Source organism: Ursus americanus, chromosome 3, assembly GCF_024610735.1.
Source record: "Ursus americanus isolate L20-20 chromosome 3, mUrsAme1.1.p, whole genome shotgun sequence".
In the NCBI taxonomy this organism is placed as follows: domain Eukaryota; kingdom Metazoa; phylum Chordata; class Mammalia; order Carnivora; family Ursidae; genus Ursus; species Ursus americanus.
This window is the reverse complement of record NC_142129.1, coordinates 99,948,094-100,020,182: the sequence shown is the minus strand read 5'-3', so window position 1 is coordinate 100,020,182 and position 72,089 is coordinate 99,948,094. Positions and strand designations below refer to the sequence as shown.

The 72,089-nt window shown below is 36.6% G+C and overlaps 1 pseudogene; it reads right to left on the bottom strand.

Annotated features, from left to right (window-relative positions):
• Positions 1-22,193: 22,193 nt before the first annotated feature.
• Positions 22,194-65,837, bottom strand: LOC123786282 (casein kinase I pseudogene; annotated as a pseudogene).
• Between the last annotated feature and the right edge of the window lie 6,252 nt (positions 65,838-72,089).

Genomic DNA, 72,089 nt, shown 5'->3' with positions numbered 1-72,089 from the left:
AAGAAGGTAAATCCTTACGCTGTTATTGTTAATTTCAGTCAGATTTCTCCAAAGCCAATAATCTTTGAATTCTATTTGCTTTTCAAAGAATAAATTACATCTGAGTATAAGTGAATGTGTGCTTTGTATTTGCATTGTTATGTTGTGAATTTGCTATACTCTTCCATACACACACAACTAGAGACATATCCATACTCACAATTTCAAATATCCAACCAAGGAGACAAAAGGGTTGAAGTTGTAGGACCAGTGGTAAACTATAGTCCCGCCTCTTGAGATAATATTAGTGTATTAGCTTCCTGCTGTAACAAATTAACACCAATTTAGTGAATTAAAGCAAAGAAATGTTATTATCTTCAGACCAAAGTCTGAAAGATCACTCAAAGGCAGAAAATCAAGGTTACGGGCAGGGCTGCTTTCCTGCTGGCTTTATGGGAAAATCTGTTCCTTCAATTTTTCCACCGTGAGGGGGTTGCCTGCATTCCTTGGCTCATGGCCTTGTTCTTCTATCTGAAAGTCATCAATGCTGAGCCAAATATTTCTCATGTTGTTATTGTTTCCAGTTCTCTCTCCCCCGTCTCCCTCCATTTGCAGGGAAACTTGTGATCACATTGGATCGGCGCCTCCAGGACAGCCTCCCAGCTCAGTCAGTTGATCATCAACCTTAACTCCATTTACAATCGAACTGCCCACTGCCTTGTAAGCTAACATAGCTCCAGGTTCTGAACATCAGGCCTGGGCATTTTAAAGGTTCCATTATTTTATCGTCCATAGTTAGACATAAGTCTATTTACCTATAGATTAAAATGATCTCCATTCTTCTATATTCTTCACCATTTCCCAAAAGATCTTCCAACATAACGTAGTGGTAAAAAGGAGAAGGAGGAGGAGAAGAAGAGACAAACCAATGATATTTGTCTGTGAACAGTCAGTTTGTCATTCCTTTTCAATCTGTAAGATTTTATGTATGTACATACATATATATGTATGTATTCATGTATGCATGTTTAATGTACTTCCTAGTGCTTATTTAAATTTAGTTTATTTTTATTTTTCTGTTTTCTTCAGGGAGATGTTTGAGGTATTGATTTGAGAACTTTCTCTCTAATATAGCATTTAATGGTTTAAATTTTCCTCAAAACATTGCTTGAACTGCATCCTAAATTTGGATATACTTTGTTTTGTTTCATCCAGTTCAAAATATATATTTTAAAATTTTTTTCATAAGGCTGTATTTTTAACTCATGTGTTAGTAGTGTTTTATAAAATTTCCACATTATGTACAGATGTTTAAGATACCCTTTGTTGATGATCTTTTATTCTATTGGGGTTCGAGAGCATACATTGTAGGATTATTATTTTAAATTTGTTGAGATGTGTTTATGGCCCAGAATATGATCTTTGTGAATGTTCTGTTTGCAATGGAAAAGATATTATATTTGCTATTCATGATTGAATGTCATGATGTTCAATATTGTTGCTCATGTCTTCTATATCCTGACTGAGTTTGTGTCTATGTCAATTATTGGGAGAAAAACGTTGAAGTCTCCAAATATAATTATAAAATTTTCTATTTTACTTTTTATTTCTGTCGTGTTTTACCTCAAGCATTTTGAAGTTCTGTTGTTAGCTGAATACATAATTAGGATTTTGATATGCTCTTGAAAATCAATCCTTTTATCATTTGTAATATATCTCCTTATCCCTGATAATATTCCTCACTCCAAACTCTACTATATAAAATATTAGTAAAACCCTTCCATATAGTTCTTTTTGTTAGTGTTTGCATAATATATATTTCATCATTTCTTGCTTTCAATCTACAACTGGCATGAAGATATGTTTATGAGTATAAAATACTGAGTGGATATATTAAAATTCAGAAAAGCATTTTAAAGAAGAAATTGTTCTGCATATGTGTCCTATTTGATATTCCTTGAGTTTCTTGTATCTTGGATCTGATGTCTGTAATAATTTTTAGGAAATTATTGGCTCCTTTAAAAAATATATCCAATTCTCTTCTTTTTCTCTTCTTTTTCTCGAATTCCGATTATGTCAGTCCATTTGATATTGTCACACAGCTTTTGAATATTCAGTTTTGATAATAATGATGTTAATGGAGATGGTGATGATTGATGTAGGTAAGATATCAGGGTTCAAAGCCCATGGCCAAGAAAGAGTTCTTGAGATGTCTTTGGTTCAAAAAGATGGTTTATTAAAGCATGAGGACTGGACCGTGGGTAGAAAGAGCTGTGCTGGGGTCATGAGGAATGACCCATCATATACTTTCAAGTTGGGAGGGGGTTAGGGATAGTATAAGCCTCCCAGGTATTTTGGAAACAAGGTTTCCAGTATCCTGAGGGGACTAGCTATTGTTGGGAAAGGTTATTTATTATAATGTTTGGTAAACCCTCAGTCATGAGACCCTTCAGATGTATATTGGTGGGTCATATGCTTGGAGGATGATTGCTAACATGTATTTTGGGGGGTAGAGATAAAGGAAGTTTCCAAAGGAATTTTTATGTGTTAAAGTAGACTTACAGGGTCCTAGAGGTTGGGCTAAGATTGCCTTTTGCCCTTAGCAAGGTATCAACATCCAGGCGCTGTGTCCGTAGAGGAATAGCACTCTGCCTGTTTCAAGGACTTGTCAATGGGCTGTAGATAGTAAGGAAATTTAATAATTTCTCTCCTCCCTTTGTTTCCCATATCAATGATTATGTCTTCTTATCTTTCATTTTTGGAAAATTCTCTTGATCTAAATTCAAATTGCTAGATCTTTATGTGTTTTGTCTATTAGTGACAAAATATCAAAAGCATCAAAAACATTGCTTTTTTTTTTATAACTGTGATGTTATTTATCAGCATTTTGTTGTATGCCTTCTTATAGTTTCCATTTATTTGCAGAAGTTAATCACTGATCTTGTATATTGTTCACTTTCCCTTTCTGGTTGTTAACGTATTGATCATAGTTATGATAAATTCCTTCGCAGGTAGTTCCAACATCTGCATCATATCTGAGTCTAGATCTGATTTTTTCTTTATTTAATGAGTATATTAGAATTCTTCAGGGAAATAGAACCAATAAGATGGGTATATATAGAGAGGTTTATTTTAAGGAATTGGCTGAGACATTTATAGAGGCTGGCAGGTCCCAAATCTGTAGGTTGGAGGCAGTCACACCAGAAACGGAGGGAAGAGCCAGTTCGTGTCTGAGGGCTTGTGCTAGCCTGATGTCCTTTTGTTCATACAAAGTCAGTCTTTTTGCTCTATTCAGCCCTACAACTTACTCAATGAAGCCCACCACTTTATGGGCTATCTGCTTTACTCACATTCCATCGATGTCCTTTTTTTTTTTTTTTTTTAGATTTTATTTATTTATTTGACAGAGACAGCCAGAGAGAGAGGGAACACAGCAGGGGGAGTGTGAGAGGAAGAAGCAGGCTCCTAGCAGAGGAGCCTGATGTGGGGCTCGATCCCAGAATGCCGGGATCACTCCCTGAGCTGAAGGCAGACGCTTAACGACTGTGCCACCCAGGCGCCCCCATCAATTTCACTGTTAATCTCATCAAAAACACCCCCATAGAAATGGCTGGAAACATGTTTGACATGTATCAGGGCATAATGACTCAGCTTAGTTGACATATAAATTAGCCATCACAATGGGTTTGTATTTTTTCTTGCCTCCCTAGATGCCTCATTTTTTGTTGTTGACATTTGGGCATCTTGTGTAGGACAATATAGACTGAAGTAAATAATTTTTATGCTTTTAAATAAACATATATTCACTTCTGCTAAGTTTTCATTGTGAGAGTTTCAGTTATGCTAGGATTTGGGCTGGCTTTGAGGCTTGTTCCTATGTTTACGCTGTATATCAAAATTCTCAAATTTCTGCAAAAATACCCTATGAAAGATGAAGGGTGGTTTACCAGAGTGTTACTTTAATTCTGACATTTAGGTCTTTCTTTTGCCCTGTGCCTAAGGACAATCTATTTTCATACTGTTGTTCCTCTTACTGTCTTTCTCCCAAATGTAATTTCTTTTTTTAATTTTTATTTTATTTTATTTCTCCCAAATGTATTCTTTTTTATTTTATTTTATTTTATGCCAATATAGTTAACATACACTGTAATATTAGTTTTACGTGTACAATATAGTGATTCAAGAAGTTCCATACATCATCTGGTGCTCATAATGACAAGTGTGCTCCTTAATCCCCATCACCTATTTCACCCATCCCCCACCCACCTCTCTGGTAACCATCACTGTGTTTTCTGTGTTTCTTGATTTGTCTCCCTCTCTCTTTCTCTTTTTATTTTCCTTTTTTCATTTGTTTGGCTTTTTAAATTCCACATATGAGTTTATAGCAGCATTATGTACATTAGCCACATTGTGGAAGTGCCCAACTGTCTACCGATAGATGAATGGAAAAAGAAGATGTATATATGAATATTATTCAGCCATAAAAAAGAATGGAGTCTTGCCATTTGCAACAACATGGTTGGAGCTAGAGAATATTATGCTAAGTGAAATATGTCAGTCAGAGAAAGACAAATACCATTTGGTGTTACTTCTTATTCAGATTTTGTTTGCTTGGTGGTGCGACATGCACTGGGAGTGGGCATTTTAATTGTTCTTATTTTACTTCATTTTTATGCAGCCCCCCTTGCTCTTAGGCATGTGAACATCAGTACTGGTAGGCTCAGTCCTAGTTCTCCTTCACCTTCTTGAGTAGTTCCTTTCCCTGTTTCCATACCTCCTGGCTTCAGAATTCTTCAGGACTTTCCTAAAGGCAGCAAACATTGCTACCTCCCTCACAAATTAAGTTTTCACTCCATGGTGGAGGTTGCCAGAATGGTCATAGGAGAGATTTTTATATCTCTCACACAGTTTCTGCCCCACTTTTCATATCAAAATCCACACTGTTTTAGGATTACTGCCAATCATTTGAAAGCTACTGGTGCAGTTTGTGGGGGGAGGGGGATTTGAGATCTTGCATCTTTCTCAATTTCTGTAATGTCAAGTTCTGGACACACGTTGGTTCTTTCTCAATTTCTGTCAGTGGTTTCACACTGACCAGTCCACACTCAGACTTGGGGAACTTATCAGTTATTCTGTCTGAACTCTTCATACAAATGCCTATTTGCATTTTTCCCATGTAAACACAGCCTTCTATTTTCTTGCTTCCAGCATGTACTTGACTATCCTTATATTTTGGCCCAGTTCTAACCTTCCTGGTAGATATGAAAATAAAATTTGGGGGGCACCTGGGTGACTCAGTTGTTAAGCATCTGCCTTCGGCTCAGGGCGTGATCCCAGTGTCCTGGATTGAGCCCCACGCCAGGCTCCCTGAGGAGTCTGCTTCTCCCTCTGCCCCTCCCCCTGTTTGTGTTCCCTCTCTCGCTGGCTGTCTCTCTCTCTCTCTCAAATGAATAAATAAAATCTTTACGAAAAAAACCCTAAAATTTTGAATATAAAATTAGTCTGGGCTTTTTATTTGTTCAGATTAGAAGTAATACTCATTTGGGCTCTTTAAAACTCAGAAAATAATGCCAAGCTTTTTTTTTTTTTAATTTAGGATTTATGTGTGAAGTCTGTAGTCTGTTATTCCAGTTACGATTTGTACTTACGTAATTGCTAATAATATTGAACCTTTTTCCTGTTTTAATTGGACATTTCAATTACTTCTTTATGAAGTTCCTGTTCACGTTTTATTTTCTTTTAGGCCTTATGAATTATATTTTATATATTATGGCTTGTTTTTCCACTTACTTAATGTCGTACTTAATGGAGAGGGGGAAAAAACTAAATTTACTTATTTTTTATTTATTTATTTTATTTTTATTTTCTTATTTATATTTTTATTTTTATTATCTTTTTTTTTCCTTGTGTAAGAAATATATCATCGTCCCAAAAATCTTGATGATATTCTTCTTGGCTATTCTTTAGATATTTTATTAATTTGTTTTTCACATACACATCTGCAACACATTTTGAATTTACCGTTTACAGAGTGAATTAGGGATCATGTATTTTTCCTCCCCCCCCTCTTTTTTAAGTTAAAATTCACATAACATAAAAATCATGATTTTAACCATTTTAAAGTGCACTATTCATTTGTTTTTAGTATATTCACAATATTTGAGAACCATAACCACTATCTAATTCTAGATCAATTTCATCACTTCTAATAGAAACTCCAATCCATTAAGCAGTTCCCCCATTCCTTCTTCCCTGAGATCTTAGTAACCTCAAATCTTCTTTCAGTCTCTATCAATTTGTCTATTCTTGATCCTGCATATAAATAAAATCAATCAATAGGTGTCTTTTTATGCCTGACTTCTTTCACTTAGCATAATGTTTTTAAGGTTCAAACATATTATGCCATCTATGAGTACTTCATTTCTTCTTATGGATCAGCAATGCTGTAGGTCATTATTGAAAACAAGAGCAGTCATCTGGTAATTAGAGTTTAACAGATGGGTATAATCAAGGAAATAGAAGAGAGACCTACAAAACTCTATCATCCCAGACTGACCATGGGCAAGCCCAACAACAGCTACATGTTTGTGAGGAACATTGAGCATTGTCGGGTGGGAATAGGAGGGATAAACGTAACTAAAATGATCCAATTAGTCACTAAAAATAAATACAAAAGAACAATTATCAACAGCAAACCCTAGAGATGGGTCATGGAAGGACCAGTACACAGAGTTTCTAAAATGTCCAGTTTCCATCAAAAAAACAAACAAAAAAATACAAAGCATGCACAGAAATATTAGGATATAGCCCATACACTGGGAAAAAGTAAGGAACAACATCTGATTATGAGAGACACTAGACCTTGGATTTCTTAGAAAAAAAATGTTAAAATAACTATTATAAACATAGAGAACTACCTCCCCCTGCTCATGCTCTCTCTCTCACTCTCTCTCAAATAAATAAATTAATAAGTACTCTTTTAAAAGGGGGGGGGTCACCTGGGTGGCTCAATCACTTAAACATCCACCTTTGGCTCAGGTCATGATCCCAGGGTCCTGGGATTGAGCCCCATGTCAGCCTCTGTGCTCAGTGGGGAGTCTGATGGAGGATTCTCTCCCTCTGCCTCTGGTACTTCCCCCTGTGCATGTTCTCTCCCTCTCTCTCTCTGTCTCTCTCTAAAATAATAAATAAATCTTAAAAAGAAAAACTGCCTGGGGGCTACCTGGAGACTGATACAAGGCATTCATCTCTGTGTTGCCAGAATTCAGGCCAGAAAAGGGTAGGCATTGTTCAAAAACCCTTCCAGGAGACTTACCCAATACCTGGGGCAGAAGTTTGAAGCTGAGAGTCAACAGACCACTGGAGAAAAAGCACAGCAGAAGATATTTATTGACAAATGAGCACACTTAAAAGCACCCAAAAGTATGGGGGATTTACAAAGTCACATGCATGCGTAATTCAAGGCACATGCTCCCAAGTGACTCATAATGACTCTATGCTTTCAGCCTTGGGCTGGTCACCAGGCTCAATGCAAGCAAAACATAGCATTGAAAGACTACTGCAGTACAGACTCAATCTATAGAGACTGGAGGATGTGTTTGGTTTTGTTATTTTTGCTTGTTTTATTTTTGCTTTTGTGTGTGTATATTTGTTTGTTAGCTCTTAGCCTACAAGGAAATCTCTGTCAAAACATTTGCTGAACATGAGTTAAAAGAACAAAAAAATTCAGTGATCACACTCTAAGAAATGCAATTTTATAAAAGTTGTCTGGAAAATTCCACTAAACAAATAGGCTGCTATAGCTCTTACCAATGAAACAAAACAAAAATATACCCACACAAACAAAACAAACCAAGACAAAACAAAAACTTAACAAATCCTAGGGAAGGGGGGAGAATCTGGTTTTTAGAATAGCCACACTATCATAATATTCAAATGTCCAGTTTTTTACAAAAATCATGAGGTATGCAAAGAAAAGAAAAAATATAGCTATTCATATGAAAAAAATTAAATTGACACAAAGTACCCCTGAAGAAGCTATTACATCAAACTTACTAGACCAAGACTTTAAAACCACTGGCTTAAATATGCCCAAAGGTCTAATAGAAAATATGAGAAAAGAAATGAGGGAATCGGAAGACAACATATAAAAAATGGGAATATCAGCAAAGAGAGAGGAATTATAAAAAGGAACAAATAGAAATCATGGAGTTGAAATCTAGAATAGTGGAAAATAAAAACAATTCATCAAGATGCCACCCCCACTTATTCCTTCTTTCTTTCTTTTTGATTATCTTAATTACTAAGAGATGTGCTAAATACCCTCACTATATTAGTGGATATGACTATTTCTCTCTTCAGCTTTCTTCGGGAATTGATGACGATTCTTTTTTTTTTTTTTTTAAGATTTTATTTATTTATTTGACAGAGAGAGAGACAGCCAGCGAGAGAGGGAACACAAGCAGGGGGAATGGGAGAGGAAAAAGCAGGCTCCCAGCAGAGAAGCCCGATGCAGGGCTCAATCCCAAGACTCTAGGATCACACCCTAAGCCGAAAGCAGACGCTTAATGACTGAGCCACCCAGGCGCCCCGGGAACTGATAACAATTCTAAGGAAAGAAAAAACCCAAATGTATGGTGCAATGGACCGAATATTTGTGCTCCCCTAAAATTCACATGTTGAAATCTTATTACATGTGTGACACTAACAGGAGGTGGGCCTTTGAGAGGTGATTAGGTCATGAGAATGAGATCCTCTTGAATGAGATCAGTGCCTTTATAAAAGAGACTCCACAGAGCTTTCTTGCCCTCTTTCTGCTGTGGGAGTATATAAGCAGAAGTCAGTTATCTGAAAACTGGAGAAAGTTTCTTATTGAAACCTGTCCATGAGGGCACTTGATCTTAAAATTCCAACTTTCAGAACTGTAAAATAAATTTCTGTTGTCTATAAGCCACCCACTCTGTTGGTGCTCTGTTGTAGCCCAAGCTGACTGAGACACCAGACAGGCTTCATACGCTCCCTAATCTTGGTCCTATAGTTCTTCAGGGCTTTATTGCTTACTGGTGCTTTCATAAATATGTTTCAAAAAATTGTTCAGTTTTCTTTAGTGAAATGCTTATTTTCAATGATCCAGTCCACACTGCAAGTATGGGAAGTTTTGATATAAAAATTATTACACTGGGGCCAGCTGGGTAGCTCAGTGGGTTAAGCGTCTGCTTTCAGCTCAGGTCATGATCCCAGGGTCCTGAGATCAATTCCCACATTGGGCTCCTTGCTCAGCAGGGAGTCTGCTTCTCCTCTGTCTTTTGCTCTTTCTCTCTCTCTGACAAATAAAGTCTTTTAAAAAATAAAAAATACAAATAAAAGTTATTACACTGATACTTATGAAATAATTTATTCACCCACTTAACAACTGCATTAACTGCCTAGCTGTGACTAGGGACCTGCACATACAACAATAAAAATGACTTATTGTCTAACGTCATAGAGTTTATGTAACAAAATACATAAACAAATGAGTAATTAATTAACTAATAAATTAATATTACAAAGAATGGAAGTCATATACACAATAGAGCATAGTAAAAGGGTAATGGATGATTAAAGCTATTATATTTACATGAAAAATAAAGCCTTTGAGAGTAGACTTAAAAGGAGCAAAGACTGTCCCATGTGAGGAAAGAGAGCTTCTGTGGATAAAGTAACAATAGAAAAATTTATGAGTCAAGAGTTTTTGAGGAAAGGCAAAGATGTGAGGATCCCTTATGATACAGCACAGTAAAAGACAAATCAGAGGGACATCCTAGAAACAGACCATGACTGAAAAGAGCATGTAGGGTGTTATCCAATGTGGTATTATTTTGAATTAATTTTAAAAGTGATAAGAACACATTAGACAAGTCTACCGGAGAATAGCATGATCTTGTTTATATTTTGAAAGGATCTGTCTGATGCAATTTGGAAAACAGAGTAAATTGGTACAGAAAAGAATCAGAGAAACAAGTCTGGGGGCTCTAGTAGTCCAGAGAAAAAGGGCAGTGACTTGGATTGGAAAGGTGATAGTGTGGGTGGTGGGAAGTGGTCAGTACATGGATACATTTTGAAGGAAGTGCAAAGAGGTGCTATGGATAAGTTGTATGAGGGGAGGGAGAGAAATGGAGGATTCAAAGATGACTTCAAGGTCTGGAAGACGAGTCCCATCAGTGGAAGAAGGACGACTTTTATTATGAGATACTTGGAGAGTGGCAGGTTCAAAAGAAAAATCTTTTTAAAATCCTGGTTTGGAGATTTATGGCAAGTCCCCAGAACCAATGATTTAGTGGTCAGAAAGCTCACAACCCATTGTAGCCCATGACTACACAGGCTCAGATATAATCCATGAGAGCAAACTAAATTACCACAAAGGTAATTCTGGAGACAGAAATTAGTGCAACAGCATTCCTGTTTGGACAGAGGTGGGCGGCTTCCTTTTTAGCCTGAGATTCATTTTTAAAGCTCAGCCAAGATTCCACCATCTTTTCCAACAATTGTGTACACGTCTAATTACTCTTATTCAATTCCTCTATGCTTAGACTTGTCAAAACAGTTTCTCTTTCTACAACTGTGTCTTTGAGTTGCAATAATTATTCCAAAAATGACTGCAACTAACAAACCCTAAAGGATGGGACTCTGGATTAGGTGACCTGATGTAGTCAGTTTTGAAGACAGAAAGGATCTGCATATGATTTAATAAGGAACAGGACACCTGGAATGAAATGCTTCTTGAAAGCACACTGCCTCTATATTTTCTGCTGAAGCCATAGTCAGAACCTGAATTTTTTCTTCGTTTTTAACAACACACCCAACCATCTCAATAGTCAGGCAAATTTAACTAAAAATCAGAGAGAAAACCTGATCTTGAAGAATGCTAAATTACAACAGTAATTCCGAAACTAGCTGTGTTTTTGAGCCCATAAAATTAGGTCTTTATTTAAGAATGAATGATATTTTGAAATTTTGAAACAGAAAGATTTGAGAAAACTCAAATAACTCCAAATACCTTACTCCTTAAATACCATTGAGTTTCTTGTGTTCAAAAGTAAACATTTTGGATACAGCAAATCTTTCCTGATTGAGGACCATATGTTGCCTTGCAAAGATACATATATTATCCTCATGCGCCAGTCTCTCCTAACCTTAAGTAGCTTTCAGATTTCTAAGGAATGCCAGTAATACCATGTGCAACTGTATATTCATTCAAAAAAGGCCAATTACAAAATCAGCCTGGAATAAGAAATATTAGAAATACAGACATTTTTCCAAGTTATATCCACAAAAACCTCTGGATATGTCAGAGAGTGGATTCTGGGCTGCTCAATGCCGCAGAGAAACATAATTTTAAATCAAGGAGTGGAGTGCTTGCTTCATAACAAAATAGGAAAGATAATGTAATATCACATCACAAAAGGAATTTTATAAATTAGTGTCAACATCAAAACCTTAAAATATGAAGGATAATGATTCCCAGCAGATTCACAATTAACTCCTGTGTTAATTTTGCAAAGAGAAGACATGGTTCTGTGAGAAAGAGAGTGAATTAACATAAGTTGGTTTAGTTGGTGCCTCCAATTACTACTCCCGATGTACTCTTTTTGCTGAACAAATTAACAAGGTTCTTGGCCTGTGGTATGTGGTTATTGATAAAGTTATTGATTTTTTTCTCTAAACTTACATTATTCAATATGGTAGATGCTAGACAAATATGGCCCTTTAAATTTAATTACAATTAAATAAAGTTAAATGTTTATGTTCTCAGTCACTGATTGGCTCATTAAACAGTATCTTCAACCATAGCTTGCATAACCACAGACCCCCTCTTCTGAAGATCACTGGAGGTCCCTCAGTTAACAGGCTCTCTCACAAATATTGACGTTTTTAACTCCTGACATGTTTTCTGCTAAGAGAATACTTATGAGCCTCTTCCTAAAATCAACACCTAAGGAAATATTTCATAACTTGGTTCATGTTGAAAATCTATACTTTTTAACTTTTAAAATATTAGTTTCCCAGAAGTGAAAATCAAATTTATAAGATATCTTAGGACAATTCAAGACTTTCAAAACTGAAATGATGTGTTTTATAACATGTGGTAAAACACCCTCTAAGTGAATACAAGAATTGATCTTAAAGTTCTGCCTTCCCTCATCCCTTCAACTAATCAATTTTCAAATCTTTTTATTTTACTTCCAAATAGGTATTTTTCTGCCAGCTGGTCTCTTGTTTCTATATTTTCCAAATATCCAAGATATTACCTCTTCCTCCTGATCTTTCTCTCTTCAAACATATTATCCACACATCCGCCAAGTGTAAGTGTACAAAACAACTATGAATATGGTGTTCCCCTGATATAAACTCATAGTCAACAGCTTCAAGATAAAACCCAGGCTCTTAGTTGCCATATACTTCAAGCTTGCCCGCATCTTTTTCACATTCTGCCAGACTCTTCTTTTCACATCGTACTCTAGGAATGCTAAAGTCTGTGGGGCTTCTATTTTGTTTTCAGTGTATTTGTTCAGTACTCAACTTGAAATATCCCACATATTTATTCCACTGACTGGCTCTTTTTTTTTTTTTAAGATTTTATTTATTTGAGAGAGAGAGAGGGAACACAAGTAGGGGGGAGAGGAAGAGGGACAAGCAGACATCCCACTGAGCATGGAGCCCCATGCAGGGCTCGATCCCAGGACCCCAAGATCACGACCTGAGCCACCCAGGCACCCCTCCACTGGTTGGCTCTCAATCATCTTTAGGAATTCAGTTGTAGAAACTAAGTAAGATGTGCTCCCTTTTGGCCAGCCCTATCCTTAACATTTCCAAGTGTCCAAGGCAAGGTTACACACAGAGTCCTACATATCATATAATTAAAATCAAGCTAATATAGTGTTAACTAAAAAGTATCCCCATTACTAGAATGACACAACTATCTACATAATAACAGATTTAAGAATATATGCAGGATCTGTGCCTGTGTCACCAAAAATTGCCAAAATATCAAGGGCCATTGTATTGATCGATTGATTGGTGATTGATTACACAGGTCTGGGTATTCTGTTTACGGACAGGAAATGTTTAAGTGAATAAAATAAATACACACATAATTTAAATATTTGTGTTCATTTCACGTAATTTATTTCTCCTATCTCCACAGTAGCAAAATTACGAATTATGTTGTCTTTATCAACATGTTTACATAATGTGTGTACTATTGAAAGCAATGGTCAAAATATACAAGATGTAAAAATTTGAATATATTTTCAAAAATAGATTAATTAAAAAGTTAAGACATTTTAGAATGAAATCTTGCCATTTGCAATGACATGAATGGAGCTAGAGTGTATTATGCTAAGCAAAATAAGTCAGTCAAAGAAAGACAAATACCATATGATTTCGCTTATATGTGAAATTTAAGAAATGAAACAGGTAAACATGGGGGGAAAAGGAGACAGGAAAACCATAAAATAGACTTTTAACTGTAGAGACCAAACTGAGAGTTGCTGGAGGGGAGGTGGGCAGGGGAATAGATTAAATGGGTGATGGGTTAAATGGGAGGGCACTTGTGATGAGCACTGGGTTTTCAATGTAAATGATGAACCACAAAATTCTACTACTGAAACTAATATTACACTATACATTAACTAATTGGAATTTAAATAAAAACTTGAAAAAATAGTTAAGACATTTTGTATAGGTTTTCAAAGTTATTTTTCTTCTAATATCCAAAATTGCTTATTATAATAGGAAGGCAAGTACAAATTACAATTAACATATATTTAAAAATTAAATCCAAAATAAATAGAATTAATATGTTTATTTTTATGATTAATTAGATCTCATGAAAGGTTATATAAGAATAAAAATATAAACAAAATCGACGTGAAGACTTATGTAAATAATCAGTATGACACTTCAAGCATGCTGCACATACAATGGTATTTAAGCAAATTTAATAGTATATAAATTGTTTAATATAGTACCCCCCCTTGTCTGCAGGAGATATGGTTAAAGACCCCCAGTGGATGCCTGAAACCATGGATAGTACCCAACCTTACATATATATATTTTTTCCCCTATACATACTTACTTACCTATGATAAAGTTTAATGTATAAATTAGGCATGGTGAGAAATTAACAACAGTAACTAATAATAGAATATTTATAACAATACAATGTAATAAAAGTTATGTGAACGTGTTCTCTCTCAAAATATCTTATTGTACTGTACTTATCCTTCTTCTTGTGATGATATAAGATGATAAAATGCCTATGGGATGAGATGAAGTGAGGAGAATGATGTAGGCATTGGGATGTAGCACTTGGTGGATCACCTCCTTCTGGACCGCAGTTGATATAGGTAACTGAAACCATGGAAGTCAAAACCACATACAAGGGGGTTCTACTTTCTGTATTTCACAATACTCCTCAGGATTATTTTCCATAAATAGCATAAGTGGAATAGATTCGTACATGATGGATTATCAGTTTTGAGTAATGTACAACATCCATTTTCATGCTTCTCTACATTTCCAAATTTGTGGGTTCTAAGGTTCCCACAATTATTGTGGTCATCACAACAGTCTTGATTTATGAAAAATAATTTAACGAGTTAAACAAATTTTTCTTTTCATTAAACACATCTGTCATTCAAACTTTCCCAAACCTTTCACACTTCCCACTCCACAAGCCTGACATACATAGGATTTACTCAAATTAATTGTTGGTTGATCGGAGGCTCTTGTCATCATCCATCTATGTTGGTACAGGCACAGTGCACACACTCTCAGGATACTTTTTTTCTTTTGGGGACATAAGGCAAGGGATATGAAGAAGCAAGTCCTTGAGGACTGGATGGTGCTACTTACAAGAGTGAGTGTTCATGATATGGGCCAGGCTAAGCTAGCTGTGAGCATGGAACCCTGAGTAATGGAGCTGCTTGCACACTCCGTGCTATTTTATTATTGATTTATTCATCCACCCATCCACTAATTTTTTCATGTACTTGTTTATTTGGATGGAGAGCAGTATCTGGTGAGGCCATTTCAAGCACAGAGACCAGAACAGGGACCTTTCTTGTCTGTGTGTAGGAATTGTGCTGTCAATTGAAAACTGGTCACACGTTTTTTAAAGAATGTATTTCACACTGGGAACATCATTAAACACATCACCATGGCATCTCTTTTGTATGATTGTAAGAACAACTCTGTAACAGAGGCAGTCTGAAAATCACTCACTCCCTACTGAATTAATATATTTGAGGGTTGTGCTAAGGAACCTGTATTTTTAACTGGCTCCTTACTGCAGAATATGGTTTGGGAAACTTGTTGACACGCCATCAGCAACTTTAAGTCCCATGACATGTTTTACTCCCTTTGCTTGGTGGGAGCCTGGCTCATAGCAGGTGCTGAATAACAGAAGTGTAGGTCAGCAAAAGCTGTTTGACTCTCAGCAAACAGGTGCTAATACTTTTCAGATAAACAGTAGCAATATATCCTTCCATTACATATAGGAAGAAGTTATTTCTGGCCAAACAAAAGCAGAGCATCTTGAGACAAAAGAGAATGGTGGCAACTGAGTTCTAGGACTAAAGAAAGACTCTATAGAGTAATGATGTTCGCCCAAATTTTACTGTAGTAAAAAGAAAAATCACAGAAATGGTACATAAAAGAAATTTCCATTTTGTTTTGTGATATTTGAATTAAATTCAAGTTAAAGAATTTTAAAAATTTACATGAACATTCAACAATAATATTTTAACTAAGCTAGTATGTATTTTGTTTTAAAAATCCTATAGTTTTATTTTAATAACTAAATATGTTGATTATAAGAATAAAATACAAAAAAATGAGAAAAAGTGAATGTATGTCTATACATGTATGCATACACGATTATCTATTTACTTCTTTATCAATTCTATATGAATTCTTATAAAAATATTTTAATGCATTTTGCAGTACTTAGCAAGAATTGGTATAAATATATATATCCTCATGAATTATTTGTACATTTCAACATCAATTTTAGTTTTAAAACTGAGTTTAATTTCAGTATTTTACTACTGTATGTCTTATAACTAATTTTTTAAAAAATGAACTTAATTATGCTGTTGAGAAAGATTCTTAGAAGTAAGATGCTATGTCAAAGGGCATGTATTTTTTCCTTACATTTTTCCAAATTGCCATCACAAAAGATAATACTATTTCTAATCCCAACACCAGTGTCTGAGAATATCCGGGGCTCTCATTCTTGATTTATCCATCTTCAATGTAAGCCTTAAAATTTTTTTGGCACAGCCTGGAGCAGGAGGTGATATGCAGGGAAGAAATATCACAATAGAAGCCTTTTGATTGCTTGAGGAATTGTAGCTGCAAGCTCTGCTCTTGGACCACATGACATAGAAATAAAATTCTCTAATATTCTGTAAGAACTGCTGACCTCATTTTGTCTGGATTTTGGGCCAGGATCAGGACTGAATTAGTCAGGAGTACATGCAGAGCACACATATATACTGTCAATGCTGCTTGGGGATAAATAAAACAGGTATTGTGACAAGGCAGTCATAGTTTTGGGATGTGCTATTACAGCTTACTACCTAAGCACCTTGGAGAAATTCCTCTATATGCACAGAGACGTTGGACACCTCTCTGCTGAAACACAGCAGAGTCCTGCTGCTGGGCCTTTGCACCTGCTCTTTCCTGTGCCTGAGGTTCTCTACCTCCAGATGTTTCTTTACTTACTTTATCGTTTCAGTCTATTCTCATCAGCCATTTTTCTAAAGAGATTTTTCTTACCACCTGATTTAAAGGAATAAAGTTGGGATATTAAGTTTGGTTCTTCTTCACTCAGACATAATTGGAAACCACAGCCAAGATATAGATTGTGACTTCTGCTGATGTTCAGATTCTGTCTAATCTGATTTTTCACCATATTCTCTGAGTCTAGGCTGGTTTGTTGTTTTTTTATATTGTAGCTCTTACAGTTATTATTTTTTTAAATTAGGCAGTTTTAAAAAATTCCTTTGAATTTAATGTTACTGAAGGGGATATATTCTCTTTTAAGGTTATTTCTACCTTTGGAATCAATCCAGAATCACATTAGCTGTCCTATCTCCGTTATTACCACACTACGCTAAGTCACCACCATCTCCTGCAAAGACCATTGTGATACGCACCTCCTGTTCTCCGGTATTACTTCCCTACTCAAATCCTTCTGGTGTCTTCCCTTCTCGTACAGGAAAAAAAGCCAAAGATCCTACATAGACTTGAAGACTTTCTATCCGGGTCCCCGTGGCCTCCTTGACTTTAGCCCCTTATCCACACTCACTTCGTTTGCTTCAGCTTCGTTAGCCTCCTGAGTGTTCCAAAATAGCCCCCCCAAATTAAAATTAAAAAATTAATTTTTAAATTAATTTTAAATTAATTAATATTGATTTATTATTTATATATTATATATTAACATAATTAATGTTATATAAAAATTAATAAAATTAAATTAATTTTAAATTAATTACAGGTAAATACAGGTATATAATCACAGCTGCCTCAGGACTTTTGCACTTGTTTTTCTTTCTGTCATATTATTCCTTTCAGAAATTCAGGTTTTACTCCTTCACTTTCTGCAGGTCCCTCCTCCATTGTTACCTAATGAGAGAGGCATTTCCCTAAACATGCACACATGTGCACACACGTGCACACACATATACACACATACACACACTACCATTTTCTAATCTCCTACCCACTTTTTCTTGGAACATACAATTTGTGGACAAGATATTTGCTTGTTTATTGTCCCCCTCCCACCTTTGAATACAGTTTCTTGAGAATAGGACTGTCTGTTATGTTTCCTGCAGTACCTTTCAGCCAATGATTGATGTTCAATAAATATTTGTTGAATAAGTGAATTAATAAATTCTAATGGGCTCTAAAACATTTTGACATGAATTAAGTCAGAAATACATTATTTTCTCGCATTTGTGGAGTCCTGAGGGTCTCTAGACATGGTCTAATTAAAGAGCTCCATTTAATGCCTCCATCATTCTGCAAGATTAACGTAGTCACAAAGCAGATGACAGAAATAAGTTTTTAAATTCTTGCATTATAACTTCAAGATTGAGAACCAAGCTTAAAGAATAATTTATTTACTGTCAGAAATATAGCTGTCATTACACTTTTATAATATAATTAATTCCTCTTTCCTTGCTTTATATATCTAGTTGTTTCTTTTACTCATTTAAGTCTAAATCTCTATACCTATTTAAGTAAATGATTATAGAATCAGTAAAATGATTTTCTTGAATTATTTCGAGATGGACACCAACACTGATTACTACCTCATTTTAATGTGCTTTAGTAAAATTATCCCATTTCGTTGTCATAACAGTCCTATGGAGTAGGCCCCATGTATAGTTAAAGCTGGTATGATATCATAGAAATTAAATGTGATTTCATTGTGATTGAAATCATTATTTTTCTCTTTTAATTTTACATCTTTGTCCTACTGTTATATCATAATTTTATAGGAATAAGATTTTCTTTTTTCTAGCTCATAGCCCCCTGGTAAATTAAGAGCATTACCGCAGTCTAAAATAAAAACAACAACAACAAAAAAAAGTAAAAAAAAAATAAATAAACTTGTGTCCTGCTGCTGTTGGATAAAATCTGGAAAATATTATAACACTAGGAAAACTCATTTACATACATACAACATACTGCTTTCATCTCACTGTTTTCAAGAAGCTCTCAGCCTTTCAAGGAATACATGTAATTTAGGTTTTTGTTTCTTGGTTTGACAAACAATGTCAAGCATGAAATTTAAATTTCAATCAGTCAATCTTCTAGTTGTTTCCTGAGCACAATATATGGACTTTTTGTTTTTTTGTTTATGGAGGTTTTGTCTCAAATGGTCTCTTGACTTTTCACACACACCCTTCTGAATCCTATTAATCTTCAGGGATTTTTTTAAATCTCCTTCACAAAATCATGAAGTTTTGAGTCTACATTGAGCTATCCAATCTCAAAAAGCATGTATTAATCTGCCTTAATTTAAAAATATGTTAATATCATTTATATGTATACATATAGAGGCCTCTGTGTGTGTGTATGCAATTATGTGTATATATTTATATATATATTTATACACAAATTTTTATAACAAACACCAAGACAGCTAATAAGCAGATTTAATAAATGTTAACTTTGTCATTTTTTATTCAGATAAATTGAGTTTAAGAAAACAAGAAATTACAGGTATATACATAGATGTTTTGTATCCATTCTCCATTTCATTCTTAATCTCAGTTGCCCTGGAAAACTTTATGTTAATCAATGATCTCAAAATAAAGTTTTTTTTTACATTTTCTACAAATTATGATATATAACCATATACTTACAGCACTGTGCCATGTGATTATTGAATTATCATAAGTTATGTCATAATAGACATGTCACTGGGCAATATATTTTTTTGACTTGGGTTCTAAAATCTTTTTGTTTGATATTTTTATTACAATGGAATTAAGTTTATAATCATTACAGTATTCCCTGCTTGAAATATTTTAATAGTGTTGCAAAGACTAGTAGAAATAGGAAAATCTCTTACTGTTTGTTGATGGAAAATAATAGTAAACACAAACCTCCAAATGTCATTTGTAGGCCATAGGAGCAGGAGCAGAACCATATGGGAGGAGATAACCAGTCTCTCCCTTCATATATATTCTTTTTTATATCCTTGTTATACCTTCTCAAAACAGAGACTTCAACAGTAGATAGAATGGCCATCAACCAACATTTAAAAAAAAACTGCACCCCCAATGGGTGAAGAAAGTAGGGTAGTAACCTAGAGTTCATCTGGGTAAGCCACCGCGGAGCCTTAAGTGGCAAGGTCTTCCGATTTCAGAGTGATGTGTCTTCAACTTGTATCATCATTTTAGTGGAAAAACATAATTCAATTTTGGTGAAATGAGATTCATCTCCCGACAGGATTAGTATCAGCATTCACTGAATTTCACCTTCTTCTTTTGTGAACTGTGAAGAAAATGAATGGCAGCTAGAAGGTCAATGGGATTTCAGCTCCAGCTCAGATAGAATGAACATATACCAGGACAAAAACACCTATATTTGGATTTACAAAGCTAATAGCAGTTTTAAATCTGCAACTTAATTACAGACCAACTACACCACAACCTCTTCAAATGGCAAAACTACAAAAAAGGTAAGTGTTACAGAAATATTTCAGAAAAAGTGCATAGTCTAAGTGCACAGTAAATAAAAGAACTGAAAAATATCTTGCTAGAGGGACTTCAGCTTGGAAAAGTTATTACCAAAGCTAAACATTTTTATTTTACACAAACTATACTCAAAAATAGCTTTATAAGACTGATTTCTGGCTAAAAGTATCAAAGCGTTTATTAGTCAAGAAACAAATACCTGAACTGCCATGGGTGGATAGAAAGGAAGGAGATGAGCTGCCTACCCCAGACATTCACACTCGAAGATTTCTGCAGTGGGATGGTGCTAACAGATCCTTTAATAGCATAAGGTGGTAATCATGGGAGTACTTATTGCTAAAGTCAGTTTTAAAAAGAAAACAGAAATACAACAAATTAAACCCGACACAATCTGACCAAACATGTGTCAACGTACAGTTTCAAGGTTATTTTTACGAAATACCTACATTTACACAACAGGCTCCTGGCAGCATTTTCAGACAAAGGTTCTTTTAATTTATCCTGACACGCTCTAAATGAATAAATTACTCTATTTAAAGAATTACTGTCAATAAGTTTTTCTTTCTCTTGGGTCGGAAAGAGGCAAGAGTGCATTTCAGATTGAGAGGAAGCACAGATAACTGAGGGAAAAGAACAGGGGTTTAGGGAGCGTCAGCAATCACATGACCCTCACCTGGTGGGATGCTCTCCAAGGTTAAGAATCAATCTGCTCAACTCCAATCAACAAGGAATTTAAAGAAAAACTACAAAATGGTAGTTAAACCCTTTAATGCTTTATTCTTATTCAAAATCAGTCCAGCTGTGCAGTCTGATGCTGCGGGAGTTACACCACCAAGTCCTGGCACCTGCGGCACTAGGTAAGGTGATTGCCAGTCATTAAAAAAGGAAAAATGAAAGAATTCCTTTCCCCTTAAGACAAATAAATAAATAAGTAAATAAATTAAATTAAAAAATCTGAGGAAAAGGTGTAACACTAAATCTAAAATGATTTGCAAAGGAATAGTATGTAACAAATGGTTTGAAGTAACCTATTCAAAAATTGGGGAGATTTTGATTTCATAATGAGAGTCAGCAAGGCATTCTTGTTGTTAAAATCTCATTTCCGTACAGAAACAGCTTATAGTTTTTTAATGAACTTGTAAACAAAAAAAGGTCCCATTTCAAAATAAAAAGAAAATCCCAGATCATATAGATGTTTATAGTGATTACATTTATCTAAGCAACATACGTAGATGTTAGTTGTAAGATGTTAACTAAATTTCTGTGACAATTATGTGTTTTTTTTTTTTAACAGCAAGAACATTACAGAGTTAATACAGAGTCTTCACTTTAGATGTTGTTATTTCTAGCACAGGTGAGCAGGCAGAGTCTTTCCCACACTCAGACACTGGCATCTTTGGTTGCTACCATACCAGCTGGCTTGCAAACAAGAAGTCAACTGTTTTAAGAATGTTTTAAGTGAACAACTTGCAAACCCCAGGGATGGAGAAACCCTAAGAATGCACAATTGTGAGCATTTACAACCATCACCACTGTGGCTGAAGACTGGTCATGCCCTTCCTCTGAAATGAGATCTCAAAGCAGTATAGTTCAAAATAAAAGATTTTAACAACAAAAAAATGGTATATGCACAATTTCTCCACCAATTTGTATGTGTCAACCATTTAGTTAACTTTTCCCCTTGAAAAAATGCAATGGAAAACCGACATCATGTTTCACTCTCTCAGTTAATATTCACGAGTACAGCGGCTACAACTCGGGACCCGGCCGTCACCAATGCTGTCCAGAGCCAGTTCACAGCGAAACTAAGTTCTTTACGCCAAGTAAACGGTGGTTCCCAGCCACTGCCTAGCGTGCATATGAAGTACAACTCCGAAATCTGGGGAGAACAAATGCCGCTGCGATCACCTGCTCTGCTTCTTCCGTTCCTCCATTCATGCTTAGCGACCCGGCCTATTCCTCTGGGTTTTGCCCCTTTGCTTGACTGCGGGGGGTTTGCACCTGCTGCCCCTGCGCACTTGAGGCGGCCTGCTGTGCTGCTTTCTGCAGGACACTGTGCAGCCTCACGGGCAGTCACGTCGCTGCTTCAGGGTCCTGGGAAGAATGCGGAATGACTGCCTCGGGGACAGGTGACCCGCGGCTTCTCAGAGCGCAGCCACCAGAGCTTCAGTCATGGCCAATTCGGCAGGAAACCCCTTCGATAAAACTTCGCAGGCGTGGACATCTCCTTTACACTAGTCTTTCATATTTTTTCTTTTTTTGTTGCAGCCTTTGGTCCTTGCCATGGCAGACGGATTCTATTAAAATGCATCACAACACAGCCTCATGACTCCGCGTCACCCCGCGACCGTGTTCAGCACCCACGTGCGCATCGACGCTAGCATATGGGGCAGTGCCGGCGAGGTTTGCATCTTCTCTGTACGGTGTGTCTCTAATTTTCCGCCAAACCCAAGTCGGTGAGGAATAACAGTGCAGTGACGCCCAATACCCATTAGGAAGTTGGCTGGTTTCATGTCTCTGTGTATAAAATTCTCTGTTTGCACTTATTCAGTGCTACTAACCAGCTAACGTCCGTGCAGTTTTCACTGTGAACCTTCTGGAACAGAAATTGAGGAGTCTTGGAGGCTGGGTCCAAGACGGTGCGTGACCAGCACATCCTGACCCGACCACCGCACCTGCAGGACGCCCAGCCCGCCTTGAACCATCCGATGGACTCTGCTCCCGTCCAGCAGCTGGGGACGCCTGGCCTTCTGCGAGTCCAGCTTCACGGCCACTGTCTCCCCGTTGGTAGCGCGGACCTGCAGGCCAGTGTCCCCAACGGAGCCAGAGCCGGTGTCGGAACCAGTGCACACCTCCCCCCAACCGCGCACTCGCTCTTGCAGCAGCCACTCACGGTCCTGACGCTCGGAGTTGGAGGCCAGGGCTCTGCCAGTCACATGCGAGGGGACGGCGCAGGCCTCCGGGGCTTCCCTCCGGAAGGGTCGCGCCAAACGGGAAATGCTGGCTCCTGCGAGGGTTACAGGGCGCCTGCCACACACACCTGCCACCGTGTTACCCGCCTCCCCCCCCCCCCCCCGCACTCCCCAACCCCCCCTCCCCACCTCCTCGCCCCGCTGCAGCCGATGCAAAAAGCCCGCAGGGGAGTGTTTTTTAAATGATCGCTGTTACCGAGACTTAAAGTTGAGACATGGAGGTCTAGTGTGTTATCTGATGAGGTTGTGGGATATAGGTGAGGTTCAGTGGGGTGGAGTCTGGAGCCAAAGACCAAGAAAGAATTCTTGAGGTGTCTTTGCTGCCAAACTGGTGGTTTATTAAAGCACGGGGACAGGACCCAGGGGCAGAAAGAGCTGCTGACCTGGGTTGTGAGGGGTGGCTGATTATATATCATGGGGTTGGAGGAGGTAAGGAAAAAGCGAGGTTGAGAAAATACTTTCATATGTTAAAGAAGATTCGCAAGATACCTGAGGCCTTGCCATTGTCAAGTTAAGGTTGTTGACCCCTCTAGTAAGGCATTAACATGAAGATAGTTGGGAACTTCCCAGATTCCTGCAAGTATCTGTCTATGGCCTGCAGGTTATAAAGACATTTAATTGTATTTACATTCCTTTCTGGAAGCTAGGTTAGTGATAGAAATGGTTTGTTCTTATAGACTGCTAAGACATTTGCAAACTGAGGGAGACTCAAATCTTGCAGGATTGTGGTCTTTATAGGTTTACTCTTTCTTTCTCCTTTAGGGCAGCCAGGAGTGCGTGAGGAAGGAATGTCAAGTACATCCCATGGGGTGGGGGGTGTTGTGGGGTGTCAGTTTTTGCTTGGGCTTCAGCTTGCCTTCTGTTCCCTCATCATTATCTTACGCTGTTGTGATACAAGATTGTAACACTCACATTTAGAGTTTCGCTAAATATTGATGGCTAGAATTGGACATTCAGGGTCATACGTACTTCATCTTAAAGTTAATAAAGTCTTGGGGCGCCTGGGTGGCTCAGTTTGATGAGGTTGTGGAATATAGGTGAGGTCCAGTGGAATGGAGTCCAGAGCCAATGACCAAGAAAGAATTCTTGAGACATCTTTGGTGCAAAATGGTGGTTTATTAAAGCAGGGGGACAGGACCCGTGGGCAGAAAGAGCTGCCGCCCCGGGTTGTGAGGGGTGGCTGATTATATATCATGGGGTTGGGGGAGGTAAGGAAAGAAAGGGAGGTTGAGAAAGTACTTTCACATGTTAAAGAGGATTCACAAGGATACCTGAGGCCTTGCCATTGTCAGGTTAAGGTTGTTTTTCCCTCTTGCAAGGCATTAACATTAAGATGGTTGGGAACTTCCTGGAGGCTGCAGATTATAAGGACATTTAATTGTATCTACATTCCCTTCCAGAAGCTAGGTTATTGGTAGAAATGCTTCGTTCTTGTAAACTGCTAAGACATTTGTAAACCGAGGAGACTTAAGTCTTGCAGGATTGTGGTCTCTATAGGTTAACTACTTCTTTGCCCTTTAGGGCAGCCAGGAGTGCCTGAGGAACTTCACGTACATCCCATGTTGGGGGGGGGGGTGGTTGTGTGGTGTCAGTTTCTGCTTTGTCCTCAGCTTGCCTTCTGTTCCCTCATCAAGCTGGTTAAGCGACTGCCTTTGGCTCAGGTCATGATCCCAGGGCCTGGGATCTACACCCATGTGGGGCTCCCTGCTCAGTGGGGAGCCTGCTTCTCCCTCTCTTTGCCTGATGATCCCCCTGATTGTTCTCTCTCTCTCTGTCAAATAAATAAAATCTTAAAGAAAATTTAAAAAACTATTTTAAAAAGTTAATTAATTCTTGTCACATGTGTCTTCCAAACATGGACTTCCAATTTACAGTCCTCTCCATAGAACATGTGAATTTCTATAATTCTGCATTTTCCAGACTTATGAATGTGAACTGGCATTACATTTTGCCTAGGTTTGCATTTTTGGTTATTAGTTTGAACATCTTTTCATATGTTTATTGGTCATGTGGTTTTCCCTTCCTATAATGATGACCTGCTTCATAATCTGTTTTGGTTTTATTTTTTTTCTTATTTATGCAAAATTTGTCTTTAGGTAATCTCTGATTTTTTTCATCAGGGATCATAATGGTATTTTCTTATGTTTTCTTCTTAAATTAAATTTTTGGTCAGATATTTATGCCATTAATTAGCCTATAATTCATTCTTTTAATGTGTGAAGTGGGGATTAAATTTCTTTTTCCCAGAGGATATTTTCCCAGAAAAAATAAATTTTATTGTCCATCTTTACCAGTGGTGTATATTGCAACATCTGGTTAAAAAATTTTGGTGCCAGGGCAGCTTAGTCAGCTATGTTTGCTTTTAGCTCAGGTCATGATCCCGGGGTCCTGGGATCCAGCCAGCCCTGTCTGGGGCTCCTTGCTTAGTGGAGAGCCTACTTCTCCCTCTCCCTCTCCCTCTGCTACCCCTGCTTATGCTTTCTATCTCAAATAAATAAAAATCTTAGAAAAAAAATTCCATCGCTTTTCCTGTCTATCTCCATGATAATTCTATACCATTATAATGATTACTGCTACATAATAAGTCTTCATCTCATAGGGCAAATTTATAATTATGATACTTTTAGACTAAACATAATATGTATGTGGGTGGATAGATTTCAAATCTTTAATATGCTTACTAATTTTAAGTGCTTGATTTATAAATTACTAAGAAAGCTGATTTTGAATTTTCATTGCTAAATTTATACATTTTTGTTATTATTTACAACGTTATCGATTGTTTCTACAACGCTTGTAATTTGAAGAGGGTCTGACTGAGATATTAGTCTAACCTATTGTTGTCTTATACTTATTCAAACCAGGTATGTTGGCTCTAAATACTATTATTAATGTTTTCTACTTGAACATAACATGTCTCCCTTACTAAACAATTTCCGCAGAAGTGGAATCATAGCTCATATTATTATACTTATATTGCCCCAAAGATTTATATATACCAAATATAAGTATTTATTTATTATAAAATTAGACAACTTGAAATGCAGAACACAAATAAAATATTGGTCCACATCTTATTCTTTAAATATTATGGTATTTTGTTACTTCATTATTTTGTTTAATGTTCTATATACTTAAGTTCCATTCAGATATGATACAGCTATATGTATATCTGATTGTAAGCCTCATTATTATTTGCAAAGTGAAGTGAATTGGTCTTGGATTAATCACACACACAAGCTGAATAGAAGCCATGATAAAGTAAAAGTAAAATATTTTAACATAATGTTAACACTTAACACAACAGTAAAGAACCAAAATTTCAAAATAAAAAAAAGTTTCTAACGAATTGTTAAAAGGATCTCTTATAATAATCTATTTTATTAACTTGTGAATTGGTCGGAAGAGTGAAAAATGATGTTTTGCTTCTTTACAAAAGAACCTCTTATCTGAAAAATTATTTTCTACAGAACATTTCAGTTTTCTTTGTCATCATTTTTCCTATGTTGACATAGTTATTGTGATTAAAATAAGAAAACAAACAAAAAGCTATTTCGAGGCCCTGCTTCAAACCTGTTTAAGACAGCCAGATAAATAAAGTACAAATCCTTTGGTCTGGTATTTTCGATCTGCAAACTTCATCTTCTAACAGCATTCCCACATATTTCTTTCTTTCTTTTTTCTTTAACTATAGTTGAAATACACTGCTTTATTGGTTTCAGGTATACAATGTAGTGATTTGACAAGTATAGCTACTATCTGTCTCCACACAAAGTTGCTACAATGTGTTGACTGTATTTCCTTTGCTGTACTCTTTATCCCTGTGACTTACTTATTTTATAACTAGAAGTTTGTACCTCTTAGTGCCCTTCACATATTTTGCCCATCCTCCCACCCTCCCTTCTGGCAATCACCAGTTTGTTCTCTGTATTTATGAGTCTGTTCTGTTTCCTTGTTTTTTTAGATTCCATATATAAGTAAAGTTATCACTCTTATATTTATTGCAGCATTATTTACAATAGCCAAGATAGGAAACAACCTAAGTGTCCATCATTAGATGAATGGGTAAAGAAGTTTTATAGAAATATAAATATATATATATACATAATTCACATATATATACATAATTCACATATATATATATACATAATTCATATATATACATATATATGAATATTATGCAACCATATGACAGGATGAGATCTTGCCATTTGTGACAACATGGATGGGCCTAGAAGGTATTATGCTAAGTGAAATAAGTAAGACTAAGAAAGACAAATACCTTGTGATTTCACTCATAAGCGGAATCTAAAAACAAAACAAACAAATAAACAAACAAAAAGCAGAATTAGACCTATAAATACAGAGAACAAACTGATGGTGCCAGAGGGAAGGGGAATGGGAGATACAGACTTCCAGTTATGGAATGCATAAGTCATGGGGATAAAAAATACAGCATAGAGAATAGGGTCTATGATATTATAGGAGTGACCCATAGTAGCTACACTTGTAGTGAGCATAGTGTAAAATATAGAAATGTCGAATCACTATGTTGGAAACCTGAAACTAATGTAACATTGTGTGTCAACTATACTCAGGTAAAACTATAAATTAAAAAAAATGAAATCTTGCCATTTGTGACAACATGGATGGATCTAGAGGGTATTATGCTAAGTGCACTAAGTCAGACAAAGAAAGAAAAATCCCACATAAAATTTAGATTTCAAATCCACATTGTCCTGGAGTATCACTGGACACCCTCCTAGGCCAGTATGGTCTAGTAGTGATGAGTTTTCAAGGATAAAGTTTGGTTCACTCTGTCACTATCATGCAATCTAATAAACAATATGGTATTGAAATCAGCACCCCCAAATTCCCATGAAAGGGGACACACTGCTCAGTCTGGAATGACGGGTAAGTGACATGTCTACTGGACAGGCTTTAGGCATGTCTGTCCGAGGAGGAATTCATCCTTTGCCAGCTTTGAGCTTAGTGCTTCCTACTCTGTAGTCCTGTGACTGGATGGTGTCAAGGTGTAGACATCTCACTGTCTCTGAGTAAACAGGACTTGTAAGTAATTACAGTCTTATGATTTAACCATCCTAGTCCCTTTCCTCTCGTACAGACCTGGGTCTAGTCTGTGTATTCAGAAGGTGGGGGCCATAAGGCTTCTGAGCATCTAAGTGTGCTATTGGCTGTGGCGGCAAGTTCCTTTTTTCCGAGGCCTGACCAACAGTTTCAAGTCATTGTGGACATACATGGGTGTGAGGATAGTGAACACGGAGAACTAATGCTTAAAACACAGTCCTATGAAAATGTTCTTTTCAAAACAATTACAAGCCCTTCCAGAATGCACAGTAAGCACTTCTCATTTAAACAAACCAGACATTTTCTCTCATGTTCTTTTTGCATGCTTTAAAAACATTTTCCCACTTCATATTATTCAAATTTCAATGTAATGAATCTTCCCTATGTTACTGGGTTATCTGTTCTCTACCTGATGGTCCCATAGCAAAGATATTTGCTTACATTGTGCTTATCGACCAACTCCTTTCCATTATTTGAGGTATTTAATGGAAAAAAATGACAAATTATGTTGTCAAAGGATAATATTTTTAAAGCGATAAAATTATGAATCTCATATGAATAAAAATAATAAAATACCTAGGAATAAATATAACTGAGGAGGTGAAAGACCTGTACTCTGAAAACTATAAACCAGTGATGAAAGAAATGAAAGATGACACAAATGGAAAGACATTGCATGTTCATGGATTTGAAGAACAAATAATTGTTAAAATGTTTGTACTACCCAAAGCAATCTACAGATTTAATGCTATGCCTATCAAAATACTAACATCATTTTTCAAAGAGCTAGGATGTATAATATGAGAATTTGTATGGAACCACAAAAGACCTCAGCCAAAGCAATTTTGAAAAAGAACAAAACTAGACGTATCACAATCTCAGATTTTAAGATTTGATTACCACAAAGTTGTAGTAATCAAAAGAGTGTAGTACTGGCACAAAAAGAAATGCAAGATCAATGGAACAGAGAGAAAACCCGGAAATAAACATACAATCATATGGTCAGTTGAGCTTCAACAAAAAGGCAAGAATATGCCGTGGGAAAAAGACAGTCTCTTCAACAAATGGTGTTGGGAAAACTGGACAGCTACACAGAAAATAATGAAATTGAACCATCTTTACACACCATACACAAAAATGTATTCAAAATGGATTAAGGACTTAACTGTGAAACCTGAAATCATAAAAATCCTAGAAGAGAGCACAGGGAGTAATTTCTCTGACATCAGCCAGAACAGCATTTTTCTAGATGTGTCTCATTAGGCAAGAGAACCAAAAGCAAAATAAACTATTTGGACATCATCAAAATAAAAAGCTTGTGCGGAGTGAAGGAAACAATCAATGAAACTAAAAGGCAAACTACAGAATGGGAGAAGATATTTACAGAGGATATATCCAATAAAGGGTTAGTATCCAAAATATATCAAGAACTTACACAAGTCAACACACCTAAATTAATTAATTAATTAATTAATTAATTAATTTAAAAAATCTAATTAAAAATGGGCAGATGATATGAACAGACATTTCCCCAAAGAGGATATGCAGATGACCAGTTGACACATGAAAAGATCCTTGACATCGCTCATCATCAGGGAAACGCAAATCACAACTACAAGGAGATACCACCTCACATCTGTGAGAATGGCAAAATAAAAAACACAAACGTCAGCTGTTGGCAAGGATGTGAAGAAAAAAGAACCCTTGTGCCACGTATGTGGCGATACAAGTTGTGCACCCACTGTGGAAACCAGTATGGCTATTTCTTAAAAAATTAAAAATATAATTACCATATGATCCAGTAATTCAAAAGAATTTACCAAAAGAATATGGAAACACTAATTCAAAGGGAGAGATGCACCCTTGTTCATCGCAGCATTACTTACAGTAGCCAAATTACGGAAGCAGCCTAATGGAAAAAGAAGAGGTGGTGTGTGTGTGTGTGTGTGTGTGTGTGTGTGTGTAAAGCCTGGATTATATATACAAACTATATGAAAAAGAATGAAATCTTGCCATTTGTAGTGTCATGGGTAAGATCTAGAGGGTATAAAGCTAAGTGAAATAAGTCAGTAGGAGAAAGACAAATACCATATGATTTCACTTATATGTGGAATTTAAGAAAACACATGAATAAAGAAAAAAAAAAGAGAGACAAACCAAGAAACAGGCTCTTAACTATGGAGATCAAACTGATGGTTACCAGAGGGGAGGTAGCTGGGGAGGACGGATGAAATAGGTAAAAGGGAACAAAACAAACTTACCATGATGAGCACTGAGTAATGTATGTAATTGTTGAATCACTGTATTGTACATCTGCAATTTTTTTTTAAATATTTATTTGAGAGAGAGAGAGTACATGTAATGAGGGGAGGAACAGAGGGAAAGAATCTTTGATCCCGGCTGAGCATGGAGCCCAATATGGTGCTCAATCCCAAGACCCATGAGATCATGACCTGAGCTGAAACCAAGAGTTGGAAGATCCACTGGCTGAGCCACCCAGGTGACTCTGTCTGAAATTTATATAACACTGTATGTTAACTATATACTGAAATAATTTCTTTTTTAAAAGTAAATGAATGAATACATGTGAAAAATATAATTTTACTTATGTTAATGAGGCAACCAGTAAGTTCTTATAATTAGTGGCAAAGAGAATGAAAAAATACACACACATAGACATTCAAAGGTGCTGAAATGAATTTACACATAGGTAACTGTAAAGTAGTCAAAGACAATTAAAAGCACCTACTAGTACAGAATCAGATAGGATGGAAGGCTTTCTTAGACCAGATGTTTACACGTATTTTTTAAAGGGCCAGATAGTAAATGTTTTCTACTTTAATACCTCTATTGAAACTACTCAGCTCTGCTGTGGGAGCACAAAGCACCAATAGCAATATGTAAACAAATGGGTGTAGCTGTGTTTCAATAACATTTTATTTACAAAATGGAAGGCTGGCCTGCAGGTGGTAGTCTGCGGACCCTCCCAGTAAATCACACCTCTGGCATTCCATAGGACACTGCTTATGTTTATGTCCCCCTAAAATTCGTGTGTTGAAACTTAGTCCTCAATATAATAGTATTTGGAAATGGGGCTTTTGGGTAGTGATTGGGTCATGAGAGGGGAGCCTTCAGGAATGGGATTAATACCCTTATAAGAGAGACCCCAAAGGACTCTTTCATTCCTTTTCCCATGTTAGGACAATGAGAAGATGGGCATCTATGAACCAGGAAACAGGTCCTCAACAGAACCCAACCACATTGGCACCCTGATCTTGGACTTCCAGACTCTAGGATTGTAAGGGATAAATTTCTATTGATTATAGCCACCTGGTCTATGGTATTTTCAGTATAGCAGCCTGAATGGACTATGACAGAAAACTGGCAACAGGGGTGGGTTGTTGCTGTAACAAATACCTAAAAATATATGCATCTTTGAAATTAGGTGATAGAGGCTGGAAGACCTTTGATGTACATGCTAGAAAAAGCCTATATTGCTGTGAATGGACCTTCCAACGCGATTCTGGTGAGAGCTCGGAAAGAAAGGAGGAGAGCTGTCAAGAAAAGTCCTTTCTTCTTAGAGAATATCTTAGTGATCAGGAACAGAATTTCAGTAGGAATATGGCTGACAAAGGCCATTCAGATGCGGTCTCAGACAGAAATGAGGAATACGGTGTTGGAACGAGGAGAAAAGACCATCCTTCTCATAAAGTGGCAAAGGACTTGGCTGAATTGTTTTCATGTTCCAGTGTTTTGTGGAAGGTATAACTTGCAAGTGATAAAATTGAATGATTTAGCTGAAGAGATTTCTAAGCAAAGTGTTGAAGGTGCACCTGAGCTCTGCCTGATTTCTCATAGTGAAATGTAAGGGAGAAATGACTTAAAGATGGAAATGGTGGGGCGCCTGGGTGGCTCAGTCAGTTGAACATCTGACTCTTGATTTTGGCTCAGGTCATGATCTCAGGATCATGGGATCGAGACTCACAATGGACTCTGCATTCAGCAGCAGAGAGTCTGCTTGAGATTCTCCTATCTCCCTCTGCTCCTCTCCCCTGCACACTTTCTCTTTCTAAAATAAAGAAATAAACCTTAAAAAAGAAAAAGATGGAAATGTTTACTTAAAATGGAAGCCGAACATAAAGATTTGGAAAGATCCCGTCCCAAATACAGTAGAAAATAACACTAAGGGTGTAGCCAAGTGACCTTTAATAAAGAGATTACTATGAATCAGCCATTTCAACGGAAGTGAGGCACGATTCTTCAAGACAATGGAAGAATGGCCCAAAGTCAATGCATAAAGGATTATACTCAGGCCTTAGGATTTAATGCTGTTGGGACCAATTACCCTTTTCTTTTTTCTTATTTCTCAATTTGGCTTAGCTATGTCTTTCCTATTCCTATCCCACAAGTGTATTCTGGAAGCACATATATCATTTGGTCCCACAGGCTCACAGACAGGGGTGAATTTGCCTCCAGATGAACCACACCCTGAATGTTACCTGAGGTGGAAATGTTGGGGTTTGGAGCCCACGGCCAAGAAAGAATTCTTGAGACATCTTTGGCACAAAAAAGTGGTAGTATTGAAGCAGGGGATCAGGACATGTAGGCAGAAAGAGCTGCACTGGGATTGTGAGGGGTGGCCCTCACATTGGGAGGGGTTAGGGATAGACGGGATAGGGATTCCCTAAGGAATTTTGGAAGTAAGGTTTCCAAGACCTTGAGGTGGTTAGCTATTGTTGGAAAGGTCATCTATTACTGTCTAACACAATCTTAGTCATGAGACCCATCAGATATATTATCAGTGGGTCATATGCCTGGGGGATAACTGCTAATATGTATCTTGGTGGGGGGTGGGGTGGGGTAGAGATAAAGGAAATTTCCAAAGGAATTTTTATATGTTAAAGTAGACCTACAGGATCCTGGGGGTTGGACTAAGATTGCCTTCTGCCCTTAGCAAAGTATTAACATCCAAGCAGTTGAGATCCTAGAGGAAGATCACTGCCTGTCTCAAGAACTTGTCAATGGGTTGTAAGTAGTAAGGAAATTTATTATTTTTTTCTTTTGCCTTTGCTTCCCATATCATCACCCACACCTGAATTAGACAACATTAAATGAGACATTAGACCCAGGCTTAAGAGTCTATGCTGATACAAGACTGTGGAAGAGGGGGGGATGTTGGGATAGAATGGATAGAATTTGCCTGTGAGAAGCACATAAAGTTGGGGGGGGGGCAGAGTGGAATATTGTGGACTGAATGTGTTCCCCCAAATTTATATGTTGAAGTCCTAACCCCCAGTGTGAACTGTTAGGGGGTGGGACCTTTGGACTGTGATTAAGTCATGAGTTAGGAGTCCTCATGAATAGGATTAATGCCCTTATCAAAGAGATTCCTGAGACCTCTCTTGCCCTCCTTCTGCTTCAGGAGGATATAGGGTAAGGCCTTGAATAATTGATTTATCCATATACCCTGTGAAAGGAAGGACATACTCTCATCAGACTCATGCAAATAACTTCGTTGCATTAAAGGGTAAGGAGACTCAGTAAAAGTCTGAATTCTGGGGCATGAGTAAAAATCAGTTCTTATTTGAAAATCTGTCATTTTAATTTACAAAGTAGACCCTACTAAATGATCTCCTAAGTGGGTTACCACTTGCTTAAGAAGAAAGAATGGTCTTCCTCCTACACTCAGAAAATAGAATATTAAAACATTAGCAAGATTCAAAACAAAAACAACACTAAAATTGTTTTCCTTATCAATTTATCCAGACTTATATAACAGATTCTTGTTCCACTGCATCTTGGATTAGCAGTCTGCTAAAAAAGTCATGGAAATCCTAACTCAGTCCACTGATACTGTGTGAACGCTGTTTAAGCATGCCAACTTCCAGTCTACTCTTGAAAGGAGCAGTAGTTTGAAGTAACTGGCACAATGATCTTCCATGGGGTCCTGAGAGAGTCCTTCTTTGCTGAAGACACAAAATCTGGCCTATCCTTTATAGCAGAGTGTATGGGTAATGAAGGATAGTTGGAAGAAAGGCAGGCAGGGACAAGGGGCCTCCCCGCCCTAAAAAGAAACAGCCTTAAAAGGATTTTACACCACCCTGGAAGGAGCCCTCCAACCTTTCCCAAGTGCTAGATGACAAAAATCTGATTGAATGACAGGCTCATGGAGAATTAATTAGATTAAAATACCTCGACAACAAGCCCATAAAACCCCTGGGCTTAGAAACTCCAATGGAAACCCTCTTGGGTCCCCTCCCTCTTTAGGACTTGCATTCTATCACTCAATAAACTTTACTAATGCTCAGTAAACTTTGCTTTGCTGCCCACACTCTTCATCTGGTCTATCTCTTCATTCTTCGACGTGCCATGTCCCAGAACCACATGCACCGAAGAAGAAATCCTGTTAACACAGGAAGCATCAGAGAAAATTAAAAAACAAACAAATAATAATACAAACAATGACTCATTCTGCTAGCCTATAATGGAAGTGGTTAATTTATTACCATAACATCTAATAGTAAAATGAAGGAGAGTACAGTATGCTATTGGGACATACACTATTAGAACATAACTGTTCATGAGTTTTGATCATGTTTCCCTTTAGGGCTATAACATGTTACACAGATGGTGAGGATCCTGAGAAATCTCCAGGGACTTTCTATAAAGCACAAAATTTCTGAAATATTTATGTTAGGACAATTTCGCTTATAGAAAATTAGGAGGGGCTGAATATCTCTTCAAATTGAAACTTCTTACACATATCTTACAGTAATAACAAAAAATCTAATAATTTTTAGTATCTCTTTTTATGAGGTAAAAGAACTAATATTTGTTATTTGGGGGGACTTTCTGGCAAATCTCAAAGATCTTATTATAGAAAATAATCTCAGAAAGTTATTGTTATTATTAATATTATTTTGCAATTAACTAAATGATCATTAGGGTATGAATTGTCAGAGGATATGTGGGCAGTTGACAAAGGAAGCATCACAGGTATTAGGGAAAAAATACTCTAATGAGTACTTCAACAGTGGCAATACATGATTAAACTCAAGGTAGAATCACATAAGGCAGAAGACCATGTCTTGTGTTTCCATGTCAAAACGTTTCAAAATAAAAACAGAACTGGGTAATTTGGAGTAAAGGTGAAAAAAGGGTTGGGAAATAAAATAGATTCAGGGCCAATCTTGTTAAATATCCATGTAAAAGTTCGTTCTTAAATACACATTTCTTTACTCATTCACCCAGAACTGTCTAATGGGCATAAAGGTAAGCCATATATATGCAGTTTTAAATTTCTATTAAAAATATAAGTGGAAGAAAACAGGGAAAATAATTTTTATGGCATCTTTTAAAAATGTATTCCAGTATATGGAAAAATATAGTGATTTCAATATTAGTTATATAAATATAATAAGATATTTTATATTTTTTGAACTTCTCAATATTTGGTGTGTATACAGATTACATAAAATAAGAGTTGAAAAAGTAGAGTCACATATCCAATTTGTTTCAAAAAGTCTTCCAGTAACTGAATCAAGTATTAGTCTTTTATTTAAATTATTTTTAAAAAATCAGTTATTCACTCTCCCCAGCTGCATTTCAAATGCTCGGGAGCCACACGTGCTGGCGGATTTTTTTCCAGACAGCACTCAGGTGCCCTGACTTCTCTGTTTCTCTTCCTTTTCCCTCCCCAGCTGAAGGCAAGCACCAGGTTTCATCAACGTAAGAAAGCAGGTGTGATTGCAGGAGGAGCAAGGGAGAAGACAAGCATGGGGAGAGGGAAGCAAGTTTGTCTAATGCTAATAAAGGAAGCAAAGCCCAGCTTTTTGTGAAGTCGTGAAATTCAAATGATGGTGAGTCATTTTCAAATGTGGGTGCAAATGAGCACTGCACACGTGTGTTCATGTTACACTCTTGGAACTGCTTACCCATACCCAGCAGCTGTATGCAACAGTTGATGCAGCAGTCTAGGGGGGCCAGTAGGTTTGAATTGGAATTGCAGCTTGTCCCACTGTAGCTCTCTGACCTTGGGGGAATTAATTGTATTTATCTGAGCTCAAGATTCTCATCTGTAAACCAAGAGTAATAGTATCTACTACCTAGTTTGTCTTGACCATCAAATGTGATGATAGAGGTGACCTAGCTTTGTAAATTGTAAATTCCTCTACAGTTATGTTACTATCCTGATAATATCCTCCTTCTACTTTGGGGCTCTTCTTCATGAGTATACTAAGTCACTGGAACGAGGGGCACTTATGGCCCCCAAAACCTTTCCATTGATTTCTCACCTCTTTCAGTGGGACCTATGATCCCATGAAAATTCACATGCCCGTGGGGCATCTGGGTGGCTCAGTCAGTTAAGCATCTACCTTTGGCTCAGGTCATGATCTCAGGGTCCTGGGATTGAGCCCCATGTCCAGCTCCCTGCTTAGCGGGCAGTCTGCTTCTCCCTCTCCCTCTGCTCTTCCCCCTGCTCATGCTATCTCTCTCTCTCTCTCTCTCTCACTTGCTCTCAGGAAGTAAATAAATATAATATTTTTCAAAAATTCACATATCCCTTTAGGAGAGATGTATAATTTCAGGATGCTTCAAAGGCAAGAAAGTCACTGGGAAAATTACGCTATTTGTGGATTTAGCTGTTCTTTCAGTCGCCAGCTAATGGAGTTTCCTAAATAACTCTCAACACTTCAAGAAACACTTAGAAAACCAACTTCTGACTCTTTGCATTGAAGTCCGTTTATGTAGTGAAAAGAACACAGCCCATATAAGTCAATGGGAGAGTCCGATCCTTATCATCTTTGTTGATGATTTACTTTGTGACTTAGTTCAAATCACTGTGACACTGAATAAAGGAAACCTCCTTCAGAATGGAGTCAGGAGGCAAAAGGAAGAGCTCTCCTGTCTACCACCCATGGTCAATTGCAGACCCAATAGGAAGACACTTACCTTACATTCCCAACAGGGAGTGGCCTACTTTACTACCCCCGCAAGAGGAAGGAAGATTTCTCCTCACCCAGCAGCAGGCTTAGCCAACAAGAAAATACTGCAATCAGGCCAATGAGAAACCGTCACTACCTTGAACTCTGGCTTTCTTCCAAAGGATCTTTGTTCAAAGCAATTCCTCCCAACTTCTGCCTTTTCTGTATAAAAGAATGTTCTTCTCCTTTGATCTCTGGACTTTCCCATGGATTGCCAAAGCTTGCCTGTCCCAAATTGTAGTCCCTCGGCTATTCCCAAACAAACCCATTTTGCTAATAAAAGAACTGTCTTTTTGACCTTTTAGGTCAACACCACTTATCATCCCTGAGCTGCAGTGTTTGCTGTTGATGGTTTGGTATTGGTTGTTGCATTTACATATTAAGAACAATAAGAGCTGTCTTCTATAACTTTTAGTAATAATGTGAAAATCAGGTAACACGGTGAGAGCATGAGATATGGAAACATGTTGTTTGTAAAGCCTGCTACAGAGGAATCTTTTTCCCTCCCTCCCTCCCTTCCTTCCCTCTTTCCTTTCTCTTTCTTTCTTTCTTTCTTTCTTTCTTTCTTTCTTTCTTTCTTTCTTCCTTCCTTCCTTCCTTCCTTCCTTCCTTCCTTCCTTCCTTCCTTTCTTCCTATTTTTGTTTTTAGCTAATATACTGACACAGTGACCAGGACATCCATACATCTCTAAACCACTGTCTTCTAGGACACAGTACAGATAAACAGAAGGTGGATTTTGGTTCTACAAAATAAATCAGCACACAGCTTTCCTCCAAAGAATTCTCACAGCTTGCTCTAAGCTCCGTAGATCCTTATTTTGCTTTTTTGGAAAATGCAGTAAAATAAAAACTGCTGTCAAAAGCATTTCAATGGCAAATGGACTTCTACTGAAATTGTAATGCTTTATTTTAATTTTTTTCAGAGTAAAATTTATCTATTAAAATGTGTCTTTTGTAAAAGTTCATCAGTGAAGATCATTATAGTTTCCTTAATTGAACTTTTAATTAGACTACAGAGATTATTTTAAATGTTTCTTTTGATTATGTGTTGAGTACTGTGACTTGTTGCCTTATAGAAATAGCAGAATTGACATTTACTTCCTTATCTCCTTGAAGGCATTCAGATAAGGATAATTTCATTAGTTCCTGTCTAAATGATGTTTCACATCTGGGCCCTAGAGCTAAGTCTTTCAACAGACTGCACAATTTAGTCTAGTCATGTAGACAAATTAACTTAATCACAATACTTAGGAAAAACCTCTCAAAATCCATAATTACGAACAACAAAAAATTCTTCAACAATTTCTTTGAAAAAAGATCATCACACTACGAAAAAATATATATAACATACTCAGAAGAAAAGTTTCAGTTCTTGTCAATCTTTAGTGAGTCTGCCAACAGGAAATGTCAATTACATGCTGGTTTTTATCTTTAGATATTTGCTTCATTATCCACATAATCAATTATTTATTCTCTAGCTCAAACTAATTAGCCTTTTTGTAAGTAAAAGGTATCTTGAAGTTGTAATATTCTTCTAATATTAATGTGATTATATCAAACAAATCAAACTTGCATGTGATGTTGAGGCATGAGAGGGTTTGCATTAACTGATGGACAATTAAAAGTCTATGAAATCCAGCTATCAAATTGCTGGGACACAGTAAAGCAAAGCATACCATTGAATTTTAAAGAGTTTTAAAGAGGAAAGTACAAAAACTGTTAAATCTATTTTGCTGGATTTTGATTTAGGGGTAAATTGTTAGGCATGAAATCAGAAGATGTTCTGCATTCAACTTCCTATTCAAAATGTTGGGTCAAAAATATTTGGCCACAAAAAAAAAAAAAATTTGACCACAATACCTGTGTTTCAAATTAAGTGCCATGACAGATTGATAGATAGATAGATGATAGATCATATATACACACATACATACTTGTAAGATGTGAGGAATGATCATTTTGAAATACTTTTAAAAAGTATGTATTGCATGGAAACCTTTTTACATCAGAAATCATGGATGTGCATTAAATGAAGAAACTTAAAACTTATGTAATACATTTAGAATAATCTTTATTACATTTTCTATTTTTCATTTATTATAACAATTTAGTAGAAATGAAACCATCAGATAAGCACACAATGTTGTACATTTTTTTCTTATTAAAACAGTAGGTGAGAACACGCTTCCTTATGGAGTCTCAGAAAACCACAATTAAAGCATGTTTGCTTAAGCTCTGTTCTGACGTCTAACAGTGAGCCCACTCAGAATTCAGCTTGCATAGGAATCGGTTCTCTTTATGTATTTATTTGTGTCATTATTCCCCCTCCTCGTGGTTAGGAAGGCTTATGCTGTAGGGTAGGAATTGGGTTGTCAAGAATAAGCCTGGTAGGACAACTCGGATGGATTTTATTGCTACATGCAGAAACCCTCCTCCCAGGAGGATGTTTAGGGTTAGGTTTGTTTTGTTTGTTTGCTTGCTTTTTGTTTTTTCCCTCTTTTGTGCCATTTTCACTAACACAAAAGCAACTGTGGCAGCCACACCCTCATGGTCTCCACAACTTATAACTCTGGAAAATAGGATTTATTTTGAATTTCCACAATGTGATCTATGTGTGAGGTAGGGAAGATTTGAAGAAGGCTAACTGGCAGTCCCAAGACTCTGTAGTTGCCAATATCAAAATTATGAAAGCTGCATCAAATAAACTGCTTACAATTGTCAATAAGACAGAATTCCTGAGCCCATTTGTTGACTTCCTGCCAGAGAACTGGGTATTAAAATGTCACCCTGAAATCGATGTGATAGCACTTTCACTTCCTCTGTCAGGTAGCCTAAAGGGTTAACAGGAAGCTGATTTGTCCCACCCTTCTCCCTCTGTGTCAGGAGGTCATTGGAAATACTAGACAGTGTTCCAAGATAGGGACTCGCCTTCCTACTTTGCTTGGCATTCATCTTTCAGTTTTCTGAAGTACTTAACGAGGCACCAACTATCTGTACTATATGTAGTCTCTTCTATTCCCTCGGTTGATAATATCAGCTATGCATGTTTCTCAACTAGGTGTCTCATATTTTATTTTCATTTAGAGAGTTGAGAAGGAAAAAAAGGAAGGAGGGAGGGAGGGTGGGAGGGGAAGGAAAGTGAGGTAAGTAGGGGAAGGCCAAGGGAAAAGAGAAGAGAAAGAGAGACAGAGAGGCAGACAAACAGAGAGAGAGAGAGAGAGAGAGAGAGAGAGAGAGGTGTGGTTGCCAGAGCTGTGATGTAGAAAGAAAGTGTTGGTATTTCTTGCTGCAGCCAAGACTGACAGCTGGCCTGAGTCTCTTCAGGGATGTAGATGCAAGTTATTTCTGTGGCACATAATCTCTACAACCCTCCACTCTGTCATCCCTGAGGACTCAGTCAGTCCCTGTCTTGGCAGAGTCCTTAATGCCAAATTTAAGCATGTGCTTAATTTGTCTCTGAAAGCTCTTTGCTCCAGCACAGATGCATGCCAAAAACAAATTGGTGGATCTTTCACAAAAGCAAATTCTTTTATTCATGCCATAAATATTTATAGAGCCCCTACTATGTGCCTGTTAGTGCTTCAAGCGCTGGGGTTATAGCATGAGCTAGAATTCCTCTTCTCGGAGAGCTGGCATTCTTGTTGACCCATATATCTGTCTATAGTTTTTGTCAATATTGTTTTTGTGTAATGGAAAGTTTATCGATGTGAAGGACTCTGTGTGATCACTTTTACTTCAGACACAAAGAGTAATCTGGAATTAAAAAGCAAAGAAATATGTTTGTATCCCCTCCGCCAACCTTGCTAAACTTTTTACCAAACAAATTACTAACAACTCAAAACTAGTATTTCTGATTTCCTCATTTGTAGGTGAGGAAAGTGATTCAGAGACGGGTTAAGATACTTGCTCAAGAGTAAAGAGTAAGTGACTATGAGAAATTCAAACTCAGCTGACTAAATCTGTGATCGTTTTATGCACTGTCCGTAGCAAGCCCCACAGCTCAGTGCTCAACTTCCCAATTTCTTGGTCTTGCTGTCTCTAGTCTCTCTTGTATTCTCTGTGATCACTTTGAAGACATCTACCTACTATCCTATGTTCGTTCTGAGAATTTATCTCATTGCTCTCATGCAACCAAACACAGACTGGATTAGTAAGAAGTCTTCCTAAACTGGATGAATGCCCGGACCATCCAGATGAATTCAGTGGGGTTCCTCCAGGTGTCCACACTTCCATATGCCTCTGCTCCCCTCCTGGTAAAAATAGATCTGTTTCATAAAACTTTGGATGTGTCCGTGGGAAGAGATGCTGGGATCAGGAGACATCTTATGAATACAAACTATTGCTACTTCTATGTGGATTAAATGGACACTGATCTTACTCTCTGGAAAGCATCTAAGAGATTTCTGCAAGATCAAGTGAACAGGGTATGTGCTCCTCCCACCCAACATATACAGCGTGTGTTGATCCTATCTCTTGACACAAAGCATGTCTATTCTTCATATAAGCAGACATGGCAAGTCCAAAAGTATGTTCTTGGGTCACCATTTAAAACCTTTCACTTTTAAAATTTTTGTTAGTATAATACTGGAAGAGAACAAGAAGCAGTGCCAAGTGATTATGGTCTGCGATAAAACAAATACAAGGTAGTTGGGATGGCAAAGAAGCGTAAGGCAAGATTCTGGGTCCACTATGGAGGCAGAAAAACTAAATCAAGCCATAACAATTCTTGACTTCATGGAGACAGCACTTAAATGCATAACTTCTTGATGGTTAAATAACAGAGAATGTGTGACATTGTTAAAAATACTATGAAGAGTAAGATAAACATTTTCACAGTGGGCTAAATGTTTAGAGAGGCATTTTATATGTAGAAATAAACCACACTGATATTTGAGAATGAAAAAAAAATGGGCAAAGTTGAAATGTGTTTATTCCTATAGGAACTCAACAGAACTACACAAAATAGAAAAAATGAAATCTACATTGCATTTATATAAATCTTAAAGACATTGATTGCTTTTAAGTATTACTAAATTAAAATGCTATTTTCAATTATTTGGTATTCTAAAACATAGAGCATTTTAACTATTACTTAGAGGGACCAAGATAATATAACCTAAATTTTGAACCCAAAATGATGGTACAAGGCTTATAAAAATAGCCAATATTCTCAGTTGGATTTTTTCTTCTAGGAAATTCTCACATTTAATTTCAGTATCAGGTAAAAATACATAAATAACAAGTGTCATGCTCAGATCAAATTATTTTCTACCTGGAGCTTTAACTTTTCCCTGACTCAGAACTTCAGCCAGGTTGGTTAAACTTTATTTTATTTATTTTTTTTAAAGATTTTTATTTATTATTTATTTGAGGGAGAGAGGGAGGGAGAGAGCACAAGGAGGGAGAGCTGCAGAGGGAGAAGGAGAAGCATACTCTCTGCTGAGCAGGGAGCCTGACATGGGACTTGATCTCTGGACCCTGGGATCATGATCTGAACCAAAGTCAGATTCTCAACTGACTGAGCCCCCCAGGAGCCCCACGTTGGTTAAACTTTAACTGAAATGAATTTCTCTGTGTCTTTTCTTTTCAGCTTCTCCTTCATCATGTTTACACTGATGCTGTCTGCCCTCTTTCTGCAGTCCACACAAGCCACATGGCTGATCAACATGTTCCTGAAGGAAGGACAATGCTTCGTTAAGATATTCAAAACATCTTGTCCTAAGAATTATTGAATAAGGTGCAGAGTTCTTGTCTGTTTTTTTTTTTTTGTTTTGTTTTTTTTTTTTTGTGAAATGTGACTGTTGAGATATGGTTCTTGGCTAAGGGTCTTACTTGGCCGGAGAAGAATGTGTTTGTTCAAAGATTCCAAATGGATGAAAGACCTCAATATTGGTGAGACAGGAATCCATCAAAATCCTAGAGGAGAACATAGGCTGCAACCTCTTTGACATCAGCCACAGCAACCTTTTTCATGACACATCTCCAAAGGCAAGAGAAACAAAAGAAAAAATGAACTTGTGGGACTTCATCAAGATAAAAAGTTTCTGCACAGCCAAGGAAACCGTCAAAAAAAACTAAGAGGCAGCCCACGGAATGGGAGAAGATATTTGCAAATGACACTACAGATAAAAGATTAGTATCCAAGATCTACAAAGAACTAATCAAAAAAATGGGCAAAAGATATGAACAGACACTTTTCCAATGAAGACATACAAATGGCTAACAGACACATGAAAAAATGTTCAAACTCATTAGCCATCAGGGAAATTCAAATCAAAACCATTGAGATACCACCTTACACCAGTTAGAATGGCAAAAATAGACAAGGCAGGAAACAACAAATGTTGGAGAGGATGTGGAGAAAGGGGATCCCTCTTACATTGTTGGTGGGAATCCAAGTTGGTACAGCCACTTTGGAAAACAGTGTGGAGGTCCCTTAAAAAGTTAAAAATGGAGCTACCCTATGATCCAGCCATTGCACTACTGGGTATTTACCCCAAAGATACAGATGTAGTGAAAAGAAGGGTCATATGCACCCCAATGTTCATAGCAGCATTGTCCACAATAGCTAAATTGTGGAAGGAGCCGAGATGCCCTTCAACAGATGACTGGATAAAGAAGATTTGGTCCATATAAACAATGGAATATTACACAGCCATCAAAAAGGACGATTTTACAACATTTGCAGCAACACTGATGGGATTGGAGGAGATAATGCTAAGCGAAATAAGCCAAGCAGAGAAAGACAACTATCATATGGTTTCACTCATTTATGGAACATAAGAAGTAGGAAGATCAGTAGGAGAAGAAAGGGAAGAAGGAAGGGCGGGTAAACAGAGGGGGGAATGAACCATGAGAGACTATGGACTCTGGGAAACAAACTGAGGGCTTCAGAGGGGAGGGGGGTAGGGGAATGGGATAGGCCGGTGATGGGTAGTAAGGAGGGCATGTATTGCATGGTGCACTGGGTGTTATATGCAAGTAATGAATCATGGAACTTTACATCAAAAACTAGGGATGTACTGTATGGTGACTAACATAACATAATAAAAAATTATTATTAAAAAAAAAAGGAAAAGAAATATTTAACAGAGAGGAGGAAGAAAAAGCCAGGATGGCAGAGGGGAGACAGGAGAGGGGCTCACATATGTGACTGCCTGCTAGCAAGAAGCTGCAATGTGGTTAGAAGAATAGAACACAGCACACTGACAACCTCGTAAAGATAATTTGAATATTTTTTAGTCTTATTATTTTAAATGTAAAAGCTAAACAAGTGTTGCCTGGGTGGCTCAGTGGGTTAAGTGTCTGCCTTTGTCTGAGGTCATGATCCCAGGGTTCTGGAAAGGAGCATGGGCTCCCTTCTCATCAGGAGCATGCTTCTCCTTCTCCCTCTGCACCCTCTGCCCCCCCCCCCCCACCATGCTCTCTCTCTGTCTCTCAAATAAATAAATAAAATCTTTTTTTAAAAAGTGCTAAACATGAGTGTTGGGCAATTAATTCAGATAGAATTATACTGGTTGGTGAGTTGCACTTACTTGAAAATGAGGAAGAGGGCATGTACAAGAGTTGATGTAGATAAATTCTGATTATTGGTTAAAAAAAATCAATTATCTAACCATCCCTGACTTTATTTAACAATGTAATTCTTGCCTTGAAAACCTTTATACTTTTCTTGTATTAAAATTTAAGTATATTTTCCATAAATCCATATGGAAAAAAGCAAAATCATAAGGATAAGTTCCTTCTTCCCTTTTAGAGGCTAACCACTTTTTTTACACGAAGAGAGCAGAAGTAATTAGAGGAGAAGTTCCAGGTTCCCCATCACTGGTCCCCACAGGGCCCTTCTGTTCCTTTGGATGCATTCGTTAGGCTCCTAAGACCCACCTCTCCAGCCACTCAAGTGCAGGGTAACACGCCAGCCCCCACTCAAGGACATAGTCCAGAATAGATGGCCGTCGCTCTTGCAGACATTTGTTTTCTTACACTGATTCGTTTTTATGCAGCAGGTAATCCCTTTAGAAAAGAGCGATCTGTCTTCACCACACGTCCTTCAGCAGCCTGCCCCCTTTTTTTATTTTCAATTTTTGCCATTAGAACAACGTTCCAAAAAGTGACCGTGTATAAAATGTCATTTTTCTTGTGTTAATGAATTTATGCAAAGTCAGTTCCTAGGTGTGGGATTATTAGGCTAAAGATTAAATTAACCTATAGTTGTGATCCCCTCCCTCTCTATAGGTATTATACCAAATTTTATTTCTGCAAGCAAAGTATGAGAACATTTGTTGCCTATAATTTGCCAACCGAGAGTATTATCAAATATTTAAATTTTACCCTTTGATTTACATAAGTGAAAATTATGTCTTTGTAAGTTTAATAGGTATTTCTCTTACTATGTAAAAGAGTCAATATCATTTCGTGTTTAAATATTGTGAAATTTCCCTTTTGTGAACTTTTCTTAAAAAATGTCTTTTGCTTGATTTTCTTTTGGCACATCTGTCTTCCTAATGGTTCCCTGGAACTCGTGAAATGTTAAGAGTAGCCCTTTGTGATACCCCTGAACCTAACCTCCCCCCACATTTGTCATCTGTATCTTAACGTTGCCAATGGTGTCTTACACACACACAGAAAAAGTCCTTTTTTTTTTTTTTTGGTTGTGGTTATTGTTATTTTCTTAATGTTGTTTATTTCAGTGTGGTCAACATTTTCTTTCATGAATTCTGGAATTTTGTGTCACAGTGAGAAACTTACTTTTGGCATGTCAATGTCATAAAAGACATAGAATATTGGTTGAATTGTATCATAAGTTTATATATATTCTGCTTCTGGAACTTCAGATTTTCTCTTTTTTTTTAGCAAATTATTTTTTCATAGAAGATGACTGCTGTACCTGGGTTTTAAAATATGTTTGCATTACAATAAGCCAAGTGTACCAATTTAACACTCTGTTTATGTATTATATGACTGTTATTTGTTATTTGACAGTTTACATTTTATTCTCAGTTTTAGATTTGCTTTATATATTGCATTATTTTAAAACTTTAAAATAAATATTTATTACTTATATTTTTAAACTTTTTTTTCTGGTGTTTCCTTTATTGAATCTTTCTGATTTATTTTATTCACTTTATGGCTCATTTTCCAACTTTTTTATTGGTATGCTTAAGTCATTTTATTATTCGATAAATAAGTTTTCTTCCAAGCACTGTTTTAGCTATAGAGTACTGTATTATATATGCAATGATGTTATTTATAATGTTTCTAGATTTTTTCTGGAAAATAGTTATTAATTCTTTTTGAGTTATGATTATTTTACGTAAAGAAGTTTTTTCTTTTGCTGATTCTGTTTTTATACTTGCATTTTTATTTCTATTCTATTTAAAATACTTTAATTTTTATTTTTTGTCCTGCTGCATCAGAATTTGACATTTATTTATTTATTTTTAGTTTTCATTTAAATTCCAGTTAGTTAACATACAGAGTCATATTAGTTTCAGGTGTACAACTAGTGATTCAACACTTCCAACACTCAGTGCTCATCGTGACAAGTGCTCCTTAATCCCAATGCCTGTTCACCCATCCCCCACCCACCTCCCCTCTGGTGACCATCAGTGTGTTCTCTATAGTGAAGAGTCTGTTTCTTAGTTTGTTTGTCTCCTTTTTCCCTTCTGATCATTTATTTTGTTTCTTAAACTCCACATGATTGAAATCGTATGGCCTGTGTCTTTCTCTGACTGACTTATTTCACTTGGCGTGATAATCTAGCTCCATCCACATCATTGCAAATGGCAAGATTTCATTCTTTTTTATGGCTGAGTAATATTCCATTATATATATAAATATATGCAATCTTCTTTATCTATTGATCAGTCCATGGACATTTGGGCTGTTTCCATAATTTCGCTATTGTCGATAATGCTGCTATAATATTTTTGTATTCTTTTGGTAAATACCTATAGGTGCAATTGCTGAGTCATAAGGTAGTTCTATTTTTAACTATTTGAGGACCCTTCATACTGTTTTCCAGAATGGTTGCATCAGTTTGCTTTCCCACCAAGAGTATAAAGGAGTTCTCCTTTCTCCACATCCTCACCAACACTAATGAGATTTAATTTTTGTGCTGCTATGGTTTAATGTTCATGCCCTGCAAAAAGCCATGTTGAGATCCCAACGCCAAAGCTGGGAATATTAGGAGGTGGGACCTTTCAGAGGTGTGTAGCCGTCATGAATGGGATTAGATCCTTATAGAAGAGCCTCCAGGGAGGTCCTTCCACTGTGTCGGGTGCAGTGAGAAGGGGTCAGCTACAAACCAGGAAGAGGGCCCTCATTTAAGCATGCTGGAACCGTGATCTTGGACTTCTTAGCCTACAAAGCTGTGAGAAATAAATATGTGATTTTTATAAGCTACCCAGTCTGGTATTTTGTTAGAGCAGACTAACTAATGGACTAACTAATGGACTAAGATGGGCCATTATACGTGTATGACTTTTGAAGTATCCTGTGGACTTTTAAAAAAGAATAGTCCCTGTTTGCATAATATAACATGTATATTTTATGTTTAAGTATTAAGATAGCAGCTAAAAATGTCTTTGGTGTTTATTTTTGTCTGTGAACAATATGTTACATTAATATCTTCTATTGAATATGTTTCCTTCAATTTCTTTTTAATTTTTATAATTCTACTTTATAAAAACTGCAGTTTTATTTGTTGCTTACATAATTATGTTACCATTGTGATTTGAAACCTTTTGCATATATATGTTTTAAATGTATTTAAAGTGGGTCTCCCAAATCCTACCTTTCTGTTTTTAAGATGACAGCTTTTGCTTTGCTTTAATTTATATATTCAGGTAAGACTATGTGCTTTTTTTTTTTTTTTTTTTTGCTTTCTGGATTGTTTTAGTACTTTATAATATTTTTTCTGAAATTGTTTTATTTCAATATGTCATATAGAATATAGAGTTGAACTTTACATGTTTAGTCAAACAAAAGTCATTTTTAATAGTGCATTTGTATTTAGTGATCTGATAACAATGTTCTATCATTTGATATTTCTGTTTACATTTTAATTTTTACTTTTTCACATGGAGATATATTTGTCAATGTTTTGTGCATGACATTCTGTGTTTAAGAGGATTTGTATTTTTATTTTAGTAGTTGCCTTCATGATTATACTTTCAAATTATACATTCGGTTATTTATTTTTAGGTAACATCTTTTCTTCTTCTTGTCCTTTCTTTTCTTCTCCAAAAGAATTTAGGAATTCTGTATTTGCGATTCTGTATTTGTTTGTATTACACGTGTTCCTCGTGTAACCTCCTCTCTCTATATCTCTACCTGATTTTCCCGTCATGTATATTTGGTATTGTGAGGTAACCCCTCAGTTGCAGGAAGGCTGTTCTTTTTAGAGTTTTTGGAGATCTGCTGCCTAAACATGATTTGTTCTTATTTCTTCTCATACTTCGCTGCGGCTTGCTGCTGCAGGGAAAGCACAATTTTGTCTCTACCCTCTTAGGCTCTTTGACTGGGTCTGAGAATTAATTTGACATAGATTAACAGGAGAAAAGCATACAGATCTATTTAGTATTAGTTTTATGAGACAAAAGAACCATTGTAGGGAAATAAAGACCCCAAAATGTGACACAACTAAAATGCTTTTTTATACTAGGTTGAACAAGGAGAAGCAATTGAGGAAAAGTCAGCGCATAGTGAGGAGGCTAAAGGAAGATGAGTTACTTTAACAAGGTCTCTGTACAGAATTCTTTAGACTCCACTCCATGTCTCCAGTGATAAGAATGTTCCCTTCCTACTGGAACAGGGAGAACATCTTTCACATGGGAGTTTGATCTCTGCTTTCGGGAAGAAAATGGGAGGTCAGACTGTTCTCCTTGTGTCTGCTGGTTTTTAAGTATCTTTAGCTCAAATAATCTTGATGCCAAAATGGCATATTTGGGGGTGGCAGATTCTTTCACTCTTCACTGATTTGTACATTTCTGGCTTTTTATCATCCTTAGTGGTTTTGGCAAGTCTTATATAGACTTTAATTTCAAATTTTAAAGCTGCGTAGTTTAGCTGAAAATGGAGTTAACGGATTATTATTACACTGCAACTTTTGCTTCTGTGTGACGTCCGGGAGAGAACAAAGGAAAATCTTTCCTCAGGCCACTGTTTCATATGAGAAGCATCCTAGAGGTTTCATATGAACATCAATTTTGTTTATGTTGTTCACTACTGAATGTTCAACCTTCACAACTGTGCATGGCATGTAGCAAGTGCTTGGTAACCATTTGTTCAATGGCTAAATTAATAAACATGAACAATCCTGCCTTGGAGTATGACTTATTTATCTATGGATCTCAATGTTAAGGGAATTAATCAAAGACAAGATTCAATTGGACTCAATTAACATTATAAGAAGCAGACCTGTCTTGTTATTTTTTTCTCTCTATAATTTCCTTTCCAATTGAATTTCCAATCTATCAGGTAATTTGGTGCAGCTGGTTGATTTCTGTTTTTAGATATTTTTAAAGAATTCAAATGAAGGTTCTATAGATATTCATGTGCAAGTCTTTGTATAATCATATGTTTCCATTTACTTGGAGTAAATATCAAGTAGTGAAATGGTTGGATCACATGGTAGGAATATATACTTCTTAGGTTTTTATTTTGAGATAATTGCAGATTTTAACTATGTTGGAGAATGATCTGGTGCTTAAACAAAAGTCTCATTACACTAGTACCAGTTTTTTGGTATTTTTTATAGCAACTTGAACAGATGAAGACAGGTCTGTCCACTTTCCTTCTTTCCTTTTTCTTACTGATGCTCACGTTTGTTAATTTCAATTTCCCATCCTCAGGTGTCCTGAATCTTTCTTCAGTCTGCTCGGATCTGCTGCTGTAACCCTCTTATAGAGTTGCCATTTCAGTTATTGTTATTTTGCAACTCTAAAATTTTTGTTCAGTTTCATATTATAATTTCTGTCTCTTTGTTGATATTCTAATTTTTTTCATCTATTTTCCCAACTTCCTTTAGTTCTATGTCCTTATTTCCCCTTAGCTCTTTGAGCAAGCTTAAGACAATTGTTTTAAGGTCTTTGTCTAGTAAGTTTAATGCCTGGGCTTCCTCTGGGATGTATCTGTTAATTTACCTTATCATTTGGAAGAGCCACATTTTTCTTCTCTGTGTCCCCTGGTTCAAGGGGGGAGAGTCCTGGAGACTGTCCTGTCACCTGCTCAAACCATGACCTACACTCTGCTGGGAAAGCATGAGGCAAAGGTGAATAAAAATGTCATGAAACTTTCCTGCCCTTTCGAAGATGATTTTTTCTGAATAGACCATTTCTTTTGTGTCTGTCACCCTTTAGCTATTTTCTGAAGAGTTTACAAAGTAAACTTTACATAGACAACATCTGGCTGTTTTTTGATATTTCTGTTAGGGAATGGAATTTGGAGCTGCCAACTCTGCTGTTCTGCTGACTTCATTCCAGTAAACTAGTATTTTTAGAAAGCTCTATACTCACAAAAATGGGCACAGCTTTAGAGGAAATAGTTATAATACATTTTTGAAGTTTGGATTGTAGATGATTAAGTACTAACTGATCGATCATGATCACTAAACCAAAATCCCCAAACAAGGAGTGGGTAGATATAGGAAATGGTATTGTTTGCATAATACAACTTCAGGAATCAACAACACCATAAAGGGGTTAATAAAAACAAAAATAAAAGCCATTGCAAATTTGTTAGACTTTTTTTTTTCCCCTTTTCTTTTCTTGCCTGCTGCTATCTGTTATCACAAAAAGGTTTCTGGAAAGAAGGAGATGGCTTAATCACTTGGGAAATTGACAAGCATTTAAATCAATGGTCATTTATAAAGATATGGGTAAACACCCTCGGGATAACAAAACCAGAAAGCCTTTTCCATTTCTAAACATACATGTCAAGTAGAATGGTTATCAGAACCACTTTTTCCTGTATAAGGAGGCCGTTAGATGGGGACTCTGGTCTTCCGTAGAGAAACACTATTGTCAGGCTATGATTCACAGGGAAGAAACCAGAGAAATAGACCTCTCTCTCCAAGTGGCCTTCCATCTATGGCTATGAAGTCCCATTGGCTGAAGTGAACCAGGAAACAGAGGCTAAACATCTAGTTGGTACAGTCCATAAAGATCAGCCTCCCAGGACTGAGGTGAACGAGAAAATGATGGAGAATACATGGGAAGTAGCTAGCATGTCAGAGGTCTAAAAATGGCTTAAAAAGCAATTACTGCCCAAAATAGCTGCTTTTGCGCTTTATAAAATCTAACTTCTAAAGTTTTGATTGGGCTATCATTTTATTCATTTATTTCCGAAATAAAACACTCAGTAACTTATTCCAGTTAGAATAACTTAGGAAATTATTAGTTACAAGCATTAATGCAGGGATTGATGTTCTGTGGGACTTTCTATGTATCAATACTACAGATGGAAGTTAATTTTAATGTTCTTACACAGTGTACATTTGATGTCCACATTCAAAAAGTTACGATTCAGCTTCCTTTACCTTCTGGATGCATGTTTCTTCCATCACTAATCACCTCTTCTATGTCATATCAAAAGTTCTGCATATGTCAAAATGGCAAAAACCTTATTTTTTCAGAAAATAGAAAAACAAGTTGATGAAACAGATATTTTTAATCTAAACACAATTGCAGTTCTTTTTTTTTTCTTCCATAGGATTACACTTTTGATGCCCAAAGCAAATTATCTGAACAAAGCAGAAAAAGGAAACCAGTTGTATACTGTTGGGAGGTAAATCCCTGGGTTTCTCAGAGCCCTGGCTGTCCTTTATTGTGCTCTGTCTTTGCAAGAATGTTTGTCTAGTGGAGAACTTTGAGAAGCAGAGACAGCACCTCCCCCAGAACAAAGAGTAGGCCTGCTTACTGTCTGATATAATACATTTGATATCTTTCTCCAAAGAGAAAGGTAGTCATGCTTATTTCCCATTATAAACAGTTTCTGGAATACCATTCACTCCCGGTGAAGGTGTCGCCTGGCCTTCTTCGTGTTACTCTGTGACGGCGGGACTGGGGAAACCAGTCGGGGGAAAAATGTTGGCATTCCGACTATCACTATTGCCATAATAAAATCCTTTGTCTGTGACACAGAAGTCTTGTTTCTTCTGCCAGCACCAATTAAACTGGGGCAGTTGATTTGCCAGTTAAAAGGAATGTAAAATAACAGAGCCTTCATGGTTCTTGACACTTTTGTTAAGAGAGAGGGAAAACTGAGAGAAATGTGCTTTCTGGAAGAATAAGGTTGGGCATCCAGTGTACTTTTCAGTGGGATTTGAAGGAAGTCCATGGTAATCAATAGAAAATATATTAACCAAACTCTATACCTCACTGGGGAGTAAACGAGGAGGACTTTATTACCAAGCGGGCAGCCAGACTCAGATTAATCTCACTGTAAACAGGCAGTGCTAACAATTGCCCCGGGTGGGCAGAAAGTTCAGACTTCTTCCAGGCCACAGTTTAGGAGAGGCACACCACCAGAACATGAAAGAGAAGGGTGGTGGGGGGAAGGAGGGAGGTTGAGGAAGAGGAAATCTGTGAACAATATGAGCAGAAGTCAAACAAATTGTTAGAACCTTGGCTTTTGGGTGATTCACTTGCGAGATGAAGGGCCAGTGGACGAAATGCTCATTTAGGAAAAGTGGTGATGCATGGACCATCTTTAGGCTTCCTTCAGTTTATCTTACAGACCTTAGATCCATTCAGATAAGATAGTAACAACTTTTGTCGTGGTTGTTGCTACTGGAGAGGGTCCTGCTGCTATAAGAAAGTATGGCCCTCTCAGTAAAATTTCCCTGATACAGACACTGCCATGGGAAACCACAGATAAAGAGTTGACTTGTTCACTTTTTATTTTGTTGCTTGTGCTTTGGGTGTCAATCAAAAAAAAAAAAAAAAGAATAATAATTGCCATGACCCATCCATCTGACCCATCCAGATTTTTTTTCCCTGTTTCTTTCAGGCATTTTATGGTTTCAGGTCTTACACTGAAGTCCTTAATTCGTTTTTTAGTCAATTTTTGTGAGTGGTGGAAGATAGGGGTCTAGTTTCATTCTTTTACATTTGAATATCCAATTTTCCTAGCACCATTTACTGAGGAGACCATCTTTTCCCCACTGAGTATTCTTGAATACCTCATCAAATATTAGCTGAAGGAATATGCATGGGTTTATTTCTGGGCTCTCAATTCTGTTCCATTGGCTTACTGTTTTTATTGTCTGTTTTTATGTCAGTGCCATACGGTTTATATTACTATAGCTTAAAATCAGGAAGTGCAATGCCATCGACTTTGTTCTTTCTCAGGAATGCTTTGGCTGTTTGGGGTCTTTTGTGGTTTCACATACATTTTAGGATTTTTTTTTTTCTACTCCTGTAAAGAAATGCTATTGGAATCTTGATAGGGATTACAGTAAGTCCATAGATGACCTTGGGTAGTATGGAAATTTAAAAATATTATTTTAACCCATGAAAATGGGATATCTTTCCATTTATTTGTGTTTTCTTCAATTTCTTTCATTGATGTTTTATGGTTTTTAGTGTAGAGCTCTTTCATCTCCTGGATGAAATTCATTCCTAAATATTTTATTGGTTTTGATGCTATTGAAAATGGGATCATTTTCTTCATTTCTTTTTCACATAATTCATTGTTAGGGTATATAAATTACACCAATTTTAAAAGCTTCTGCACAGAAAAAGAAATGACAACAAAATGAAAAGACAACTTATGAAATGAGAAAAATAATTGAAAATCATTATCTGATAAGGGATTATATCCCAAATATATAAGAAATATATAACTCAATAGCTAAAAGAGAAAAAATTCCACTTAAAAATGGGCAAAGAATGTGAATAGACAGTCTTCCAAAGAAGATACAGGAATGGCCAACAGGTATGTGAAAAGGTGCTCAACATCACTAATCATTAAGAAAATAGCAAATCAAAACTGCAATGAGATAGTACATCACGCCTATTAGAATGGCTATTACAAAAAGACAACAGATAACAAAATACTGGTAAGGATGTGAGAAAAGGAAACCTTTGTGCACTGTTGGTGGGAATGTAAATTGGTGCAGCCACTCTGGAAAACAGTATGGAGGCTCCTCAAAGTTAAAAATAGAACTACTATATGAACCAGCAATTTCACTTCTGGATATTTATCCGAAGGAAACAAAATTTCAATCTTGAAGAGTTATCTGCACCTTACATCCATTGCAGCATTATTTATAGTAGGGAAGACATGGAAACAACCGAAGTGTCCACTGATAGATGAATGGGTAGAGAAAGTGTGGTATATGTGTGTGTGTGTGTGTGTATATATATATATATATATATATATATATATATATACACACACAAATGTATATGTAGAGTGGCACATATATATTTATTTATATGGAATATTACATATATAATGGAATATATATTATATATATATATAATGGAACATTTTATATATATAATGGAATATTATTCATCCATAAAATTTTTTTTAAATGACATTTTTAGAGACAAGGATGGAACTTATGGGCATTTTGCTGAGTGAAATAAGTCCCACAGAAAAAGACAGATATTGTATATCTCTCTCACATGTGGAATCTAAGAAAAACTCATAGAGACAGAGAACAGATTAGTCGTTGCCAGAGGCAGGGGTGGAGGATGGAGAATTGGATGAAGATGTTCAAAATGTGTGAGACAAATAATTACTAGGGATGTAATGTACAACATAATGACTATAGTTAACACTGCTCTATGGTATATTCAGAAATCGTTAAGAGAGTAGATCCTAAAAGTAATCATCACCAGATTAAACAAAACAAAACAAACAAAAACCCCACAAAAAACCCTACGTTTTGGGGCGTTATCTATATGAGCTAATGGATGGTGATAAACTTACTGTGGTAACCATTTCACAATATATGAAAGTCAAGTCATTATACTATAAGCCTTACACTTACACAGAGCTGTATGTCAATTATATCTCAATAAAACTAAAAAATAAAGAAAACAAAATTGGTGCTCAGGCTCAAACTGCCTTTGGCAAAACCAAGGTGGAGCATTACATTAGAAAGAACACCAGACTGTCCGAGTAGTAGATGTGATGTTGGGAAGAAGGTTGGATTTTTTTCTAGGCAAAATTAATTTTGGAATGGAATTTATTTGGAATTTATTTTGGAATGAGGGAAAAAGTGAATGAATGAAGAGATCTGTCTTTAGGTCTTTATTTCCGGCTTCCATTGCCAATTTTCCAATAGAAGGAGATTCAGTTCCCATTTTTAATCTAATTGCAGTGATATTTTTGCCACTTACAGATTCCTTTTGAGAATTGTTTCATTCCTGGTTTTCAGGTATTTTTTGTTTGTTATAAATCTTTAAATGGGGTACCTGTGTAACTCAAAATGCTGTGTGAAACTTTCAAGGTGTATGTGATTCAAAGTTTGAAATTATGTCTTTAGTTATAAAATTTTTAAAAATGTAAAAAAGAAGCTTATTAAAAACTGACAAGGCACTAAATCACAATGGATTTTATTCAAATTCCAGAACTGTATCATATCTACATTATTTTTATTATATGCTAACCTTGTTAGGCTATGAGGACTTTTACCGATAGAACATATGTAACAGAAGAGTGAAAAATGTAAGGACAGCAATGGTGTCCATGATATTGCAGGATTTTAATTCAGGTTTAGCTCTGAGCTCCCAAATGTTAAAATGGGAAGGGAAATTTAGAAAATGGTTTTCAAATTCTTCACTCCATCTGTCCTTCAGCTTCAAGTCGATTTTGGAGTTTACAGATTTGGGGCATCTCCCCCCAGTCCCCACCCAGGGCTTCTGATCTAGCAGAGACGGTAAGAATCAATGGAAGCCACATGAAATTTGGTTTCATCCTGACAGGTTTGGATCCTGACTCTGACCTCATTAGCTATGGACATGTTTATATGGCTCAGTTGTTTTACTAGAAATAAATAACAACAGAATAAGTTTAAGGAAGTATAATTCTAATACTAGAAGGTTTATTAATATTTGTTGCTTGTTCATTATATATGAGGTGATGTGTCAAGCTTTTATCACAACTTACCAGTAGAGTATTCCCTCAATTTTTCATTTTCCCAGGAAAGGCGATGTTTCTCAGGTAAGAGAATAATTTGGGGACCATGTGGACTTCAGCTCCGGGCCTGGCAACACTAAGCACCACACAACAGTGCCTCCCACAGGACATTTGACACAAGGTTTGAGAAGGGATACCTTCCTCTCCTTCCTCTCCTTCAAGATACCATAAGATTTAACTCCAAAATACGTCAAATCAGAAGAAAGTCACATTATGCCACTTTTTCACAGAATTAATGGAACAGAAAATGAGATATTACGCTCAAGTTAGTAAAGGTGTCTGATTTTTTTTTTTAATTTCTCTTAAGGAAAATCTAATTTTTGTTGTCTAATGGCCATATAGATGGAGCCAATAATATTGTCCTTTCAGAGGGTATTTATATCCATGATAAACTAATATTCTCCCATATGATGGAGGCCACTGGATAATATTGAAGGTTTTCCCTGATTACCTATTAATCCTATTAAGGTTAATTTATACATTGACAAAAGACTTTGACTTCACATCAAACATATCTTGAACAGAGAAATAGTCTTTGAAAGCATGGTTCTGGGTGTGTGTGTGTGTGTTTGCGTGTGTGTGAATTTAATGAACTGAAAAACGCTCACATCCTAGACATGCTCCACTGACCATGTTATAGGTTCTATGATGGTGTCTTTTATTATTCATTTGGATATGTGTTATCGTCTCTGTGAGCACAGACTTTAAAGCATTGTCACTAAAACTGATGTGTTGATATTGATATATGACTCATGCATCAAAATGTCCGATAACAGAAATGTGCACAGAAGTCTCCAGGAGGTCACATAAAGATTAGGGATTTTTAGTTTGCTAATTTTGGAAGAGAGGGAAATATAAACATAAATTTTACAAACACTAACGAGTCAAGGAGTTTTTAACATGCGGCAATGGAGGAGTTTAGCAATTGGATCTGATGTTTTATGCCAGAACATAAAGCCCAGCACCCAGTCGGGGAGGTGGACTTAGTTGTGATGAGTCCCTGCAGACAATTTAGAGGCTGTCCCTGCCCCACCAATGACCCAGTTCACTCGCTGACATTCCTGGAACATAGCCATGAGTTCCTAGCACAGCTTGGCAGCTGAGAGCAGTATAAAGAGGGTTCATTTTCACGTCAACTTCAACTTTTCCAGCATCAGTATTTCTTGCAATCCTACTGCTGATTCCTACCACAATTACGAGACTATGCAGAGTGGATTTCCTCCAAGGGAGGAAGTTACTGAGTAATTTGAGATACACCTCACATCTCCCTAATTTCTTATATATACATATGCTGATCTTCTAGTAAATCCATTGGAAGTGTTAATAGTAAAGGAAATACAAAAGCAAAGTAAATGGGATAGACTTTTAAGGTATGCTGTTTTGTATAAGGGAATTGCATGTGGGCAAGAAACTGCTATTTTATACCCCCTTTATGTCACTGACCTACTCATCCACTGCTGTCTTTCTTCTGATGTCAGACTGCAACAACTTCACTGGCCAGCAATAATTCTCTCCTATCAATTGGGTATGTTTACGTGCAGCTAAAATATCTGTCTCTTATCCAAATAGTCTCAATTTGGGGAAATTTTACAAGAAACTTTTTTGAGAAAATAAGGAAAGACTTTGATACTCAGCATTTCTCGTCTAAGAGATTATCTTAAGTAACTAACCAGGTAAGGGCACAAACATGTGTTAGGAATGTCTAAATAAGGAATGGTGAGTGGATCAGATTAAATACTGCAGGGGCACCTGGGTGGCACAGTCAGTCAACCATTGGACTCTTGGTTTCAGCTCAGATCATGATCTCCAGGGTCGTGAGATTGAGCCCCAAATGGGGCTTTGTACTCAGTATGAAGTCTGCTTAAGACTTTCTCTTTCTCTGGGGCGCCTGGGTGGCGCAGCCGTTAAGCGTCTGCCTTCGGCTCAGGGCGTGATCCTGGCGTTCCGGGATCGAGTCCCTCCTCCGCTATGAGCCTGCTTCTTCCTCTCCCACTCCCCCTGCTTGTGTTCCCTCTCTCGCTGGCTGCCTTTCTCTGTCAAATAAATAAATAAATCTATAAAAAAAAAAAAAAAAAGACTTTCTCTCTCTCTTTCCCTCTATCCTTCCCCCACTCTCTCTGTCTCTAAAATAAATAAATCAATCCTTAAAAAAAGAGATTAAATGCTACATAACATAAAATATGATTATATGTAGCAATGTTTACAGGAAATATGTCAACAACATACTGAAAGGTAAGAAAGGTAGTCTATAAATTATTATGTATTAAGTCTTTATAATTGTTAAAATTGTATATTTTTATACAAGCATAGTGATAGAAATTGGAAAGATATTCACCAAAATGTTAAGCTTGGTAATAGAATTATGAGTGGCTTTTAAGAGTCCTTTTTTATATACTTAATGTACTATTAGAATTACAATGAAAATATATTAGTTTCATGATCAAAAACATTAGAGCAATTTTCATTCTTCAAAGACAAAAAAAGACATTAAGAAAAAAGAAGTTACATAAGGGAAATAGGTATAAAAAGATACCATGGACCATATAAAGTATGATCTTTATAGTCTAAGTCTCATTTTATATAACATTTTTAAAAATTAAGAAAATATGCATTATCTAATTTACAAAAGGATGCTTTATTTTTAGACCCAATGCTTAATATAAGGATATTTTGGCTTTCCCCAGCATTTTAATATGCTTATCTCAATAGCTTAATAAAATGTCTTGGAAACCCCTTACCTGTGGTACATTTATACTTCAATATTATCTTCACATTTCACATGTGCAAATTAGAACAGGTGCAAGAATTGTAGATTAGAATGTCAAATGGGCTAGTGATAATATCCTATATGGTGCATTGTCTCTGCTAATATCTTAATTACTTATGCAAAAGAAAGCTCTGAAATATGTTCAGTAGCATAAGTGGTTCTTCAGCGTTAGTGTGTATGAGAATCAGCAAGGGAGCCCATTAAGATACTGTTTTCTGGGTTCCACTCTGAGACAGTGAATTAATAAATCGAGAAGACCCTGTAATCTACAATTAGGGCAGCATCCTCAGGTAATTATAAGGCAGAAATTCAGAAACTAAACTTTGTGAAATATTGTTCTATAGATTAATATGTGGTTCCTTTCTTGAATGCATCTACAAAGAAATATTTATTTATTTATTTATTATTTTTTAAAGATTTTATTTATTTGTCAGAGAGAAAGAGAGCACACACAAGCAGGGGGAGCAGCAGCCAGAGGGAGAAGCAGGCTCTCCGCTGAGCAGGGAGTCTGATGTGGGATTCGATCCCAGAACCCTGGGATTGTGACCTGAGCCAAAGGCGGCCGCTTAACCCACTAAGCCACCCAGGCCTCCCAAGAAATTTTTTTTTTAAATCACAGGTAAAGTAACATTTTCTTTCCTCATATATATTATGAGCAAGACATTGTGTGGGACACTGCAAGGAATACAAGGGAAAAGTGCCAACTCTCTAAATGACTAGTACATTACTCTGTATAATTTATAGATTTATATTTATTTATAGACACTCTAAGTCTGTAGAGATAAAATAGATTATAAAATCAATGTCATGAAAATTAAGAGATTGGTTAGTTCCATCTGATTAGGAAATAGTGGCCCCAAGGAAGAAGGGACACTTAATGATATCAGGGAGGTTGGATTAAGTTTTATTGAAGAGATAAAGAAAGTGAAGAAAAATGTAGAGATTAGAATTTCAGGATGGGTGTGGGAATTGGATGCAGTCTGTTACGTCTATATTTGGAGAACGGGGTTAACTGTGAAATTTGGAATCTAAAGAACTTTGCAATATTCAAGAATGTCAGCTTTATAATTTAGAAAATGTGGACATAGCTATTTCTTAACAGGCAGGTGAAAGATTCAGTGTTGTGTTTTAGAAGGAAATTTCCCTTAGCCATGTGCACACTGGGTTGGGAAATGGGAAAAGTGGATAGCACAGGAGTAATGGTGGTGGTGAGTTCGGGAACACACAAGGAAAATAAATACTGGAACTCAGTTCTGAAGTAAAGTTGAAGCATGTTGTGATTTATTAAATGTGAAAAGCATAAAGATTTGGGGATAGGATTATATTCTCTGAAGTTTCTATCTTAAGTTTTAGAAAATATGCACATGTCCTTAATGTGGGCAAGGGAGCCTTAAGGGGAGTTGGAGGCATGATGGTAAGAGCACTGACGTGCCGCGTGGTGACCTAACGCCTTTATCACCTACTGCTGCTCTATCGTGTGTAATCGAGGAATATTTCATTATTCAAGACCCAAGCTGAAGGATCCTCCCTCTACAGAACTGTTTTCAGTCTTGTGTTTCTAGATTGAGAAGCTGTTTGTCAGTGTAGTCAGCAGAGCAGAAACACACTCTGTAATACACCATTTTGAAGAAGATACCATGTAGTGGATACGGAAGATTTGCATACTCTCAAAATCACCCTACAGAATATTTGTCTCTTTGCAGAAACTAGAGAAGTGAAAAAAAAGAAGCGGGGTTATTTTGTAGTTTCTCTATCCTAAATAGAAAAACACAAATTATATATGCATACACTTATAAAAGCATACTGTTGAATTCCCATTTTCTGAAAAGTAGAAGATGGCTGTGAAGATTTTTTTTTCCATTTTTAAACTTTTTTTATATTGCTGTGACTTTAATGTCAATATTCAATAAAGCACCTTCTGGTGCTTTTGATATGAAAATGTGATTGCTATTGAACATTAAACAAGGGATGCTGGTAATTTTATGACAATTATGTGTTAGCTTTCCATACCAAAACAATGGTAATCAAATCTCATGCTTGAGAACTTTAGCTGATTGTCATAGGGAGAAGCATCCTGCCACCAGTGGCGTAATTATAGAGGAACATTAATGGGATATTTCACCTTCCTTTGAAGGGTAGGGCTAAGTCATTGTAACGGATATAATGCAGCTATGGGCTGATGGGCTGATGTAGCTTATCAAATCGTGTGCTCAGATGTATTTGCATTATATTCCATTTAAATGCCATGTATTATAATTCAGTTACATTTCCATGTTTAAGGAAATGAGCTTGATACTCCCATCTGCTACAGGGTATATGGGTCTTCTGAGAATAGAAAAGAAAGAACTACTCTTGTATGCCATTTCACATTTCCTTGGAGTGAGACTGATTCTCATTTGTATAGGATTCTAAGCAAAATTTCTGCTTTTACTACTTTTTTCTCACCTTTCATACCAAGAGAATTCTTGAACCTATCGCACTGGAGAGAAGGACCTTTTCTATGGTCCAGAAAATCGGTCAAATGCTGCAAAGACACAGTGTATATGTGAAAAGTGTGTAGGAATCAACACTATACAATTCAGAGGTTACCATGGAATTTATTTTCATAATGTAACAAAAATAAAACATGCAAGAAAAAGTTTGCCAATGTTTGGTCTGCATTTTAAATGTTCCTGTGAGTTTTGTGTGCATACTTATGATGATAATAGGTCACGAAAACTGGCACCGTACCCAAACAAAGCAACAGGGATTTTCACATTTCGTTTTGGAAGTAATTTTGCCAGGGGAGATTTCAACTTGTGAGTAAAAGGATGATTGTATAATGCACATATGCTTCAGCCCCCCCCAAAAAAAAAAAAAAAAAAAGAAAAAGAAAAAAATAAAAATATATCTGTATAGGTACAAAAGTATATCTCTGTAAATTAGGTCTTTTTATGAACCCAGGTGATTCCAAGGTTAAGCAGACCAGAGGGGACCAGTACATTGGTATTAGCAGTCATTATAATTGGCAGCTCTTGAAGACCATATTCAGTCCGTAGAGGGTAATTATCAGGGTACATCTGAGATCTAATTTTAGCAAAGGAATTTAGAAACTTTAATATGAATAATGATGATTATAGCTAACATTTAAGAATTTGCAATGTATCAGACGCTTTATATACCTTATCTCACTTAATAAAATCATCCTATGGGATAACTGTTATTTTTACCAATTCTACAGCTGTGAAAGCTAAGACTCACAGAGAAATAAGAAATTCGATGAAGTTCATTGAGTTTGTATGTGACCAGGACTCAACTACAAGTTTGTCTAACTCACTGGCATGATGCAAAATGATTAAAAAGTAGCTCTCAAAAGAAAGGTCATTTTTTGTAGGCCTTTGCCAATGTCCATGGTGTAAATACCCTTACCATGACCAATGCAGAGTAAAGAACTAAGTAAAATCTACTCTCATAAAGTTTGAGTGCATCCTTACACACCATTGAACTTTGACTCCAAAACCCATTATTTTTACTATTAAGTTATACTGTAAGCCATAAATAAAAGGAGAGAAAAGACAGAAACAGCAAAAGAAACAAAAAAGTAAACTTTTTCAGTGGGATTCTGACAAGGTTTCTCTTCTTAGTAATCACGTTGAGGAGTTCTTGTTCAGATCTTACATCCAGCCGAAGGCTCATCATCCTAGAGGAGCTTTCCAATAAAATTGACTATTTCCAATTTAGGACGAGCCTCAATGCTTTGGAATTAATATATAGGACAAACACACCCATTTATTACAGTTGGAATTAGTGTATAGGACAAAACAGCTGTTTATTACTGATCAACACAATATGGGAGATAGAAGAGTAGGTGAGTCAAAAAGAAAGGAACAAAAGCTCGAGGAACTCTTCCTAGAAAAGCTACCAATGACTGAGTTAGAAACGTCTAAGAGGGATAAAAAGGTGATATTTAACTGACGTCTCCTACTTCTTGGTGACCCTTTATGTTGGTTAGACCATTAAAATTTCAAAATAGTATTTAAGGTACATATTATTATGGTGCTGAATTTATAGATAAGCAAAATAAGGATTACAGTTTATGCTAGGAAATTAGCAGAGGCCAACTCCACCTCAGATTTGCCTTAATCTTCTGTATTTTGGACTGTTCCCCTCGGTCCAAAAACAAACAGAATCTGTCCAGTTTATATCCACACTCTACATACTCCCACATCTACTTCTTTATGGACGCTGTTTATGTTTTTCACATCTCGATGCGACTTGGTCCAAGGTTTATTTAAGGTAATTTCCATTCTTTTTCAAAGGAAACCTGTGTTATAGGATTCTCCCATTTTCCAATTAATTAGATGAGTAAAAAGTACATGGAGAATATACAATTATATTTATTAAATGATTGGTTTTTCTCCACTCTGGTCGTCATTCCCTCATAGTCTTAAAAGAAATTAACCTTTTCAATTACAAATTTCTGTTTTCACAATAACGTATTCCTACTGTAACATCTGTAACAACATGCTCCCATTTGTCAAGCTAAATCTCAGTCTCCCATGCTGACTGCTAGCACATAAATACAGCCTGACTTCACCACTTTTTTTTTTTAAGATTTATTTATTTATTTATTTGAGGCGGTAGGGGGGGAAGGAGCAGAAGGAGAGGAGAGAATCTCAAGCAGAGTGCAGAGCCTGAAGATGGGCTTGATCTTAGGAACCCATGGTCATGACCTGAGTTGAAACCAAGAGTTGGATGCTTAACCGACTGAGCTACCCAGCTGCCCCACTGGCTTCATCACTTTTAACTTTCTTTTTCTTTCTCTCCATCCCCACCCCCAACCTTACAGCCTGTAAATATGTAGAGAACACGTGCTAAATAAATGGTTGTCACCTGGTCGATATAAGACTTTGGTGATTAAATATTGAAGAGAGGGATGGAAAAACTATTAAAAATGCAGTGTATTTTAATGGAATCACAGAATATGCTTTGGCAGGAAAATGGAGAATGTCTATTTTAAACTTTTCATTGAATATGGAGGAAATTGAGAACAGAGAACATTTATTCTTGCTGGAAATTAATTTTAGGAATATATTGCAAAGAATTAGAAACCTTAAGCAGTAACTTTTAAAAGGAATCACAAATACACATAAATATGAAAAATACATTTTTCTGAGGTTACATATATTTTGCGACAAAATGAGATCACAATCTAATATCTGAAATGTATTAAGACTTTATTGTGTGCCAGACAAAGGGCAAGTACTTTCCATGAAGTGTTATTTTAGAGGAAGTTGGTTGGCAATAAATTCTCTTAGTTTTCCTTTCTCTGAGAATGTCTTGATTTCCTTTTCACTCCTGTAACACATGAAGTATCACTTTAACCCTTACAACAGCCCAACGTGCTGAGTACTGTTATTATCCCTTCCTTCAAAATGCAGAAACTGAAGCTTAGGGAGATTGGCTAAGTCCTCAGGGTTCCCAGATCCTAACTGACGGAGCAGGTGTATAAATCCTCCTCTGACCCCCAATTCCAGGATTGGGAGCAGTATATTAAATATGTTAATTCTATTTGTTTTAACCTTATTTGTCTCAATTCCAGCCTCAGTTAAGTTCATTCTAGATGATTCTCAAGGAGCCCAGGAAAGTCTATATATGCCTATTGGAGATATTGATCTCGATCCTGTGGCCTGACTCCAGATCTCTCAGATAATACTTCTTACCAAAGCAAGTGTTACTGTCAGGAGTTTTAAGCTCATCATCAGTGCCCACCGTGGTGTAATCACCAACACAGAAACAACACTGACGGGGTATTCACCCACACAGACATCTGCCAGAGCTCTGGTAATGCTGCCAACTCTTGTCCAGAGGCTGTATCTTTCCTGAGGGGGCTGATGCCCAGGGCCTCTTCACGTCAGGATCATAAGGTTGCCTCTAGGCTTTGCCCGGCAGGCTTCACGGAAAGAAGGTACTGTCCCCACTGCAGCCTCAGTGTAAAAACTCAGAATGTCACAGTTGTCTGAGGGCATTGGCCTTAAGAACTCAGTCCTCCCTGGACCTGCCCTGTTCATCTGCATATCTGGGGGTAGTCTTACCTTTTTATAGATTTTATTTATTCTTTATTTATTTCTTATTTATTTATTTATTTAGCACGGGTGGGGGGAGGGGCTGGAGAGAGAGAATCTCCAGCAGACTCTGTGCTGAGAGGAGCCGATGTGGGGTTTGATCCCACGACCCTAAGATCATGACCTGAGTCAAAATCAACAGTCAGATGCTTAAGTGACTGAGGTGCCTCTGGGGGTCATCTTATTGGAGATCTTAATTTGGGGACCTCCTTATTGGGAGACTCCACTGGGGCCCCACTGATGCTGTACTTTTCCACCCTCAGGTCTTCCTCACTCCTTCCTCCTGTGTCCCCCCACCCATCAGCAGTGTCCCTGACAGTGAGATGATCCTCGTCTATGCTACCTGCCAACTGCTCCCAGCAGGTGCTGTTCCACAGAGAGCAATGGGACACTGAGGAGCAGCAGTCCTCTCGGGAGTCTGGCCTGCATCCTCTGCAGTATGTGAAGGGGGCTCGACTGCTGCTTTCTGTGTAACGTGTGCTCATGGACCCCTGATTGCTCCTGCAGGTGAGCCCACAGATGCCCATCCCTGTTGTCCGCACCTTAGGGTTTACCACTTATTGTCCTCGATGCTTTTGTTGGGAAGGTTATGAAAGCTTTTTCTTCTTAGTATCTTACAGTAGTTCAGAGAAAAGCACCTTCTGTTTTACTGACTGTTTATTGGTTACCTTTCTACCCTTAGGATTCAAAGTTGGAACAGAGGTCAATCTATTTGGCAGATGAAGTTGTATGATTTGAACCACTCTTTTGCCCTTGGCCCTTTTTCTTTTTTTCTTGAATTCATATCTGCTTTCACATTTTCTTCCATTTGGAAAAGTTTTGTGTTCTCATGTAACGTTACCATAAAGCTCTTTCATATCATTATCTCAATTCAGCTTTAAAACAACTCTGAAAGGGCAGTAGGAAAATATTATTTCCCATGTTGTAGATAACAGGATCAAACTCACTGCTGTTCAGCCCTTGCTTCTGTGCCATGGATTTGAATTCAGTGCTGTCCAATAAAATTCAATTTTATTTCAACTAAACCGTTACCATAGACTCTCTTCAAAATATGTAGTTCCTAAAACTGAAATGAGCAGCAGAGTTGATTTTTTTTTTAAATAATAGGTTTGAAATGTGTGAGTTAGCAGGGAAAATAATGTAAAGTAGCAGATCTGGTTTATTGGTCGAGACCTTGTGCAGAAAACTAGGGAGAGTTATACAGCAAGTATTAGATATGATTTCATTTTCAAACGGAAAAATAAATCCTGAAGGAAAAGATTAAGTGAATGCAAACTGTAGGACTATACCAGTTGCACCCATGTTACCAATCATTGACTGACCAGCAACTTGAGGCACTGGGCGGTAAGTGACAAGGGCAGCTAATCAAGCATTAGGATCAAAAGGAATAATTTTCATTTTTGTCTCTTTTTCAAGTCATGTGGCACAAAGAAGTGTAAATTAATAGATGTTACGGGCACCCTAGGACATCTCTTCCAAGCTAGATTTTAACAACTCCCTCTGATATTTCTTGATTAACCTAGAATCCCAATATAGTATTCTCAGGAAAACACATCAGATTAAGTCAGCATTTCATTACTTATGAATATAGTAAAAATACAAAGGGGATATTGTGAAATGAAATTACACAAAATTAATCTTACCATTAAAATGTTTGAATTTTATCTCGCAAACATCTTTTTAAAATACATCCAGTGCAACATACTATCAAAAATGGTGAGCTACGTGGGGGTCCTAATTTTATACCTTTAAGGGTAGATGTTTTATAAAGTTTCCTTAATAAAGCACATATTTTAAACATTAATTGTTCTTCCTTCTGGCAGATGAAATGATGTTTTAGACCACTGAAGGCTATAAAAAATTGCTAGCGATATCAATTCATAAAATTAATTAGAAAAGGTATTTTTTGCATCTGCTTGTTTTTTCCCCCTATTCCTCTGATAAAAAGCTACACATATAAGATCCATCTAAACTCTATTACATAACAAAAACACAAGTTTTGAAGAGGAAGAAACATCTGTTGTTCTGCTATTCTGGTGACTGTGTTAAATAGATTTAATTAAGTAGACTATCTGTAGTTTTCAGACAATTTATTAAATAACTCTAAGTAACAACAGGTTGAATAATTTAAACTTCATATATGCCACTATCCCCATCATATTAATTTAATAGAGATTATTATTAGAGTCACTAATTTATTCTTTTATTTATTAGTTCAGATTTTAATATCTTCTGCAGTTAAAACTGAGTTCTAGGTGCCAACGATTAAATGATAAGAAGTTAGCCTTGTCCTCACAATGCTCAAAACCAGCAGGAGAAGAAAAGGAAATTTGGTTTTTCTTGTGTGCTAGCAGTTGAGATAAATGTGCTCAAAGTGTTCTTTGGCATCTAATGCAGTCTGGAGAATGGATCAGAAAAGGATTACAAAGGTAGTGATACCTAGGACACACCTTTTTAATTGGTTTTGTTTTTGGAATATGTTACTTTAGTCTCAGGTATATAACTTAGTGATTAAACAAATTTATACATTATGCTATGTTTACCACAAGTATAGTTACCATTTGTCCCATCACATCACTATTACGATATCGTTGACTGTTTCCTTATGCTTTGCTCTTTATTCTTGAGACTTGCTCATTCCATAACTGGAGGACTGTATCTCCCTTTCCCTGTCACCCATTTTACCCCAAATCCCACACCCCTCTCCTCTGGCAACCATTAATCTGATCTCTGAATTTATACTTCTGATTCTGCTGTTTGTTTATTTTATTTTATTTTTTTTAGATTTCATTTTATGAGTGGAATCATATGGTATTTTTTCGTTCTCAGTCTGACTTATTTTACTTAGCAGAATGCCCTCTAGGTCCATCCATGTTGTCTCTGATGTCATGATCTCATCCTTTTTATGGCTTATTGTGTATTTATACCACATTTTCCTTCTGCAATCATCTATTAATGGACACTTAGGTTGCTTCATGCCTTGACTATTGCATATAATGCTGCAATAAACATAGGAATGGGTATATCTTTTCCAGTTACTGTTTTCATTGTCCCTCGGTAAATACCCAATAGTGGTATTATTGGATTTTATGGTATTTCCATCCTTAGTTTTTTGAGGAAACAGTAGTATACTGTTTTCCACAGCGGCTGCATCAGTTTGCATTCCCACCAACAGTGCACAGGTTTCCTTTTTCTCCACATCCTCACCAGAGCTTGCTGTTTCTTGTGTTTTTGATTTTAGCCATTCTGACATGGGTGAGGTGATATCTCATGGTGGTTTTGGTTCGTATTTCCTGATGATGAGTGATGTGGAGCACATTTTCATGTGTCTGTTGGCCCTCTGGATGTCTTCTTTGGGAAAATGTCTATCCAGGTCCCTGCTCATTTTTTAATCAGATTGTTTTTTTTGGGTATCGAGTTTATGAGTTTTATCTGCTGTATCATTTGCAAATATCTTCTTCCATTCAGTAGGCTTTTTGTTTTTTTGATGGTATTCTTTGCTTTGCAAACATTTTTCATTTTGATATAGTCCCAATAGTTTATTTTGCTTTCATTTCCCTTGCCTTGGGAGAAGTATTTAGAGGGCTGACATCAGAGAAATTACTGCTTGAATTCTCATTTAGGATTTTTATGCTTTCAAGTTTCACATTTAGGTCTTTAACCAATTTTGAGTTTATTTTTGTGTATGATGTTAGCAGTATGGTTTCATTCTTTTACATGTTGTTGGCCAGTTTTCCCAGCACCATTTATTGAAAAGACCATCTTTTTCCCCATTGTTTATTCCTGCCTCCTTTGTCATAGATTAACTGACCATATAAATATCATAGATTAACTGACCGTATTTCTGGGTTCTCCATCCTGTTCCATTGACCTAGGCATCTATTTTTGTGTGAGTACCATATTGTTTTGATTACTGCAGCATTGTAGTATATCTTGAAATCTGGAATTGTGCCACCTCCAGGCTTGTTCTTTCTCAGGATTGTTCTGGCTATTCAGGGTCTTCTGTGGTTCCATACAAATTTTAGTATTATTTGTTCTAGTTTTGCAAAAAATGCTCTTGGTATTTTAATAGGGATTACATTGAATCTGTAGATTGCTTTGGGTAATATGGATATTTTGACAATATTAATTCTTCCAATGCAAGAGCATGGAATATCTTTCCATTTGTTTGTGGCATCTTCCATTTCTTTCATCTGTGTTTTATAGATTTCAGAGTTCAAATCTTTCACCTCTTTGGTAAATTTATTCCTGAGTATCATATTCCTTTTGGTGCAATTGTAAATGGTATTGCTTTTTAAAAATTTCTTTTTCTATAAATTTGTTGTTGGTGTATAGAAACACTACTGATGTCTCGGTATTAATTTTGTATCATGCCCCTTTAGTAAAATTATTACTTCTATTTATTACTTCCACTAGTTTTTTGGTGGAATCTTTAAGATTTTCTATGTATAGTGTCATGTCACCTATGAATAGTGATAGTTTAAATTCTTCATGAATTTGGATATCTCTTATTTCTTTTTCTTGTCTGATTGCTGTGACTAGGACTTCAAGTACTAAAAGTGGCAAGAGTGGACATCCTTGTCTTGTTCCTAACCTTAGAGGGAAAACTCTGTTTTTCACTATTGAGGATGGTGTTAGCTGTGATATTTTCATATATGGCCTTTATTACATTGACGTATTTTCCCTCTAACCCCGTTTTGTTGAGTTTTTATCATGAATATATGTTGAATCTTGTCAAATGCTTTTTCTGCATCTATTGAGATGATCATATGATTTTTATCCATCATTTTGTTCGTGCGGTGTATGATGTTGATTGATTTTCAAGTATTGAACCATCCTTGTGTCCCAGGAGTAAATTTTACCTGATCATGGTGAATTATCATTTTAATGTATTGTTGTATGTGGGTTGTTAATATTCTGCTGAGGATTTTTGCATCTTTGTTCATCAGGGATATTGGCCTGTTGCTTTCTTTGTGATACCTTTGTCTGATTTTGGTGTTACAGTAATGCTGGTTTCATAGAATGTACTTGAAAGCATTATTTACTCTTCTATTTTGTGGAATAGTTTGAGGAGAGTAAGTATTAACTATTCTTTAAATGTCTGGTAGAATTCACTTGTGACCATCTGGTCCTGGACTTTTATTTTTTGGCATTTTTTTTGATTACTGATTCAATGTCATTTCTTGTAATCAGTCTATTCAGATTTTTATTTTTTCCTGGTTCATTTTTGGAAGATTGTGTTTCTTGGAATTTATTCATTTCTTCTAGGTTGTCCAGTTGGTTGGAATATAATTTTTCATGGTATTTTCTTATAATCTTTTCCATTTCTGTGGTATCAGTTTTTACTTCTCCTCTCTCATTTCTGATTTTATTTATTTGTGTCTTTTTTTTTCTTGATGAGTCTAAGGATTTGTCAATTTTGTTTATCTTTTCAAACAACCAGCTTGTAGTTTCATTCCTTCTTTCCATCCTTCCTTCCTTTCTTTTTTTTATTTTTCTTTTTTGTCTGTATGTTATTTATGTCTACTCTGATCTTTACTATTTCCTTTCTTCTACTCACCTTGAGCTTTGCCCTTCTTTTTTCTAGTTCTTTTAAGTGTTCCTTTAAGGGTGGATTGTTTATTTGAGTTTTTTTTTTTTTTTCTTCTTTCTTGAGGGAGGCCTGTATTGCTATATATTTCCCTCTTGGAACTACTTTTGTTGTGTCTCAGAGATTTTGGACCATTATGTTTTAATTTTTGTCTCCATGTATTTTTTTATTTCTTCTTTGATTGCTTCTTTTTGATTGCCCATTAGTTGTTTAGTATCATGTTGTTTAGTCTCTCTCTCTCTCTCTTTTTTTTTTTTTTACTTATCATTATTTTCTAAAAGCCATTTGAATGTAGTAATATTTCATTGTGGTTTTAATGTGGCTTCCTCTAATAGCAACATGCTCTTTTACCATCTGTATATCTTTCCAAGTGAAGTGTCCATTCATATATGTTTTTCATTTTCTTTTTTTTTTTAAAGATTTTTATTTATTTATTTGACAGAGATAGAGACAGCCAGCTAGAGAGGGAACACAAGCAGGGGGAGTGGGAGAGGAAGAAGCAGGCTCATAGCGGAGGAGCCTGACGTGGGGCTCGATCCCATAACGCCGGGATCACACCCTGAGCCGACGGCAGACGCTTAACCACTGTCCCACCCAGGCGCCCCTGTTTTTCATTTTCAATTGTATAATTTTAATTGTTTTAACTGTTGAGTATTGAGAGTTCTTTATGAAATCTAAGATTTGTTTTTTGTCAAGGAATTGGTTTGAGCATTTTCTTCCAGTCTTTTTATCCAATTAACAATATCCTTTTCTCAGGAGATAAATAAATAAATAAATAAATAATTTTGATAAGTGTACTTAAATTTTGAGAAAATTTAATTAATTTTTCTTTTCATGATTCTGCTCTTTGTCTCATGTCTAAGAATTTTTCACCTTCCCTTAGGTGCTAAAATGTTTTTTTCTATGTTACTTCTAAAAGTTTTATAGAGTTTTTCATTTAAATTCATGATCCATATTGAGTTACTTTTCCTATAAGATATGATTTTATTTTATTTTACTTATTTTATTTTTTATTTTATTTATTTAATTGTTTTGTCTATGAATGTTCAGTTGCTCCAGCACCATTTATTGAAAAGACCATCCTTTCTCTATTGAATGGTTCTTGTAGCTATGACAAAAATCAGCTGGGTGTATTTGTGTAGGTCTATTTGGGGGGTCTTTTTCATTGATCTATGTGTCTATCCATTCA